The 72,089-nt window shown below is 47.5% G+C and overlaps 1 protein-coding gene across 1 annotated transcript; it reads right to left on the bottom strand.

Moving 5' to 3' along the window:
• Positions 1 to 16,087: 16,087 nt before the first annotated feature.
• Positions 16,088 to 65,529, bottom strand: LOC142923265 (Na(+)/citrate cotransporter-like). Its single transcript, XM_076064299.1, has 4 exons — positions 65,352 to 65,529; positions 64,156 to 64,317; positions 61,178 to 61,315; positions 16,088 to 16,217 (listed from the first exon to the last, which is right to left on the bottom strand). The coding sequence occupies exons 1-4, from the start codon at positions 65,409 to 65,411 to the stop codon at positions 16,095 to 16,097; spliced, it is 483 nt and encodes a 160-aa protein (XP_075920414.1). The 5' UTR covers positions 65,412 to 65,529; the 3' UTR covers positions 16,088 to 16,094.
• Positions 65,530 to 72,089: the final 6,560 nt, after the last annotated feature.

Below are 72,089 nucleotides of genomic sequence, written 5' to 3'. Positions count from 1 at the left end.
TAGATTACCATGGTGAGTGAGACCCCTATAGATTACCATGGGGAGTGAGACCCCTATAGATTACCATGGTGAGTGAGACCCCTATAGTTTACCATGGTGAGTGAGACCCTATAGATTACCATGGTGAGTGAGACCCCTATAGATTACCATGGTGAGTGAGACCCCTATAGTTTACCATGGTGAGTGAGACCCCTATAGTTTACTATGGGGAGTGAGACCCCTATAGATTATCATGGGGAGTGAGACCCCTATAGATTATCATGGGGAGTGAGACCCCTATAGATTACCATAAAGAGTGAGACCCCTATAGTTTACCATGGGACCCCTATAGATTACCATGCAGAGTGAGACCCCTATAGATTACCATGGTGAGTGAGACCCTATAGTTTACCATGGGCAGTGAGACCCCTATAGATTACCATAAACAGTGAGACCCCTATAGATTACCATGGGGAGTGAGACCCCTATAGATTACCATGGTGAGTGAGACCCTATAGATTACCATGGGGAGTGAGACCCCTATAGTTTACCATGGAAAGTGAGACCCCTATAGATTACCATAAACAGTGAGACCCCTATAGATTACCATAAAGAGTGAGACCCTATAGATTACCATGGGGAGTGAGACCCCTATAGTTTACCATGGAAAGTGAGACCCCTATAGATTACCATGGGACCCCTATAGTTTACTATGGGGAGTGAGACCCCTATAGATTACCATGGGCAGCGAGACCCCTATAGATTACCATGTAGAGTGGGACCCTATAGATTACCATGGTGAGTGAGACCCCTATAGATTACCATGGGGAGTGAGACCCCTATAGATTACCATGGTGAGTGAGACCCCTATAGATTACCATGGGACCCCTATAGATTACCATGGGAGTGAGACCCCTATAGTTTACCATGAGGAGTGAGACCCTATAGATTACCATGGGCAGTGAGACCCCTATAGATTACCATGGGCAGTGAGACCCCTATAGTTTACCATGGTGAGTGAGACCCCTATAGTTTACCATGGTGAGTGAGACCCCTATAGATTACCATGAAGAGTGAGACCCCTATAGATTACCATAAAGAGTGAGACCCCTATAGTTTACCATGGTGAGTGAGACCCCTATAGATTACCATGAAGAGTGAGACCCCTATAGATTACCATGGGACCCCTATAGATTACCATGAAGAGTGAGACCCCTATAGATTACCATAAAGAGTGAGACCCCTATAGATTACCATGGGGAGTGAGACCCTATAGATTACCATGGGACCCCTATAGATTACCATGAAGAGTGAGACCCCTATAGATTACCATAAAGAGTGAGACCCCTATAGTTTACTATGGGGAGTGAGACCCCTATAGTTTACCATGGGCAGTGAGACCCGTATAGATTACCATGGGCAGTGGGACCCTATAGTTTACCATGGGCAGTGGGACCCCTATAGATTACCATGGGCAGTGGGACCCTATAGTTTACCATGGGTAGTGAGACCCTATAGTTTACCATGAAGAGTGAGACCCCTATAGATTACCATGGGGAGTGAGACCCCTATAGATTACCATGGGCAGTGAGACCCCTATAGTTTACCATGGGACCCCTATAGATTACCATGAAGAGTGAGACCCCTATAGTTTACCATAAAGAGTGAGACCCCTATAGATTACCATAGGGAGTGAGACCCCTATAGTTTACCATGGGAGTGAGACCCCTATAGATTACCATGGGCAGTGAGACCCCATAGATTACCATGGTGAGTGAGACCCCTATAGATTACAATAGGGAGTGAGACCCCTATAGATTACCATGGGGAGTGAGACCCATATAGATTACCATGGGACCCCTATAGATTACTATGGGCAGTGAGACCCCTATAGATTACCATGAAGAGTGAGACCCCTATAGATTACCATGAGGAGTGAGACCCCTATAGTTTGCCATGGGGAGTGAGACCCCTATAGATTACCATGGGGAGTGAGACCCCTATAGATTACCATGGGCAGTGAGACCCCTATAGATTACCATGGGCAGTGAGACCCTATAGATTACCATGGTGAGTGAGACCCCTATAGATTACCATGAAGAGTGAGACCCCTATAGTTTACCATAGGGAGTGAGACCCCTATAGTTTACCATGGTGAGTGAGACCCCTATAGTTTACCATGAAGAGTGAGACCCCTATAGTTTACCATAGGGAGTGAGACCCCTATAGTTTAGCATGGTGAGTGAGACCCCTATAGTTTACCATGAAGAGTGAGACCCCTATAGTTTACCATAGGGAGTGAGACCCCTATAGTTTACCATGAAGAGTGAGACCCCTATAGTTTACCATAGGGAGTGAGACCCCTATAGTTTAGCATGGTGAGTGAGACCCTATAGATTACCATGGGACCCCTATAGATTACCATGGGCAGTGAGACCCCTATAGATTACCATGGTGAGTGAGACCCCTATAGATTACCATGGGGAGTGAGACCCCTATAGATTACCATGGTGAGTGAGACCCCTATAGTTTACCATGGTGAGTGAGACCCTATAGATTACCATGGTGAGTGAGACCCCTATAGATTACCATGGTGAGTGAGACCCCTATAGTTTACCATGGTGAGTGAGACCCCTATAGTTTACTATGGGGAGTGAGACCCCTATAGATTATCATGGGGAGTGAGACCCCTATAGATTATCATGGGGAGTGAGACCCCTATAGATTACCATAAAGAGTGAGACCCCTATAGTTTACCATGGGACCCCTATAGATTACCATGCAGAGTGAGACCCCTATAGATTACCATGGTGAGTGAGACCCTATAGTTTACCATGGGCAGTGAGACCCCTATAGATTACCATAAACAGTGAGACCCCTATAGATTACCATGGGGAGTGAGACCCCTATAGATTACCATGGTGAGTGAGACCCTATAGATTACCATGGGGAGTGAGACCCCTATAGTTTACCATGGAAAGTGAGACCCCTATAGATTACCATAAACAGTGAGACCCCTATAGATTACCATAAAGAGTGAGACCCTATAGATTACCATGGGGAGTGAGACCCCTATAGTTTACCATGGAAAGTGAGACCCCTATAGATTACCATGGGACCCCTATAGTTTACTATGGGGAGTGAGACCCCTATAGATTACCATGGGCAGCGAGACCCCTATAGTTTACCATGTAGAGTGAGACCCCTATAGTTTACCATGGTGAGTGAGACCCCTATAGATTACCATAGGGAGTGAGACCCCTATAGATTACCATGGTGAGTGAGACCCCTATAGATTACCATGGGACCCCTATAGATTACCATGGGAGTGAGACCCCTATAGATTACCATAGGGAGTGAGACCCCTATAGATTACCATAGGGAGTGAGACCCCTATAGATTACCATGGTGAGTGAGACCCCTATAGTTTACCATGGGGAGTGAGACCCCCATAGATTACCATAGGGAGTGAGACCCCTATAGATTACAATGGGCAGTGAGACCCCTATAGTTTACCATGGGCAGTGAGACCCCTATAGATTACCATGGTGAGTGAGACCCCTATAGTTTACCATGGGCAGTGGGACCCCTATAGATTACCATGGTGAGTGAGACCCCTATAGTTTACCATGGTGAGTGAGACCCCTATAGATTAACATGGGTAGTGAGACCCCTATAGTTTACCATAGGGAGTGAGACCCCTATAGTTTACCATGGGCAGTGAGACCCCTATAGTTTACCATAGGGAGTGAGACCCCTATAGATTACCATGGGGAGTGAGACCCCTATAGATTACCATGAGGAGTGAGACCCCTATAGATTACCATGGTGAGTGAGACCCCTATAGATTACCATGGGGAGTGAGACCCCTATAGATTACCATGGTGAGTGAGACCCCTATAGTTTACCATGGGCAGTGAGACCCCTATAGTTTACCATGGTGAGTGAGGCCCCTATAGATTACCATGAAGAGTGGGACCCCTATAGTTTACCATGGGCAGTGAGACCCCTATAGTTTACCATGGTGAGTGAGACCCCTATAGTTTACCATGGGCAGTGAGACCCCTATAGATTACCATGAGGACTGAGACCCCTATAGTTTACCATGGGCAGTGAGACCCTATAGTTTACCATGGTGAGTGAGACCCCTATAGATTACCATGGGGAGTGAGACCCCTATAGTTTACCATGTAGAGTTAGACCCCTATAGTTTACCATGGGCAGTGAGACCCCTATAGTTTACTATGGGGAGTGAGACCCCTATAGATTACAATGGGCAGTGAGACCCCTATAGATTACCATGGTGAGTGAGACCCTTATAGTTTACCATGGGCAGTGAGACCCCTATAGTTTACCATGGAAAGTGAGACCCCTATAGATTACCATGAAGAGTGAGACCCCTATAGATTACCATGTTGAGTGAGACCCCTATAGTTTACCATGAAGAGTGAGACCCCTATAGTTTACCATAAAGAGTGAGACCCCTATAGATTACCATAAAGAGTGAGACCCCTATAGATTACCATAAAGAGTGAGACCCCTATAGATTACCATAAAGAGTGAGACCCCTATAGATTACCATAAAGAGTGAGACCCCTATAGATTACCATAAAGAGTGAGACCCCTATAGATTACCGTAAAGAGTGAGACCCCTATAGTTTACCATAAAGAGTGAGACCCCTATAGATTACCATGGGCAGTGAGACCCCTATAGATTACCATGGGCAGTGAGACCCCTATAGATTACCATGGGGAGTGAGACCCCTATAGATTACCATAGGGAGTGAGACCCCTATAGATTACCATGGTGAGTGAGACCCCTATAGTTTACCATAGGGAGTGAGACCCCTATAGTTTACCATGGTGAGTGAGACCCCTATAGTTTACCATGGTGAGTGAGACCCCAATAGATTACCATGGTGAGTGAGACCCCTATAGATTACCATGGTGAGTGAGACCCCTATAGTTTACCATGGGCAGTGAGACCCCTATAGTTTGCCATGAAGAGTGAGACCCCTATAGATTACCATGGGAGTGAGACCCCTATAGATTACCATGGTGAGTGAGACCCCTATAGATTACCATGGTGAGTGAGACCCCTATAGATTACCATGGGCAGTGAGACCCCATAGATTACCATGGTGAGTGAGACCCCTATAGATTACAATAGGGAGTGAGACCCCTATAGATTACCATGGGGAGTGAGACCCATATAGATTACCATGGGACCCCTATAGATTACTATGGGCAGTGAGACCCCTATAGATTACCATGAAGAGTGAGACCCCTATAGATTACCATGAGGAGTGAGACCCCTATAGTTTGCCATGGGGAGTGAGACCCCTATAGATTACCATGGGGAGTGAGACCCCTATAGATTACCATGGGCAGTGAGACCCCTATAGATTACCATGGGCAGTGAGACCCTATAGATTACCATGGTGAGTGAGACCCCTATAGATTACCATGAAGAGTGAGACCCCTATAGTTTACCATAGGGAGTGAGACCCCTATAGTTTACCATGGTGAGTGAGACCCCTATAGTTTACCATGAAGAGTGAGACCCCTATAGTTTACCATAGGGAGTGAGACCCCTATAGTTTAGCATGGTGAGTGAGACCCCTATAGTTTACCATGAAGAGTGAGACCCCTATAGTTTACCATAGGGAGTGAGACCCCTATAGTTTACCATGAAGAGTGAGACCCCTATAGTTTACCATAGGGAGTGAGACCCCTATAGTTTAGCATGGTGAGTGAGACCCTATAGATTACCATGGGACCCCTATAGATTACCATGGGCAGTGAGACCCCTATAGATTACCATGGTGAGTGAGACCCCTATAGATTACCATGGGGAGTGAGACCCCTATAGATTACCATGGTGAGTGAGACCCCTATAGTTTACCATGGTGAGTGAGACCCTATAGATTACCATGGTGAGTGAGACCCCTATAGATTACCATGGTGAGTGAGACCCCTATAGTTTACCATGGTGAGTGAGACCCCTATAGTTTACTATGGGGAGTGAGACCCCTATAGATTATCATGGGGAGTGAGACCCCTATAGATTATCATGGGGAGTGAGACCCCTATAGATTACCATAAAGAGTGAGACCCCTATAGTTTACCATGGGACCCCTATAGATTACCATGCAGAGTGAGACCCCTATAGATTACCATGGTGAGTGAGACCCTATAGTTTACCATGGGCAGTGAGACCCCTATAGATTACCATAAACAGTGAGACCCCTATAGATTACCATGGGGAGTGAGACCCCTATAGATTACCATGGTGAGTGAGACCCTATAGATTACCATGGGGAGTGAGACCCCTATAGTTTACCATGGAAAGTGAGACCCCTATAGATTACCATAAACAGTGAGACCCCTATAGATTACCATAAAGAGTGAGACCCTATAGATTACCATGGGGAGTGAGACCCCTATAGTTTACCATGGAAAGTGAGACCCCTATAGATTACCATGGGACCCCTATAGTTTACTATGGGGAGTGAGACCCCTATAGATTACCATGGGCAGCGAGACCCCTATAGTTTACCATGTAGAGTGAGACCCCTATAGTTTACCATGGTGAGTGAGACCCCTATAGATTACCATAGGGAGTGAGACCCCTATAGATTACCATGGTGAGTGAGACCCCTATAGATTACCATGGGACCCCTATAGATTACCATGGGAGTGAGACCCCTATAGATTACCATAGGGAGTGAGACCCCTATAGATTACCATAGGGAGTGAGACCCCTATAGATTACCATGGTGAGTGAGACCCCTATAGTTTACCATGGGGAGTGAGACCCCCATAGATTACCATAGGGAGTGAGACCCCTATAGATTACAATGGGCAGTGAGACCCCTATAGTTTACCATGGGCAGTGAGACCCCTATAGATTACCATGGTGAGTGAGACCCCTATAGTTTACCATGGGCAGTGGGACCCCTATAGATTACCATGGTGAGTGAGACCCCTATAGTTTACCATGGTGAGTGAGACCCCTATAGATTAACATGGGTAGTGAGACCCCTATAGTTTACCATAGGGAGTGAGACCCCTATAGTTTACCATGGGCAGTGAGACCCCTATAGTTTACCATAGGGAGTGAGACCCCTATAGATTACCATGGGGAGTGAGACCCCTATAGATTACCATGAGGAGTGAGACCCCTATAGATTACCATGGTGAGTGAGACCCCTATAGATTACCATGGGGAGTGAGACCCCTATAGATTACCATGGTGAGTGAGACCCCTATAGTTTACCATGGGCAGTGAGACCCCTATAGTTTACCATGGTGAGTGAGGCCCCTATAGATTACCATGAAGAGTGGGACCCCTATAGTTTACCATGGGCAGTGAGACCCCTATAGTTTACCATGGTGAGTGAGACCCCTATAGTTTACCATGGGCAGTGAGACCCCTATAGATTACCATGAGGACTGAGACCCCTATAGTTTACCATGGGCAGTGAGACCCTATAGTTTACCATGGTGAGTGAGACCCCTATAGATTACCATGGGGAGTGAGACCCCTATAGTTTACCATGTAGAGTTAGACCCCTATAGTTTACCATGGGCAGTGAGACCCCTATAGTTTACTATGGGGAGTGAGACCCCTATAGATTACAATGGGCAGTGAGACCCCTATAGATTACCATGGTGAGTGAGACCCCTATAGTTTACCATGGGCAGTGAGACCCCTATAGTTTACCATGGAAAGTGAGACCCCTATAGATTACCATGAAGAGTGAGACCCCTATAGATTACCATGTTGAGTGAGACCCCTATAGTTTACCATGAAGAGTGAGACCCCTATAGTTTACCATAAAGAGTGAGACCCCTATAGATTACCATAAAGAGTGAGACCCCTATAGATTACCATAAAGAGTGAGACCCCTATAGATTACCATAAAGAGTGAGACCCCTATAGATTACCATAAAGAGTGAGACCCCTATAGATTACCATAAAGAGTGAGACCCCTATAGATTACCGTAAAGAGTGAGACCCCTATAGTTTACCATAAAGAGTGAGACCCCTATAGATTACCATGGGCAGTGAGACCCCTATAGATTACCATGGGCAGTGAGACCCCTATAGATTACCATGGGGAGTGAGACCCCTATAGATTACCATAGGGAGTGAGACCCCTATAGATTACCATGGTGAGTGAGACCCCTATAGTTTACCATAGGGAGTGAGACCCCTATAGTTTACCATGGTGAGTGAGACCCCTATAGTTTACCATGGTGAGTGAGACCCCAATAGATTACCATGGTGAGTGAGACCCCTATAGATTACCATGGTGAGTGAGACCCCTATAGTTTACCATGGGCAGTGAGACCCCTATAGTTTGCCATGAAGAGTGAGACCCCTATAGATTACCATGGGAGTGAGACCCCTATAGATTACCATGGTGAGTGAGACCCCTATAGATTACCATGGTGAGTGAGACCCCTATAGATTACCATGAGGAGTGAGACCCCTATAGTTTACCATGAAGAGTGAGACCCCTATAGATTACCATAAAGAGTGAGACCCCTATAGTTTACCATGAAGAGTGAGACCCCTATAGATTACCATAAAGAGTGAGACCCCTATAGTTTACCATGAAGAGTGAGACCCCTATAGATTACCATAAAGAGTGAGACCCCTATAGTTTACCATGAAGAGTGAGACCCCTATAGATTACCATAAAGAGTGAGACCCCTATAGATTACCATGGTGAGTGAGACCCCTATAGTTTACCATGGTGAGTGAGACCCCTATAGTTTACCATGGGCAGTGAGACCCCTATAGTTTACTATGGGCAGTGAGACCCCTATAGTTTACCATAGGGAGTGAGACCCCTATAGTTTACCATGAAGAGTGAGACCCTATAGTTTACCATGGTGAGTGAGACCCCTATAGATTACCATGGGCAGTGAGACCCCTATAGTTTACCATGAAGAGTGAGACCCCTATAGATTACCATGGGAGTGAGACCCCTATAGATTACCATGGTGAGTGAGACCCCTATAGATTACCATGGTGAGTGAGACCCCTATAGATTACCATGAGGAGTGAGACCCCTATAGTTTACCATGAAGAGTGAGACCCCTATAGATTACCATAAAGAGTGAGACCCCTATAGTTTACCATGAAGAGTGAGACCCCTATAGATTACCATAAAGAGTGAGACCCCTATAGTTTACCATGAAGAGTGAGACCCCTATAGATTACCATAAAGAGTGAGACCCCTATAGTTTACCATGAAGAGTGAGACCCCTATAGATTACCATAAAGAGTGAGACCCCTATAGTTTACCATGAAGAGTGAGACCCCTATAGATTACCATAAAGAGTGAGACCCCTATAGATTACCATGGTGAGTGAGACCCCTATAGTTTACCATGGTGAGTGAGACCCCTATAGTTTACCATGGGCAGTGAGACCCCTATAGTTTACTATGGGCAGTGAGACCCCTATAGTTTACCATAGGGAGTGAGACCCCTATAGTTTACCATGAAGAGTGAGACCCTATAGTTTACCATGGTGAGTGAGACCCCTATAGATTACCATGGGCAGTGAGACCCCTATAGTTTACCATGGTGAGTGAGACCCCTATAGTTTACCATAGGGAGTGAGACCCCTATAGTTTACCATGGGCAGTGAGACCCCTATAGATTACCATGGTGAGTGAGACCCTATAGTTTACCATGGGACCTCTATAGATTACCATAGGGAGTGAGACCCCTATAGATTACCATGGGTAGTGAGACCCCTATAGTTTACCATGGGCAGTGAGACCCCTATAGTTTACCATGGGACCCCTATTCGTTCACCCTGCGTGCTATCTCCAATCAGTACAATCACCATCACCACCAACATCACCACAATCAGCACCACCACCATCATCACCATCACCACCATCACCACCACCATCATCACCATCACCACCATCACCATCATCACCATCAACACCAGCATCACCACCATCATCACCACCACCATCACCACCACCATCACCACCATCACCACCATCATCACCACCATCACCACCATCACCACCACCACCATCACCACCATCAACATCACCACCACCATCACCACCATCACCACCATCACCATCACCACCACCACCACGACCACCACCACCACCACCACCATCATCACCACCATCACCACCACCATCACCACCACCACCATCACTACCACCATCACCACCACCACCATCACCACCATCACCATCATCACCATCAACACCACCATCATCACCATCACCACCATCACCACCATCATCATCACCACCACCACCACCATCACCACCACCATCACCACCATCACTACCACCATCACCACCACCACCATCACCACCATCACCATCATCACCATCAACACCACCATCATCACCATCACCACCATCACCACCACCACCATCACCACCACCATCACCACCACCATCACCACCATCACCACCATCACCACCACCACCATCACCACCATCACCACCATCACCATCATCACCATCATCACCACCACCACCACCATCATCATCACCACCATCACCACCATCACCACCATCACCACCACCATTACCACCACCACCATCATCACCACCACCACTATCATCACCATCACCACCATCACCACCACCATCACTACCACTACCATCACCACCACCACCATCACCACCATCAACACCACGGTCACCACCACCATCACCACCACCATCATCACCACCATCACCACCATCACCACCACCATCATCACCACCATCATCACCACCATCACCACCATCACCACCACCACCACCATCACCACCATCACCACCATCATCACCACCATCACCACCATCACCACCACCACCACCACCACCACCATCACCACCATCAACATCACCACCACCATCACCACCATCACCACCATCACCATCACCACCACCACCACGACCACCACCACCACCACCATCATCACCACCATCACCACCACCATCACCACCACCACCATCACTACCACCATCACCACCACCACCATCACCACCATCACCATCATCACCATCAACACCACCATCATCACCATCACCACCATCATCACCATCATCATCACCACCACCACCACCATCACCACCACCATCACCACCACCACCATCACTACCACCATCACCACCACCACCATCACCACCATCACCATCATCACCATCAACACCACCATCATCACCATCACCGCCATCACCACCATCATCATCACCACCACCACCATCACCACCACCATCACCACCACCATCACCACCATCACCACCATCACCACCACCACCATCACCACCATCACCACCATCACCATCATCACCACCACCACCACCATCATCACCACCATCACCACCATCACCACCATCACCACCACCATTACCACCACCACCATCATCACCACCACCACTATCATCACCATCACCACCATCACCACCACCATCACTACCACCACCATCACCACCACCACCATCACCACCACCACCATCACCACCATCACCACCATCACCACCATCAACACCACGGTCACCACCACCATCACCACCACCATCATCACCACCATCACCACCATCACCACCACCATCATCACCACCATCATCACCACCATCACCACCATCACCACCACCATCACCACCACCATCATCACCACCATCACCACCATCACCACCACCACCACCACCACCATCATCACCAGCTTTATCATTACCACCACCACCACCACCATCACCACCACCATCAGCATCAACACCACCACCATCACCACCATCACCACCACCATCATCACCACCACCACCATCACCATCACCACCACCATCACCACCACCATCATCACCATCACCACCATCATCACCACCATCACCACCACCACTATCACCATCACCACCACCATCACCACCTTTATCACCACCATCACCACCATCACCACCATCATCACCACCATCACCACCATCACCACCACCACCATCACCACCACCATCAACATCACCACCACCATCACCACCATCACCATCATCACCATCACCACCACCACCACGACCATCACCACCACCACCACCACCATCACCACCACCACCATCACCACCACCATCATCACCACCACCATCACCACCACCACCATCACCACCACCATTACCATCACCACCATCACCACCATCACCATCACCACCACCATCACCACCACCACCATCATCACCACCACCATTACCACCATCATCATCACCACCATCACCACTACCATCACCACCACCACCATCACCACCACCATCATCACCAACATCATCACCACCATCACCACCATCATCATCACCATCACCACTACCACCACCACCATCACCACCACCATCACCACTACCACCACCATCACCACCCGGGTCTATGCACTGCTCGATGGAGATCAAGGTGACATCCCCATTGTCTGTCGACTGCAACTTTTAATGCCATGGATTATGATGAAGGGTCGGTGACCGAAACGTCTAATAGATGTTGGCGCGATATTTACAACAAAGAACACCGCAAAATGAGATTTTTGTTGTTAGATTTATTTATTTAAAAACAACACAATCACAACGATCTCAGCTGCCAACGCTGTTTTCACCATCACTCTCCAAGAGAGACTCAGAGAGAGACTCACAGAGATACTCACAGAGAGACTCACAGAGAGAGACTCACAGAGAGACTCACAGAGAGACTCACAGAGAGAGACTCAGAGGGACTCAGAGAGAGACTCACAGAGAGAGACTCAGAGAGACTCACACGGAGAGACACACAGAGAGACTCACAGAGAGAGACTCACAGAGAGGCTCACAAAGAGACTCACAGAGAGAGAGTCACAGAGAGTGATTCAGAGAGACTCACACGGAGAGACTCACAGAGAGACTCAGAGAGACTCAGAGAGAGACTCACAGAGACTCAAAGAGAGAGTCACAGAGAGACTCACAGAGAGACTCACAGAGAGAGACTCACAGAGAGACTCACAGAGAGCCTCACAGAGAGAGAATTACAGAGAGACTCAGAGAGAGACTCACAGAGAGAGACTCACAGAGAGTCTCACAGAGAGAGACTCAGAGAGAGACTCACACAGACTCACAGAGTAACTCAGAGAGAGACTCACAGAGAGAAACTCACAGAGAGACTCACAGAGAGACTCACAGAGAGAGACTCACAGAGAGAGACTCACAGAGCCTCACAGAGAGACTCACAGAGATACTCAAAGAGAGCCTCACAGAGAGCGACTCACAGAGAGAGACTCACAGAGAGAGACTCACAGAGAGAGGCTCACAAAGAGACTCACAGAGAGACTCACAGAGAGAGAATCACAAAGAGACTCACAGAGAGACTCACAGAGAGAGACTCACAAAGAGACTCACAGAGAGCCTCACAGAGAGAGACTCACAGAGAGAGGCTCACAGAGAGAGGCTCACAAAGAGACTCACAGAGAGACTCACAGAGAGCCTCACAGAGAGAGGCTCAGAGAGACTCAGAGAGAGACTCACAGAGAGTGATTCAGAGAGACTCACACGGAGAGACTCACAGAGAGACTCACAGAGAGACTCACAGCGAGAGCCTCACAGAGAGAGACTCAGAGAGACTCACAGAGAGACTCACAGAGAGACTCAGAGAGACTCACAGAGAGAGACTCACAGAGAGAGACTCAGAGAGAGACTCGCAGAGAGACTGACTCACAGAGAGACTCAGAGAGAGAGACTCACAGAGAGACTCACACAGAGAGACTCAGAGAGAGACTCACAGAGAGACTCAGAGAGACTCAGAGAGACTCACAGAGAGAGACTCACAGAGAGAGACTCAGAGAGAGACTCACAGAGAGACTCACAGAGAGAGACTCAGAGAGAGAGAGACTCAGACAGACTCACAGAGAGACTCAGAGAGAGACTCACAGAGATACTCACAGAGAGAGACTCAGAGAGAGACTCACAGAGAGACTCAGAGAGAGACTCAGAGAGAGACTGACACAGAGACTCAAAGAGACTCAGAGAGAGACTGAGAGAGAGACTCAGAGAGAGACTCAGAGAGACTCAGAGAGAGACTCACAGAGAGAGACTCACAGAGAGATTCACAGAGAGCCTCACAGAGAGAGACTCAGAGAGACTCACAGAGAGACTCACAGAGACTCACAAAGAGAGACTCACAGAGAGACTCATAGAGAGAGACTCATCGAGAGAGACTGACTCACAGAGAGACTCTGAGAGAGAGACTCAGAGAGAGACTCAGAGAGAGACTCACAGAGAGAGACTCACAGAGATAGACTCAGAGAGAGACTCACAGAGAGAGACTCACAGAGAGAGACTCACAGAGAGACTCAGAGAGACTCAGAGAGACTCACAGAGAGAGGCTCACAGACTCACAGAGAGAGACTCAGAGAGAGACTCACAGAGAGACTCACACAGAGAGACTCACAGAGAGAGACTCAGAGAGAGAGACTCAGACAGACTCACAGAGAGACTCAGAGAGAGACTCACAGAGAGACTCACAGAGAGAGACTCACAGAGAGACTCAGAGAGACTCACTGAGAGTCTCAGAGAGAGACTCACAGAGAGACTCACAGAGAGAGACTCACAGAGAGACTCAGAGAGAGACTCACAGAGAGACTCACAGAGAGAGACTCACAGAGAGACTCAGACAGACTCACTGAGAGACTCAGAGAGAGACTCACAGAGAGACTCACAGAGAGAGACTCACAGAGAGACTCAGAAGAGAGACTCACAGAGAGACTCACAGAGAGAGACTCACAGAGAGACTCACAGAGACTCAGAGGAGAAGGCCATCAGCCGGTGTGGTGGTCGAGGTGATGGTGATGATGGTGTTGGTGATGGTGATAGTGGTGGTGATGGTGATAGTGGTGGTGATGGTGGTGGTGGTGATGATGATGGTGGTGATGGTGGTGGTGATGATGATGGTGATGATGGTGGTGATGTTGGTGATGATGGTGGTGGTGACGGTGGTGGTGACGCTGGTGGTGATGGTCATGATGGTGGTGATGGTGGTGATGATGGTGATGATGATGGTGGTGATGGTGGTGATGATGGTGGTGGTGGTGATGATGGTGGTGATGGTGGTGATGGTGGCGGTAATGGTGATGATGATGGTCGTGGTGGTGATGGTGATGGTGGTGATGGTGGTGATTGTGATGATGGTGGTGATGGTGGTGATTGTGATGATGGTGGTGATGGTGGTGATGATGATGATGGTGGTGAATGTGATGATGATGGTGATGGTGGTCGTGGTGGTGATGGTGGTGGTGATGGTGATGATGATGGTGGTGGTGATGGTGATGATGGTGGTGGTGGTGGTGATGGTGGTGGTGATGATGGTGGTGGTGGTGGTGATGGTGGTGATGGTGATGATGATGGTGGAGGTGGTGGTGATGGTGGTGATGGTGATGATGGTGGTGATGGTGGTGGTGGTGGTGATGATGATGATGGTGGTGGTGATGATGATGGTGATGGTGGTGGTGATGATGATGGTGGTGGTGATGGTGGTGATGGTGATGATGGTGATGATGGTGGTGGTGATGGTGGTGATTATGATGATGATGGTGGTGATGGTGATGGTGGTGATGGTGGTGGTGGTATTGGTGATGATGGTGGTGATGGTGGTGATGATGGTGGTGGTGGTGATGGTGATGATGGTGGTGATGGTGGTGATGGTGGTGTTGATGGTGTTGATGGTGGTGATGGTGGTGATGGTGATGGTGGTGGTGATGATGGTAGTGATGGTGGTGATGGTGTTGCTGGTGATGGTGGTGATGATGGTGATGGTGGTGATGGTGGTGATGGTGGTGATGGTGGTGGTGGTGATGGTGGTGGTGATGGTGATGGTGGTGATGGTGGTGATGGTGATGGTGGTGATGATGATGATGGTGGTGATGATGATGGTGGTGATGGTGGTGATGATGATGGTGATGATGATGGTGGTGATGGTGGTGATGATGATGGTGATGATGATGGTGGTGAGGATGATGGTGGTGATGATAATGGTGGTGATGGTGGTGATGATGATGGTAGTGATGATGATGGTGGTGATGGTAGTGATGGTGATGGTGGTGATGGTGGTTATGGTGATGGTGGTGATGGAGGTCCATCAGCCAGTGTGGTTAGCCCAGCTAGGGAAGGTGTCCAGGCTGAACATTGCTCTGCCCCACGTGTTGATGGCCAACGTCACGGTCGCTACGCCAATCAGATTCACTCCCAAGCCGCTCTTGATCTACGCACACAGACACAGACAAAGGTCCCCCAGGTAGCCTCTAGCAGGGCTGTAGGGGCAAGTGCAGTCACACACAGACACGGACAAAGGTCCCCCAGGTAGCCTCTAGCAGGGCTGTAGCGGCAAGTGCAGTCACACAGACACAGACAAATGTCCCCCAGGTAGCCTCGAGCAGGGCTGTAGCGGCAAGTGCAGTGACACACAGACACAGGCAAAGGTCCCCCAGGTAGCCTCTAGCAGGGCTGTAGGGGCAAGTGCAGTCACACACAGACACAGACAAATGTCCCCCAGGTAGCCTCCAGCAGGGCTGTAGGGGCAAGTGCAGTCACACACAGACACTGGCAAAGGTCACCCAGGTAGCCTCTAGCAGGGCTGTAGGGGCAAGTGCAGTCACACACAGACACAGACAAAGGTCCCCCAGGTAGCCTCTAGCAGGGCTGTAGGGGCAAGTGCAGTCACACACAGACACAGACAAAGTTCCCCCAGGTAGCCTCTAGCAGGGCTGTAGGGGCAAGTGCAGTCACACACAGACACGGGCAAAGGTCCCCCAGGTAGCCTCTAGCCGGGCTGTAGGGGCAAGTGCAGTCACACAGACACAGACAAAGGTCCCCCAGGTAGCCTCTAGCAGGGCTGTAGGGGCAAGTGCAGTCACACACAGACAGACAAAGTTCCCCCAGGTAGCCTCTAGCAGGGCTGTAGGGGCAAGTGCAGTCACACACAGACACAGACAAAGTTCCCCCAGGTAGCCTCTAGCAGGGCTGTAGGGGCAAGTGCAGTCACACAGACAAAGGTCCCCCAGGTAGCCTCTAGCAGGGCTGTAGGGGCAAGTGCAGTCACACAGACACAGACAAAGGTCCCCCAGGTAGCCTCCAGCAGGGCTGTAGGGGCAAGTGCAGTCACACACAGACACAGACAAAGGTCCCCCAGGTAGCCTCTAACAAGGCTGTAGGGGCAAGTGCAGTCACACACAGACACAAAGTTACCCCAGGTAGCCTCTAGCAGGGCTGTAGGGGCAAGTGCAGTCACACACAGACAAAGGTCCCCCAGGTAGCCTCCATCAGGGCTGTAGGGGCAAGTGCAGTCACACAGACACAGACAAAGGTCCCCCAGGTAGCCTCCATCAGGGCTGTAGGGGCAAGTGCAGTCACACACAGACAAAGGTCCCCCAGGTAGCCTCCAGCAGGGCTGTAGCGGCAAGTGCTGTCACACACAGACACAAAGTTACCCCAGGTAGCCTCTAGCAGGGCTGTAGGGGCAAGTGCAGTCACACAGACACAGACAAAGGTCTCCCAGGTAGCCTCTAGCAGGGCTGTAGGGGCAAGTGCAGTCACACAGACACAGACAAAGTTACCCCAGGTAGCCTCTAGCAGGGCTGTAGGGGCAAGTGCAGTCACACACAGACACAAAGGTCCCCCAGGTAGCCTCAAGCAGGGCTCTAGGGGCAAGTGCAGTCACACAGACACAGACAAAGGTCCCCCAGGTAGCCTCTATCAGGGCTGTAGGGGCAAGTGCAGTCACACAGACACAGACAAAGGTCCCCCAGGTAGCCTCTAGCAGGGCTGTAGGGGCAAGTGCAGTCACACAGACACAGACAAAGCTCCCCCAGGTAGCCTCCAGCACGGCTGTAGGGGCAAGTGCTGTTAGTTGTAGCGAGTAGCACTACCTATGATGTACACACAGACAAAGATGATGACATTGATGATGATGACGACGTCGATGATGATGACGATGACGATGATGATCATGAGGATGACGACGATGATGATGATGACGATAATGATGACGATGATGATGATGACGACGATGATGACGATGATGACGATGATGATGATGATGATGACAATGATGATGACGATGATGACGATGATGACGATGATGATGACGATGACGACGATGACGACGATGATGATGACGATGATGATGATGATGACACTGACAGTGATGACGATGATGATGACGATGATGATGACGATGATGATGATGACGATGATGATGACCATGATGATGGCGATGACAATGACGACGATGACGATGATGACGATGATGATGATGATGACACTACAGTGATGATGACACTTACAGTGATGATGACGATGATGATGATGGTGATGACACTGACAGTGATGATGACGATGACGACGATGACGATGATGATGTTGACACTGACAGTGATGATGATGACGATGATGATGACGATGATGATGATGACGATGATGATGACCATGATGATGACGATGAAAATGACGACGATGACGATGATGATGATGATGAAGATGATGATGACGATGATGACGATGACGATGATGATGACACTACAGTGATGATGACACTTACAGTAATGATGACGATGATGATGACACTGACAGTGATGATGACGATGACGACGATGACGATGATGACGATGATGATGATGATGACGATGATGATGACACTGACAGTGATGATGACGATGATGATGACACTGACAGTGATTACGATGAAGATGATGACGATGATGATGATGATGACGATGATGATGACACTGACAGTGATGATGACGATGATGATGACACTGACAGTGATTACGATGATGATGATGATGATGACGATGACGATGGTGATGATGATGACGATGATGACGACGATGACGATGACGATGATGACGATGACAATGATGATGACGATGATGATGACGATGATGACGATGACGATGATGATAACGATGACAATGATGATGACGATGATGATGACGATGACGATGATGACACTGACAGTGATGATGACGATGACGACGATGACGATGATGATGACGATGAGGATGATGATAATGATGACACTGACAGTGATGATGATGACGATGATGATGACGATGATGATGATGACGATGATGATGACCATGATGATGACGATGACAATGACAACGATGATGATGATGATGAAGATGATGATGACGATGATGACGATGCCGATGATGATGACACTACAGTGATGATGACACTTACAGTGATGATGACGATGATGATGACACTGACAGTGATGATGACGATGACGACGATGACGATGATGATGATGATGATGACGATGATGATGACACTGACAGTGATGATGACGATGATGATGACACTGACAGTGATTACGATGATGATGATGATGACGATGACGATGGTGATGATGATGACGATGATGACGACGATGACGATGATGATGATGACGATGACAATGATGATGACGATGATGACGATGACGATGATGATGACGATGATGACGATGACGACGATGATGACGATGATGACGATGACGACGATGATGACGATGATGATGACGATGACAATGATGATGACGATGATGATGACGATGATGATGATGATGACGATGATGATGACACTGACAGTGATTACGATGACGATGATGACGATGGTGATGATGATGACGATGACGACGATGATGACGATGATGATGACGATGACAATGATGATGACGATGATGATGACGATGATGATGATGATGACGATGATGATGACACTGACAGTGATTACGATGACGATGATGACGATGGTGATGATGATGACGATGATGACGATGATGATGGCGATGACAATGATGATGACGATGATGATGACGATGATGATGATGATGACGATGATGATGACACTGACAGTGATTACGATGACGATGATGACGATGGTGATGATGATGACAATGATGACGATGACGATGATGATGACGATGACGATGACGACGACGACGATGACGACAATGATGACGATGATGATGACGATGACAATGATGATGACGATGATGATGACGATGATGATGATGATGACGATGATGATGACACTGACAGTGATGATGACGATGATGATGACACTGACAGTGATTACGAAGATGATGATGATGATGACGATGACGATGGTGATGATGATGACGATGATGACGACGATGACGATGATGACGATGACGATGATGATGACGATGATGACGATGACGACGATGATGACGATGATGACGATGATGATGACGATGACAATGATGATGACGATGATGATGACGATGATGATGATGATGACGATGATGATGACACTGACAGTGATTACGATGACGATGATGACGATGGTGATGATGATGACGATGATGACGATGATGATGATGATGACGATGATGATGACGATGATGATGACGATGATGATGACACTGACAGTGATTACGATGACGATGATGACGATGGTGATGATGATGACGATGATGACGATGACGATGATGATGACGATGATGATGATGATGACGATGATGATGACACTGACAGTGATTACGATGACGATGATGACGATGGTGATGATGATGACGATGATGACGATGATGATGACGATGATGATGACGATGATGATGATGATGACGATGATGATGACACTGACAGTGATTACGATGACGATGATGACGATGGTGATGATGATGACGATGATGACGATGACGATGATGATGACGATGATGATGACGATGATGATGACACTGACTGTGATTAAGATGACGATGATGACGATGGTGATGATGATGACGATGATGACGATGACGATGATGATGACGATGATGACGATGACAATGATGATGACGATGATGATGACGATGATGATGACGATGATGATGATGATGATGACGATGATGATGACACTGACAGTGATGATGACGATGACACTGACAGTGATTACGATGATGATGATGACGATGACGATGGTGATGATGATGACGATGATGACGACGATGACGATGATGATGATGACGATGACAATGATGATGACGATGATGATGACGATGATGATGACGATGGTGATGATGACGATGACGACGATGATGATGATGATGACGATGACAATGATGATGATGATGATGACGATGATGATGATGATGATGACACTGACAGTGATGATGACGATGATGATGACACTGACAGTGATTACGAAGATGATGATGATGATGACGATGACGATGGTGATGATGATGACGATGATGACGACGATGACGATGATGACGATGACGATGATGATGACGATGATGACGATGACGACGATGATGACGATGATGATGACGATGACAATGATGATGACGATGATGATGACGATGATGATGATGATGACGATGATGATGACACTGACAGTGATTACGATGACGATGATGACGATGGTGATGATGATGACGATGATGACGATGATGATGATGATGACGATGATGATGACGATGATGATGACGATGATGATGATGATGATGACGATGATGATGACACTGACAGTGATTACGATGACGATGATGACGATGGTGATGATGATGACGATGATGACGATGACGATGATGATGACGATGATGATGATGATGACGATGATGATGACACTGACAGTGATTAAGATGACGATGATGACGATGGTGATGATGATGACGATGATGACGATGACGATGATGATGACGATGATGACGATGACAATGATGATGACGATGATGATGACGATGATGATGACGATGATGATGACGATGATGATGACGATGATGACGATGATGATGATGACGATGATGATGACACTGACAGTGATGATGACGATGATGATGACACTGACAGTGATTACGATGATGATGATGATGACGATGACAATGATGATGATGATGACGATGATGATGATGATGATGACACTGACAGTGATGATGACCACCACCATGTCCACGACGTGAAGGTGCCCGTAGGAGAAGACGATGACGATGGTGATGACACTGACAGTGACGATGATGATGACACTGAAAGTGACGATGATGATGACACTGACAGTGACGATGATGATGACACTGACAGTGATGATGATGATGACACTGACAGTGACGATGATGATGACACTGACAGTGACGATGATGATGACACTGACAGTGATGATGACACTGACAGTGACGATGATGATGACACTGACAGTGACGATGATGATGACACTGACAGTGACGATGATGATGACACTGACAGTGACGATGATGATGACACTGACAGTGACGATGATGATGACACTGACAGTGACGATGATGATGACACTGACAGTGACGATGATGATGACACTGACAGTGACGATGATGATGACACTGACAGTGACGATGATGATGACACTGACAGTGATGATGATGATGATGACACTGACAGTGACGATGATGATGACACTGACAGTGACGATGATGATGACACTGACAGTGACGATGATGATGACACTGACAATGACGATGATGATGATGACACTGACAGTGACGATGATGATGACACTGACACTGACAGTGGTGATGACACTGACAGTGACGATGATGATGACACTGACAGTGACGATGATGATGACACTGACAGTGACGATGATGATGACACTGACAGTGACGATGATGATGACACTGACAGTGACGATGATGATGACACTGACAGTGATGATGATGATGACACTGACAGTGACGATGATGATGACACTGACAGTGACGATGGTGATGACACTGACAGTGACACTGACAGTGATGATGACACTGACAGTGACGATGGTGATGACACTGACAGTGACACTGACAGTGATGATGAACCTCCCACCATGTCCACAACGTGGAGGTGCCCGTAGGAGAAGACGATGGTGATGACACTGACAGTGATGATGATGATGATGATGACACTGACAGTGACGATGATGATGACACTGACAGTGATGATGATGATGATGATGACACTGACAGTGACGATGATGATGATGACACTGACAGTGATGATGATGATGATGACACTGACAGTGACGATGATGATGACACTGACAGTGATGATGATGATGATGACACTGACAGTGATGATGATGATGATGACACTGACAGTGATGATGATGAACCTCCCACCATGTCCACAACGTGGAGGTGCCCGTAGGAGAAGACGATGGTGATGACGATGATGATGACACTGACAGTGACGATGATGATGACACTGACAGTGACGATGATGATGACACTGACAGTGACGATGATGATGACACTGACAGTGACGATGATGATGACACTGACAGTGACGATGATGATGACACTGACAGTGATGATGATGATGACACTGACAGTGACGATGATGATGACACTGACAGTGACGATGATGATGACACTGACAGTGACGATGATGATGACACTGACAGTGATGATGATGATGACACTGACAGTGACGATGATGATGACACTGACAGTGACGATGATGATGACACTGACAGTGACGATGATGATGACACTGACAGTGATGATGATGATGACACTGACAGTGATGATGATGATGGCACTGACAGTGACGATGATGATGACACTGACAGTGATGATGATGATGACACTGACAGTGACGATGATGATGACACTGACAGTGACGATGATGATGATGATGACACTGACAGTGACGATGATGATGACACTGACACTGACAGTGGTGATGACACTGACAGTGACGATGATGATGACACTGACAGTGACGATGATGATGACACTGACAGTGACGATGATGATGACACTGACAGTGACGATGATGATGACACTGACAGTGATGATGATGATGACACTGACAGTGACGATGATGATGACACTGACAGTGACGATGGTGATGACACTGACAGTGACACTGACAGTGATGATGACACTGACAGTGACGATGGTGATGACACTGACAGTGACACTGACAGTGATGATGAACCTCCCACCATGTCCACAACGTGGAGGTGCCCGTAGGAGAAGACGATGGTGATGACACTGACAGTGATGATGATGATGATGATGACACTGACAGTGACGATGATGATGACACTGACAGTGATGATGATGATGATGACACTGACAGTGACGATGATGATGATGACACTGACAGTGATGATGATGATGATGATGACACTGACAGTGACGATGATGATGACACTGACAGTGACGATGATGATGACACTGACAGTGATGATGATGATGACACTGACAGTGACGATGATGATGACACTGACAGTGACGATGATGACACTGACAGTGATGATGATGATGATGACACTGACAGTGACGATGATGATGACACTGACAGTGACGATGATGATGACACTGACAGTGACGATGGTGATGACACTGACAGTGACAGTGATGATGACACTGACAGTGACGATGATGATGACACTGACAGTGATGATGACACTGACAGTGACGATGATGATGACACTGACAGTGATGATGACACTGACAGTGACGATGATGATGACACTGACAGTGACGATGATGATGACACTGACAGTGACGATGATGACACTGACAGTGATGATGATGATGACACTGACAGTGACGATGATGATGACACTGACAGTGACGATGATGATGACACTGACAGTGACGATGGTGATGACACTGACAGTGACAGTGATGATGACACTGACAGTGACGATGATGATGACACTGACAATGATGATGACACTGACAGTGACGATGATGATGACACTGACAGTGACGATGATGATGACACTGACAGTGACAATGACGATGATGATGACACTGACAGTGACGATGATGATGATGACACTGACAGTGACGATGGTGATGACACTGACAGTGACAATGACGATGATGATGACACTGACAGTGATGATGATGATGATGACACTGACAGTGACGATGATGATGATGACACTGACAGTGATGATGATGATGACACTGACAGTGACGATGATGATGACACTGACAGTGATGATGATGATGATGATGACACTGACAGTGATGATGATGATGATGACACTGACAGTGATGATGATGAACCTCCCACCATGTCCACAACGTGGAGGTGCCCGTAGGAGAAGACGATGGTGACGATGATGATGACACTGACAGTGACGATGATGATGACACTGACAGTGATGATGATGATGACACTGACAGTGACGATGATGATGACACTGACAGTGACGATGATGATGACACTGACAGTGACGATGATGACACTGACAGTGATGATGATGATGATGACACTGACAGTGACGATGATGATGACACTGACAGTGACGATGATGATGATACTGACAGTGACGATGGTGACGACACTGACAGTGACAGTGATGATGACACTGACAGTGACGATGATGATGACACTGACAGTGATGATGACACTGACAGTGACGATGATGATGACACTGACAGTGATGATGACACTGACAGTGACGATGATGATGACACTGACAGTGACGATGATGATGACACTGACAGTGACGATGATGACACTGACAGTGATGATGATGATGACACTGACAGTGACGATGATGATGACACTGACAGTGACGATGATGATGACACTGACAGTGACGATGGTGATGACACTGACAGTGACAGTGATGATGACACTGACAGTGACGATGATGATGACACTGACAATGATGATGACACTGACAGTGACGATGATGATGACACTGACAGTGACGATGATGATGACACTGACAGTGACAATGACGATGATGATGACACTGACAGTGACGATGATGATGATGACACTGACAGTGACGATGGTGATGACACTGACAGTGACAATGACGATGATGATGACACTGACAGTGATGATGATGATGATGACACTGACAGTGATGATGATGATGACACTGACAGTGACGATGATGATGATGACACTGACAGTGACGATGATGATGACACTGACAGTGATGATGACACTGACAGTGACGATGATGATGCCACTGACAGTGATGATGACACTGACAGTGACGATGATGATGACACTGACAGTGACGATGATGATGACACTGACAGTGACGATGATGACACTGACAGTGATGATGATGATGACACTGACAGTGACGATGATGATGACACTGACAGTGACGATGATGATGACACTGACAGTGACGATGGTGATGACACTGACAGTGACAGTGATGATGACACTGACAGTGACGATGGTGATGATGATGACAGTGACGATGATGATGACACTGACAGTGACGATGATGATGACACTGACAGTGATGATGATGATGATGACACTGACAGTGACGATGATGATGACACTGACAGTGATGATGATGATGATGATGACACTGACAGTGATGATGATGATGATGACACTGACAGTGATGATGATGAACCTCCCACCATGTCCACAACGTGGAGGTGCCCGTAGGAGAAGACGATGGTGACGATGATGATGACACTGACAGTGACGATGATGATGACACTGACAGTGACGATGATGATGACACTGACAGTGACAGTGATGATGACACTGACAGTGACGATGATGATGACACTGACAGTGATGATTACACTGACAGTGACGATGATGATGACACTGACAGTGATGATGACACTGACAGTGACGATGATGATGACACTGACAGTGACGATGATGATGACACTGACAGTGACGATGATGACACTGACAGTGATGATGATGATGACACTGACAGTGACGATGATGATGACACTGACAGTGACGATGATGATGACACTGACAGTGACGATGGTGATGACACTGACAGTGACAGTGATGATGACACTGACAGTGACGATGATGATGACACTGACAATGATGATGACACTGACAGTGACGATGATGATGACACTGACAGTGACGATGATGATGACACTGACAGTGACGATGGTGATGACACTGACAGTGACAGTGATGATGACACTGACAGTGACGATGATGATGACACTGACAGTGATGATGATGATGACACTGACAGTGACGATGATGATGACACTGACAGTGACGATGGTGATGACACTGACAGTGACACTGACAGTGATGATGACACTGACAGTGACGATGGTGATGACACTGACAGTGACACTGACAGTGATGATGAACCTCCCACCATGTCCACAACGTGGAGGTGCCCGTAGGAGAAGACGATGGTGATGACACTGACAGTGATGATGATGATGATGACACTGACAGTGACGATGATGATGACACTGACAGTGATGATGATGATGATGACACTGACAGTGACGATGATGATGATGACACTGACAGTGATGATGATGATGATGACACTGACAGTGACGATGATGATGACACTGACAGTGATGATGATGATGATGACACTGACAGTGATGATGATGATGATGACACTGACAGTGATGATGATGAACCTCCCACCATGTCCACAACGTGGAGGTGCCCGTAGGAGAAGACGATGGTGACGATGATGATGACACTGACAGTGACGATGATGATGACACTGACAGTGATGATGATGATGACACTGACAGTGACGATGATGATGACACTGACAGTGACGATGATGATGACACTGACAGTGACGATGATGATGACACTGACAGTGACGATGATGATGACACTGACAGTGACGATGATGATGACACTGACAGTGACGATGATGATGACACTGACAGTGACGATGATGATGACACTGACAGTGACGATGATGATGACACTGACAGTGACGATGATGATGACACTGACAGTGACGATGATGATGACACTGACAGTGATGATGATGATGACACTGACAGTGACGATGATGATGACACTGACAGTGACGATGATGATGACACTGACAGTGACGATGATGATGACACTGACAATGACGATGATGATGATGACACTGACAGTGACGATGATGATGACACTGACACTGACAGTGGTGATGACACTGACAGTGACGATGATGATGACACTGACAGTGACGATGATGAGGACACTGACAGTGACGATGATGATGACACTGACAGTGACGATGATGATGACACTGACAGTGATGATGATGATGACACTGACAGTGACGATGACGATGATGACACTGACAGTGACGATGATGATGACACTGACAGTGATGATGATGATGATGACACTGACAGTGACGATGATGATGATGACACTGACAGTGACGATGATGATGATGACACTGACAGTGATGATGATGATGATGACACTGACAGTGACGATGACGATGATGACACTGACAGTGACGATGATGATGATGATGACACTGACAGTGACGATGATGATGACACTGACAGTGACGATGACGATGATGACACTGACAGTGATGACGATGATGATGACACTGACAGTGACGATGACACTGACAGTGACGATGATGATTATGACACTGACAGTGACGATGATGATGACACTGAAAGTGACGATGATGATGACACTGACAGTGACGATGATGATGACACTGACAGTGACGATGATGATGACACTGACAGTGACGATGATGATGACACTGACAGTGACGATGATGATGACACTGACAGTGACGATGATGATGACACTGACAGTGACGATGATGATGACACTGACAGTGACGATGATGATGACACTGACAGTGACAGTGATGATGACACTGACAGTGACGATGATGATGACACTGACAGTGATGATGACACTGACAGTGACGATGATGATGCCACTGACAGTGATGATGACACTGACAGTGACGATGATGATGACACTGACAGTGACGATGATGATGACACTGACAGTGACGATGATGACACTGACAGTGATGATGATGATGACACTGACAGTGACGATGATGATGACACTGACAGTGACGATGATGATGACACTGACAGTGACGATGGTGATGACACTGACAGTGACAGTGATGATGACACTGACAGTGACGATGGTGATGATGATGACAGTGACGATGATGATGACACTGACAGTGACGATGATGATGACACTGACAGTGATGATGATGATGATGACACTGACAGTGACGATGATGATGACACTGACAGTGATGATGATGATGATGATGACACTGACAGTGATGATGATGATGATGACACTGACAGTGATGATGATGAACCTCCCACCATGTCCACAACGTGGAGGTGCCCGTAGGAGAAGACGATGGTGACGATGATGATGACACTGACAGTGACGATGATGATGACACTGACAGTGACGATGATGATGACACTGACAGTGACAGTGATGATGACACTGACAGTGACGATGATGATGACACTGACAGTGATGATTACACTGACAGTGACGATGATGATGACACTGACAGTGATGATGACACTGACAGTGACGATGATGATGACACTGACAGTGACGATGATGATGACACTGACAGTGACGATGATGACACTGACAGTGATGATGATGATGACACTGACAGTGACGATGATGATGACACTGACAGTGACGATGATGATGACACTGACAGTGACGATGGTGATGACACTGACAGTGACAGTGATGATGACACTGACAGTGACGATGATGATGACACTGACAATGATGATGACACTGACAGTAACGATGATGATGACACTGAAAGTGACGATGATGATGACACTGACAGTGACGATGGTGATGACACTGACAGTGACAGTGATGATGACACTGACAGTGACGATGATGATGACACTGACAGTGATGATGATGATGACACTGACAGTGACGATGATGATGACACTGACAGTGACGATGGTGATGACACTGACAGTGACACTGACAGTGATGATGACACTGACAGTGACGATGGTGATGACACTGACAGTGACACTGACAGTGATGATGAACCTCCCACCATGTCCACAACGTGGAGGTGCCCGTAGGAGAAGACGATGGTGATGACACTGACAGTGATGATGATGATGATGACACTGACAGTGACGATGATGATGACACTGACAGTGATGATGATGATGATGACACTGACAGTGACGATGATGATGATGACACTGACAGTGATGATGATGATGATGACACTGACAGTGACGATGATGATGACACTGACAGTGATGATGATGATGATGATGACACTGACAGTGATGATGATGATGATGACACTGACAGTGATGATGATGAACCTCCCACCATGTCCACAACGTGGAGGTGCCCGTAGGAGAAGACGATGGTGACGATGATGATGACACTGACAGTGACGATGATGATGACACTGACAGTGATGATGATGATGACACTGACAGTGACGATGATGATGACACTGACAGTGACGATGATGATGACACTGACAGTGACGATGATGATGACACTGACAGTGACGATGATGATGACACTGACAGTGACGATGATGATGACACTGACAGTGACGATGATGATGACACTGACAGTGACGATGATGATGACACTGACAGTGACGATGATGATGACACTGACAGTGACGATGATGATGACACTGACAGTGACGATGATGATGACACTGACAGTGATGATGATGATGACACTGACAGTGACGATGATGATGACACTGACAGTGACGATGATGATGACACTGACAGTGACGATGATGATGACACTGACAATGACGATGATGATGATGACACTGACAGTGACGATGATGATGACACTGACACTGACAGTGGTGATGACACTGACAGTGACGATGATGATGACACTGACAGTGACGATGATGAGGACACTGACAGTGACGATGATGATGACACTGACAGTGACGATGATGATGATGATGACACTGACAGTGATGATGATGATGACACTGACAGTGACGATGACGATGATGACACTGACAGTGACGATGATGATGACACTGACAGTGATGATGATGATGACACTGACAGTGACGATGATGATGATGATGACACTGACAGTGACGATGATGATGATGACACTGACAGTGATGATGATGATGATGACACTGACAGTGACGATGACGATGATGACACTGACAGTGACGATGATGATGATGATGACACTGACAGTGACGATGATGATGACACTGACAGTGACGATGACGATGATGACACTGACAGTGATGACGATGATGATGACACTGACAGTGACGATGACACTGACATTGACGATGATGATTATGACACTGACAGTGACGATGATGATGACACTGACAGTGACGATGATGATGACACTGACAGTGACGATGATGATGACACTGACAGTGACGATGATGATGACACTGACAGTGACGATGATGATGACACTGACAGTGACGATGATGATGACACTGACAGTGACGATGATGATGACACTGACAGTGACGATGATGATGACACTGACAGTGACGATGATGATGACACTGACAGTGACGATGATGATGACACTGACAGTGACGATGATGATGACACTGACAGTGACGATGATGATGACACTGACAGTGATGATGATGACACTGACAGTGACGATGATGATGACACTGACAGTGACGATGATGATGACACTGACAGTGACGATGATGATGATGACGATGACGATGACACTGACAGTGATGATGATGATGACACTGACAGTGACGATGATGATGACACTGACAGTGACGATGATGATGATGATGACGATGACGATGACACTGACAGTGATGATGATGATGACACTGACAGTGACGATGACGATGACACTGACAGTGATGATGATGATGACACTGACAGTGACGATGATGATGACACTGACAGTGATGATGATGATGACACTGACAGTGACGATGATGATGACACTGACAGTGACGATGATGATGATGACACTGACAGTGACGATGATGATGACACTGACAGTGATGATGATGATGATGACACTGACAGTGACGATGATGATGACACTGACAGTGACGATGATGATGACACTGACAGTGACGATGATGATGACACTGACAGTGACGATGATGATGACACTGACAGTGACGATGATGATGACACTGACACTGACAGTGATGATGATGATGATGACACTGACAGTGACGATGATGATGACACTGACAGTGACGATGATGATGATGACGATGACGATGACACTGACAGTGATGATGATGATGACACTGACAGTGACGATGACGATGACACTGACAGTGATGATGATGATGACACTGACAGTGACGATGATGATGACACTGACAGTGACGATGATGATGACACTGACAGTGACGATGATGATGACACTGACAGTGACGATGATGATGACACTGACAGTGACGATGATGATGACACTGACAGTGATGATGATGATGATGACACTGACAGTGACGATGATGATGACACTGACAGTGATGATGATGATGATGACACTGACAGTGATGATGATGATGACACTGACAGTGATGATGATGAACCTCCCACCATGTCCACAACGTGGAGGTGCCCGTAGGAGAAGACGATGGTGACGATGATGATGACACTGACAGTGACGATGATGATGACACTGACAGTGATGATGATGATGACACTGACAGTGACGATGATGATGACACTGACAGTGACGATGATGATGACACTGACAGTGACGATGATGACACTGACAGTGATGATGATGATGATGACACTGACAGTGACGATGATGATGACACTGACAGTGACGATGATGATGACACTGACAGTGACGATGGTGATGACACTGACAGTGACAGTGATGATGACACTGACAGTGACGATGATGATGACACTGACAGTGACGATGATGATGACACTGACACTGACAGTGATGATGACACTGACAGTGACGATGATGATGACACTGACAGTGATGATGACACTGACAGTGACGATGATGATGACACTGACAGTGACGATGATGATGACACTGACAGTGACGATGATGACACTGACAGTGATGATGATGATGACACTGACAGTGACGATGATGATGACACTGACAGTGACGATGATGATGACACTGACAGTGACGATGGTGATGACACTGACAGTGACAGTGATGATGACACTGACAGTGACGATGATGATGACACTGACAATGATGATGACACTGACAGTGACGATGATGATGACACTGACAGTGACGATGATGATGACACTGACAGTGACAATGACGATGATGATGACACTGACAGTGACGATGATGATGATGACACTGACAGTGACGATGGTGATGACACTGACAGTGACAATGACGATGATGATGACACTGACAGTGATGATGATGATGATGACACTGACAGTGACGATGGTGATGACACTGACAGTGACAATGACGATGATGATGACACTGACAGTGATGATGATGATGATGATGACACTGACAGTGACGATGATGATGATGACACTGACAGTGATGATGATGATGATGACACTGACAGTGACGATGATGATGACACTGACAGTGATGATGATGATGATGACACTGACAGTGATGATGATGATGATGATGACACTGACAGTGATGATGATGAACCTCCCACCATGTCCACAACGTGGAGGTGCCCGTAGGAGAAGACGATGGTGACGATGATGATGACACTGACAGTGACGATGATGATGACATTGACAGTGATGATGATGATGATGACACTGACAGTGACGATGATGATGACACTGACAGTGACGATGATGATGACACTGACAGTGACGATGATGACACTGACAGTGATGATGATGATGATGACACTGACAGTGACGATGATGATGACACTGACAGTGACGATGATGATGACACTGACAGTGACGATGGTGATGACACTGACAGTGACAGTGATGATGACACTGACAGTGACGATGATGATGACACTGACAATGATGATGACACTGACAGTGACGATGATGATGACACTGACAGTGACGATGATGATGACACTGACAGTGACAATGACGATGATGATGACACTGACAGTGACGATGATGATGATGACACTGACAGTGACGATGGTGATGACACTGACAGTGACAATGACGATGATGATGACACTGACAGTGATGATGATGATGATGACACTGACAGTGATGATGATGATGACACTGACAGTGACGATGATGATGATGACACTGACAGTGACGATGATGATGACACTGACAGTGACGATGATGAACCTCCCACCATGTCCACGACGTGGAGGTGCCCGTAGGAGAAGACGATGGTGATGACGATGATGATGACACTGACAGTGACGATGATGATGACACTGACAGTGACGATGATGATGACACTGACAGTGACAGTGATGATGACACTGACAGTGACGATGATGATGACACTGACAGTGATGATTACACTGACAGTGACGATGATGATGACACTGACAGTGATGATGACACTGACAGTGACGATGATGATGACACTGACAGTGACGATGATGATGACACTGACAGTGACGATGATGACACTGACAGTGATGATGATGATGACACTGACAGTGACGATGATGATGACACTGACAGTGACGATGATGATGACACTGACAGTGACGATGGTGATGACACTGACAGTGACAGTGATGATGACACTGACAGTGACGATGATGATGACACTGACAATGATGATGACACTGACAGTGACGATGATGATGACACTGACAGTGACGATGATGATGACACTGACAGTGACGATGGTGATGACACTGACAGTGACAGTGATGATGACACTGACAGTGACGATGATGATGACACTGACAGTGATGATGATGATGACACTGACAGTGACGATGATGATGACACTGACAGTGACGATGGTGATGACACTGACAGTGACACTGACAGTGATGATGACACTGACAGTGACGATGGTGATGACACTGACAGTGACACTGACAGTGATGATGAACCTCCCACCATGTCCACAACGTGGAGGTGCCCGTAGGAGAAGACGATGGTGATGACACTGACAGTGATGATGATGATGATGATGACACTGACAGTGACGATGATGATGACACTGACAGTGATGATGATGATGATGACACTGACAGTGACGATGATGATGATGACACTGACAGTGATGATGATGATGATGATGACACTGACAGTGACGATGATGATGACACTGACAGTGATGATGATGATGATGACACTGACAGTGATGATGATGATGATGATGACACTGACAGTGATGATGATGAACCTCCCACCATGTCCACAGCGTGGAGGTGCCCGTAGGAGAAGACGATGGTGACGATGATGATGACACTGACAGTGACGATGATGATGACACTGACAGTGATGATGATGATGACACTGACAGTGACGATGATGATGACACTGACAGTGACGATGATGATGACACTGACAGTGACGATGATGATGACACTGACAGTGACGATGATGATGACACTGACAGTGACGATGATGATGACACTGACAGTGACGATGATGATGACACTGACAGTGACGATGATGATGACACTGACAGTGACGATGATGATGACACTGACAGTGACGATGATGATGACACTGACAGTGACGATGATGATGACACTGACAGTGATGATGATGATGACACTGACAGTGACGATGATGATGACACTGACAGTGACGATGATGATGACACTGACAGTGACGATGATGATGACACTGACAATGACGATGATGATGATGACACTGACAGTGACGATGATGATGACACTGACACTGACAGTGGTGATGACACTGACAGTGACGATGATGATGACACTGACAGTGACGATGATGATGACACTGACAGTGACGATGATGATGACACTGACAGTGACGATGATGATGATGACACTGACAGCGATGATGACGATGACACTGACAGTGACGATGACGATGATGACACTGACAGTGACGATGATGATGACACTGACAGTGATGATGATGATGACACTGACAGTGACGATGATGATGATGACACTGACAGTGACGATGATGATGATGACACTGACAGTGATGATGATGATGATGATGACACTGACAGTGACGATGACGATGATGACACTGACAGTGACGATGATGATGATGATGACACTGACAGTGACGATGATGATGACACTGACAGTGACGATGACGATGATGACACTGACAGTGATGACGATGATGATGACACTGACAGTGACGATGACACTGACAGTGACGATGATGATTATGACACTGACAGTGACGATGATGATGACACTGACAGTGACAATGATGATGACACTGACAGTGACGATGATGATGACACTGACAGTGACGATGATGATGACACTGACAGTGACGATGATGATGACACTGACAGTGACGATGATGATGACACTGACAGTGACGATGATGATGACACTGACAGTGACGATGATGATGACACTGACAGTGATGATGATGATGACACTGACAGTGACGATGATGATGACACTGACAGTGATGATGATGACACTGACAGTGACGATGATGATGACACTGACAGTGACGATGATGATGACACAGACAGTGACGATGATGATGATGACGATGACGATGACACTGACAGTGATGATGATGATGACACTGACAGTGACGATGATGATGACACTGACAGTGACGATGATGATGATGATGACGATGACGATGACACTGACAGTGATGATGATGATGACACTGACAGTGACGATGACGATGACACTGACAGTGATGATGATGATGACACTGACAGTGACGATGATGATGACACTGACAGTGATGATGATGATGACACTGACAGTGACGATGATGATGACACTGACAGTGACGATGATGATGATGACAGTGACAGTGACGATGATGATGACACTGACAGTGATGATGATGATGATGACACTGACAGTGACGATGATGATGACACTGACAGTGACGATGATGATGACACTGACAGTGACGATGATGATGACACTGACAGTGACGATGATGATGACACTGACAGTGACGATGATGATGACACTGACACTGACAGTGATGATGATGATAATGATGACACTGACAGTGACGATGATGATGACACTGACAGTGACGATGATGATGATGACGATGACGATGACACTGACAGTGATGATGATGATGACACTGACAGTGACGATGACGATGACACTGACAGTGATGATGATGATGACACTGACAGTGACGATGATGATGACACTGACAGTGACGATGATGATGATGACACTGACAGTGACGATGATGATGACACTGACAGTGACGATGATGATGATGACACTGACAGTGACGATGATGATGACACTGACAGTGATGATGATGATGATGACACTGACAGTGACGATGATGATGACACTGACAGTGAAGATGATGATGACACTGACAGTGATGATGATGATGACACTGACAGTGACGATGATGATGACACTGACAGTGACGATGATGATGATGATGACACTGACAGTGACGATGATGATGACACTGACAGTGACGATGATGATGATGACGATGACGATGACACTGACAGTGATGATGATGATGACACTGACAGTGACGATGACGATGACACTGACAGTGATGATGATGATGATGACACTGACAGTGACGATGATGATGACACTGACAGTGACGATGATGATGATGACACTGACAGTGACGATGATGATGACACTGACAGTGACGATGATGATGATGATGACACTGACAGTGACGATGATGATGACACTGACAGTGATGATGATGATGATGACACTGACAGTGACGATGATGATGACACTGACAGTGATGATGATGATGACACTGACAGTGACGATGATGATGACACTGACAGTGACGATGATGATGATGACACTGACAGTGACGATGATGATGACACTGACAGTGACGATGATGATGATGATGACCTCCCACCATGTCTACGACGTGGAGGTGCCCGTAGGAGAAGACGATGGCGTTGGTGATGATGATGACACTGACAGTGACGATGATGATGACACTGACAGTGACGATGATGATGACACTGACAGTGACGATGATGATGACACTGACAGTGACGATGATGATGACACTGACAGTGACGATGATGATGACACTGACAGTGACGATGATGATGACACTGACAGTGACGATGATGATGACACTGACAGTGACAGTGACGATGACGATGACGACGATGATGATGACACTGACAGTGATGATGATGATGACACTGACAGTGACGATGATGATGACACTGACAGTGACGATGATGATGACACTGACAGTGACAGTGACGATGACGATGACGACGATGATGATGACACTGACAGTGATGATGATGATGATGACACTGACAGTGACGATGATGATGACACTGACAGTGACGATGATGATGATGACGATGACGATGACACTGACAGTGATGATGATGATGACACTGACAGTGACGATGACGATGACACTGACAGTGATGATGATGATGACACTGACAGTGACGATGATGATGACACTGACAGTGACGATGATGATGATGACACTGACAGTGACGATGATGATGACACTGACAGTGACGATGATGATGATGACACTGACAGTGACGATGATGATGACACTGACAGTGATGATGATGATGACACTGACAGTGACGATGATGATGACACTGACAGTGAAGATGATGATGACACTGACAGTGATGATGATGATGACACTGACAGTGACGATGATGATGACACTGACAGTGACGATGATGATGATGACACTGACAGTGACGATGATGATGACACTGACAGTGACGATGATGATGATGACGATGACGATGACACTGACAGTGATGATGATGATGACACTGACAGTGACGATGACGATGACACTGACAGTGATGATGATGATGATGACACTGACAGTGACGATGATGATGACACTGACAGTGACGATGATGATGATGACACTGACAGTGACGATGATGATGACACTGACAGTGACGATGATGATGATGACACTGACAGTGACGATGATGATGACACTGACAGTGATGATGATGATGATGACACTGACAGTGACGATGATGATGACACTGACAGTGATGATGATGATGACACTGACAGTGACGATGATGATGACACTGACAGTGACGATGATGATGATGACACTGACAGTGACGATGATGATGACACTGACAGTGATGATGATGACACTGACAGTGACGATGATGATGACACTGACAGTGACGATGATGATGACACAGACAGTGACGATGATGATGATGACGATGACGATGACACTGACAGTGATGATGATGATGACACTGACAGTGACGATGATGATGACACTGACAGTGACGATGATGATGATGATGACGATGACGATGACACTGACAGTGATGATGATGATGACACTGACAGTGACGATGACGATGACACTGACAGTGATGATGATGATGACACTGACAGTGACGATGATGATGACACTGACAGTGATGATGATGATGACACTGACAGTGACGATGATGATGACACTGACAGTGACGATGATGATGATGACAGTGACAGTGACGATGATGATGACACTGACAGTGATGATGATGATGATGACACTGACAGTGACGATGATGATGACACTGACAGTGACGATGATGATGACACTGACAGTGACGATGATGATGACACTGACAGTGACGATGATGATGACACTGACAGTGACGATGATGATGACACTGACACTGACAGTGATGATGATGATAATGATGACACTGACAGTGACGATGATGATGACACTGACAGTGACGATGATGATGATGACGATGACGATGACACTGACAGTGATGATGATGATGACACTGACAGTGACGATGACGATGACACTGACAGTGATGATGATGATGATGACACTGACAGTGACGATGATGATGACACTGACAGTGACGATGATGATGATGATGACACTGACAGTGACGATGATGATGACACTGACAGTGACGATGATGATGATGACACTGACAGTGACGATGATGATGACACTGACAGTGATGATGATGATGATGACACTGACAGTGACGATGATGATGACACTGACAGTGAAGATGATGATGACACTGACAGTGATGATGATGATGACACTGACAGTGACGATGATGATGACACTGACAGTGACGATGATGATGATGACACTGACAGTGACGATGATGATGACACTGACAGTGACGATGATGATGATGACGATGACGATGACACTGACAGTGATGATGATGATGATGACACTGACAGTGACGATGACGATGACACTGACAGTGATGATGATGATGATGACACTGACAGTGACGATGATGATGACACTGACAGTGACGATGATGATGATGACACTGACAGTGACGATGATGATGACACTGACAGTGACGATGATGATGATGATGACACTGACAGTGACGATGATGATGACACTGACAGTGATGATGATGATGATGACACTGACAGTGACGATGATGATGACACTGACAGTGATGATGATGATGACACTGACAGTGACGATGATGATGACACTGACAGTGACGATGATGATGATGACACTGACAGTGACGATGATGATGACACTGACAGTGACGATGATGATGATGATGATGACCTCCCACCATGTCTACGACGTGGAGGTGCCCGTAGGAGAAGACGATGGCGTTGGTGATGATGATGACACTGACAGTGACGATGATGATGACACTGACAGTGACGATGATGATGACACTGACAGTGACGATGATGATGACACTGACAGTGACGATGATGATGACACTGACAGTGACGATGATGATGACACTGACAGTGACGATGATGATGACACTGACAGTGACGATGATGATGACACTGACAGTGACAGTGACGATGACGATGACGACGATGATGATGACACTGACAGTGATGATGATGATGACACTGACAGTGACGATGATGATGACACTGACAGTGACGATGATGATGACACTGACAGTGACAGTGACGATGACGACGATGATGATGACACTGACAGTGATGATGATGATGACACTGACAGTGACGATGATGATGACACTGACAGTGACGATGATGATGATGACGATGACGATGACACTGACAGTGATGATGATGATGACACTGACAGTGACGATGACGATGACACTGACAGTGATGATGATGATGACACTGACAGTGACGATGATGATGACACTGACAGTGACGATGATGATGATGACACTGACAGTGACGATGATGATGACACTGACAGTGACGATGATGATGATGACACTGACAGTGACGATGATGATGACACTGACAGTGATGATGATGATGATGACACTGACAGTGACGATGATGATGACACTGACAGTGAAGATGATGATGACACTGACAGTGATGATGATGATGACACTGACAGTGACGATGATGATGACACTGACAGTGACGATGATGATGATGATGATGACACTGACAGTGACGATGATGATGACACTGACAGTGACGATGATGATGATGACGATGACGATGACACTGACAGTGATGATGATGATGACACTGACAGTGACGATGACGATGACACTGACAGTGATGATGATGATGATGACACTGACAGTGACGATGATGATGACACTGACAGTGACGATGATGATGATGACACTGACAGTGACGATGATGATGACACTGACAGTGACGATGATGATGATGATGACACTGACAGTGACGATGATGATGACACTGACAGTGATGATGATGATGATGACACTGACAGTGACGATGATGATGACACTGACAGTGATGATGATGATGACACTGACAGTGACGATGATGATGACACTGACAGTGACGATGATGATGATGACACTGACAGTGACGATGATGATGACACTGACAGTGACTGATGATGATGATGATGATGACCTCCCACCATGTCTACGACGTGGAGGTGCCCGTAGGAGAAGACGATGGCGTTGGTGATGATGATGACACTGACAGTGACGATGATGATGACACTGACAGTGACGATGATGATGACACTGACAGTGACGATGATGATGACACTGACAGTGACGATGATGATGACACTGACAGTGACGATGATGATGACACTGACAGTGACGATGATGATGACACTGACAGTGACGATGATGATGACACTGACAGTGACAGTGACGATGACGATGACGACGATGATGATGACACTGACAGTGATGATGATGATGACACTGACAGTGACGATGATGATGACACTGACAGTGACGATGATGATGACACTGACAGTGACAGTGACGATGACGATGACGACGATGATGATGACACTGACAGTGATGATGATGATGACACTGACAGTGACGATGATGATGACACTGACAGTGACGATGATGATGATGACGATGACGATGACACTGACAGTGATGATGATGATGACACTGACTGTGACGATGACGATGACACTGACAGTGATGATGATGATGATACTGACAGTGACGATGATGATGACACTGACAGTGATGATGATGATGACACTGACAGTGACGATGATGATGACACTGACAGTGACGATGATGATGATGACACTGACAGTGACGATGATGATGATGACACTGACAGTGATGATGATGATGACACTGACAGTGACGATGATGATGACACTGACAGTGATGATGATGATGACACTGACAGTGACGTTGATGATGACACTGACAGTGACGATGATGATGACACTGACAGTGACGATGATGATGATGACGATGACGATGACACTGACAGTGATGATGATGATGATGACACTGACAGTGACGATGATGATGACACTGACAGTGACGATGATGATGATGACGATGACGATGACACTGACAGTGATGATGATGATGACACTGACAGTGACTATGACGATGACACTGACAGTGATGATGATGATGACACTGACAGTGACGATGATGATGACACTGACAGTGATGATGATGATGACACTGACAGTGACGATGATGATGACACTGACAGTGACGATGATGATGATGATGACACTGACAGTGACGATGATGATGACACTGACAGTGATGATGATGATGATGACACTGACAGTGACGATGATGATGACACTGACAGTGACGATGATGATGACACTGACAGTGACGATGATGATGACACTGACAGTGACGATGATGATGACACTGACAGTGACGATGATGATGACACTGACACTGACAGTGATGATGATGATGATGACACTGACAGTGACGATGATGATGACACTGACAGTGACGATGATGATGATGACGATGACACTGACAGTGATGATGATGATGATGACACTGACAGTGACGATGACGATGACACTGACAGTGATGATGATGATGACACTGACAGTGACGATGATGATGACACTGACAGTGACGATGATGATGATGACACTGACAGTGACGATGATGATGACACTGACAGTGATGATGATGATGATGACAGTGATGATGATGATGATGACACTGACAGTGACGATGATGATGACACTGACAGTGACGATGATGATGACACTGACACTGACAGTGATGATGATGATGACACTGACAGTGACGATGATGATGACACTGACAGTGACGATGATGATGATGACGATGACGATGACACTGACAGTGATGATGATGATGACACTGACAGTGACGATGATGATGACACTGACAGTGACGATGGTGATGACACTGACAGTGACGATGATGATGACACTGACAGTGACGATGATGATGACACTGACAGTGACGATGATGATGACACTGACAGTGACGATGATGATGACACTGACAGTGATGATGATGATGATGACGATGACAGTGATGATGATGATGACACTGACAGTGACTATGACGATGACACTGACAGTGATGATGATGATGACACTGACAGTGACGATGATGATGACACTGACAGTGATGATGATGATGACACTGACAGTGACGATGATGATGACACTGACAGTGACGATGATGATGATGACACTGACAGTGACGATGATGATGACACTGACAGTGATGATGATGATGATGACACTGACAGTGACGATGATGATGACACTGACAGTGACGATGATGATGACACTGACAGTGACGATGATGATGACACTGACAGTGACGATGATGATGACACTGACAGTGACGATGATGATGACACTGACACTGACAGTGATGATGATGATGATGACACTGACAGTGACGATGATGATGACACTGACAGTGACGATGATGATGATGACGATGACGATGACACTGACAGTGATGATGATGATGATGACACTGACAGTGACGATGACGATGACACTGACAGTGATGATGATGATGACACTGACAGTGACGATGATGATGACACTGACAGTGACGATGATGATGATGACACTGACAGTGACGATGATGATGACACTGACAGTGATGATGATGATGATGACAGTGATGATGATGATGATGACACTGACAGTGACGATGATGATGACACTGACAATGACGATGATGATGACACTGACAGTGACGAGCTCCCACCATGTCCACGACGTGGAGGTGCCCGTAGGAGAAGACGATGATGATGACGATGACAGTGACGATGATGATGACACTGACAGTGACGATGATGATGACACTGACAGTGCCGATGATGATGACACTGACACTGACAGTGATGATGATGATGATGATGACACTGACAGTGACGATGATGATGACACTGACAGTGACGATGATGATGATGACGATGACGATGACACTGACAGTGATGATGATGATGACACTGACAGTGACGATGATGATGACACTGACAGTGACGATGGTGATGACACTGACAGTGACGATGATGATGACACTGACAGTGACGATGATGATGACACTGACAGTGACGATGATGATGACACTGACAGTGACGATGATGATGACACTGACAGTGATGATGATGATGATGACGATGACAGTGATGATGATGATGACACTGACAGTGACGATGATGATGACACTGACAGTGACGATGATGATGACACTGACAGTGACGATGATGGTGACACTGACACTGACAGTGATGATGATGACACTGACAGTGATGATGACACTGACACTGACAGTGATGATGACACTGACAGTGATGATGACACTGACAGTGACGATGATGATGATGACACTGACAGTGATGATGACACTGACAGTGACGATGATGATGATGACACTGACAGTGATGATGACACTGACAGTGATGATGATGATGATGACACTGACAGTGATGATGACACTGACAGTGATGATGATGATGATGACACTGACAGTGACGATGATGATGACACTGACAGTGACGATGATGATGACACTGACAGTGACGATGATGATGATGACGATGACGATGACACTGACAGTGATGATGATGATGATGACACTGACAGTGACGATGATGATGACACTGACAGTGACGATGATGATGATGACGATGACGATGACAATGACAGTGATGATGATGATGACACTGACAGTGACGATGACGATGACACTGACAGTGATGATGATGATGACACTGACAGTGACGATGATGATGACACTGACAGTGATGATGATGATGACACTGACAGTGACGATGATGATGACACTGACAGTGACGATGATGATGATGACACTGACAGTGACGATGATGATGACACTGACAGTGACGATGATGATGACACTGACAGTGATGATGATGATGACACTGACAGTGACGATGATGATGACACTGACAGTGACGATGATGATGACACTGACAGTGACAGTGACGATGACGATGACGACGATGATGATGACACTGACAGTGACGATGATGATGATGACACTGACAGTGATGATGACACTCACAGTGATGATGATGATGATGATGACACTGACAGTGATGATGACACTGACAGTGATGATGATGATGATGACACTGACAGTGACGATGATGATGACACTGACAGTGACGATGATGATGATGACGATGACGATGACACTGACAGTGACGATGATGATGATGACACTGACAGTGATGATGATGATGATGACACTGACAGTGACGATGACGATGATGACACTGACAGTGACGATGATGATGATGATGACACTGACAGTGACGATGATGATGACACTGACAGTGACGATGACGATGATGACACTGACAGTGATGACGATGATGATGACACTGACAGTGACGATGACACTGACAGTGACGATGATGATTATGACACTGACAGTGACGATGATGATGACACTGACAGTGACGATGATGATGACACTGACAGTGACGATGATGATGACACTGACAGTGACGATGATGATGACACTGACAGTGACGATGATGATGACACTGACAGTGACGATGATGATGACACTGACAGTGACGATGATGATGACACTGACAGTGACGATGATGATGACACTGACAGTGACGATGATGATGACACTGACAGTGATGATGATGATGACACTGACAGTGACGATGATGATGACACTGACAGTGATGATGATGATGACACTGACAGTGACGATGATGATGACACTGACAGTGACGATGATGATGACACTGACAGTGACGATGATGATGATGACGATGACGATGACGATGACACTGACAGTGATGATGATGATGACACTGACAGTGACGATGATGATGACACTGACAGTGACGATGATGATGATGACGATGACACTGACAGTGATGATGATGATGACACTGACAGTGACGATGACGATGACACTGACAGTGATGATGATGATGACACTGACAGTGACGATGATGATGACACTGACAGTGATGATGATGATGACACTGACAGTGACGATGATGATGACACTGACAGTGACGATGATGATGATGACACTGACAGTGACGATGATGATGACACTGACAGTGATGATGATGATGATGACACTGACAGTGACGATGATGATGACACTGACAGTGACGATGATGATGACACTGACAGTGACGATGATGATGACACTGACAGTGACGATGATGATGACACTGACAGTGACGAAGATGATGACACTGACAGTGATGATGATGATGATGATGACACTGACAGTGACGATGATGATGACACTGACAGTGACGATGATGATGATGACGATGACGATGACACTGACAGTGATGATGATGATGATGATGACACTGACAGTGACGATGACGATGACACTGACAGTGACGATGATGATGATGACACTGACAGTGACGATGATGATGACACTGACAGTGACGATGATGATGATGACACTGACAGTGACGATGATGATGACACTGACAGTGACGATGATGATGATGACACTGACAGTGACGATGATGATGACACTGACAGTGATGATGATGATGACACTGACAGTGACGATGATGATGACACTGACAGTGAAGATGATGATGACACTGACAGTGATGATGATGATGATGACACTGACAGTGACGATGATGATGACACTGACAGTGACGATGATGATGATGACACTGACAGTGACGATGATGATGACACTGACAGTGACGATGATGATGATGACGATGACGATGACACTGACAGTGATGATGATGATGACACTGACAGTGACGATGACGATGACACTGACAGTGATGATGATGATGACACTGACAGTGACGATGATGATGACACTGACAGTGACGATGATGATGATGACACTGACAGTGACGATGATGATGACACTGACAGTGACGATGATGATGATGATGACACTGACAGTGACGATGATGACACTGACAGTGATGATGATGATGATGATGACACTGACAGTGACGATGATGATGACACTGACAGTGACGATGATGATGACACTGACAGTGATGATGATGATGACACTGACAGTGACGATGATGATGACACTGACAGTGACGATGATGATGATGATGATGACACTGACAGTGACGATGATGATGACACTGACAGTGACGATGATGATGATGATGATGACCTCCCACCATGTCTACGACGTGGAGGTGCCCGTAGGAGAAGACGATGGCGTTGGTGATGATGATGACACTGACAGTGACGATGATGATAACACTGACAGTGACGATGATGATGACACTGACAGTGACGATGATGATGACACTGACAGTGACGATGATGATGACACTGACAGTGACGATGATGATGACACTGACAGTGACGATGATGATGACACTGACAGTGACGATGACGATGACGACGATGATGATGACACTGACAGTGATGATGATGATGACACTGACAGTGACGATGATGATGACACTGACAGTGACGATGATGATGACACTGACAGTGACAGTGACGATGACGATGACGACGATGATGATGACACTGACAGTGATGATGATGATGACACTGACAGTGACGATGATGATGACACTGACAGTGACGATGATGATGATGACGATGACGATGACACTGACAGTGATGATGATGATGACACTGACAGTGACGATGACGATGACACTGACAGTGATGATGATGATGATGACACTGACAGTGACGATGATGATGACACTGACAGTGATGATGATGATGACACTGACAGTGACGATGATGATGACACTGACAGTGACGATGATGATGATGACACTGACAGTGACGATGATGATGACACTGACAGTGATGATGATGATGACACTGACAGTGACGATGATGATGACACTGACAGTGATGATGATGATGACACTGACAGTGACGATGATGATGACACTGACAGTGACGATGATGATGACACTGACAGTGACGATGATGATGATGACGATGACGATGGCACTGACAGTGATGATGATGATGACACTGACAGTGACGATGATGATGACACTGACAGTGACGATGATGATGATGACGATGACGATGACACTGACAGTGATGATGATGATGACACTGACAGTGACGATGATGATGACACTGACAGTGACGATGATGATGACACTGACAGTGATGATGATGATGACACTGACAGTGACGATGATGATGACACTGACAGTGATGATGATGATGACACTGACAGTGACGATGATGATGACACTGACAGTGACGATGATGATGACACTGACAGTGACGATGATGATGATGACGATGACGATGACACTGACAGTGATGATGATGATGACACTGACAGTGACGATGATGATGACACTGACAGTGACGATGATGATGATGACGATGACACTGACAGTGATGATGATGATGACACTGACAGTGACGATGACGATGACACTGACAGTGATGATGATGATGACACTGACAGTGACGATGATGATGACACTGACAGTGATGATGATGATGACACTGACAGTGACGATGATGATGACACTGACAGTGACGATGATGATGATGACACTGACAGTGACGATGATGATGACACTGACAGTGATGATGATGATGATGACACTGACAGTGACGATGATGATGACACTGACAGTGACGATGATGATGACACTGACAGTGACGATGATGATGACACTGACAGTGACGATGATGATGACACTGACAGTGACGAAGATGATGACACTGACAGTGATGATGATGATGATGATGACACTGACAGTGACGATGATGATGACACTGACAGTGACGATGATGATGATGACGATGACGATGACACTGACAGTGATGATGATGATGATGATGACACTGACAGTGACGATGACGATGACACTGACAGTGACGATGATGATGATGACACTGACAGTGACGATGATGATGACACTGACAGTGACGATGATGATGATGACACTGACAGTGACGATGATGATGACACTGACAGTGACGATGATGATGATGACACTGACAGTGACGATGATGATGACACTGACAGTGATGATGATGATGACACTGACAGTGACGATGATGATGACACTGACAGTGAAGATGATGATGACACTGACAGTGATGATGATGATGATGACACTGACAGTGACGATGATGATGACACTGACAGTGACGATGATGATGATGACACTGACAGTGACGATGATGATGACACTGACAGTGACGATGATGATGATGACGATGACGATGACACTGACAGTGATGATGATGATGACACTGACAGTGACGATGACGATGACACTGACAGTGATGATGATGATGACACTGACAGTGACGATGATGATGACACTGACAGTGACGATGATGATGATGACACTGACAGTGACGATGATGATGACACTGACAGTGACGATGATGATGATGATGACACTGACAGTGACGATGATGACACTGACAGTGATGATGATGATGATGATGACACTGACAGTGACGATGATGATGACACTGACAGTGACGATGATGATGACACTGACAGTGATGATGATGATGACACTGACAGTGACGATGATGATGACACTGACAGTGACGATGATGATGATGATGATGACACTGACAGTGACGATGATGATGACACTGACAGTGACGATGATGATGATGATGATGACCTCCCACCATGTCTACGACGTGGAGGTGCCCGTAGGAGAAGACGATGGCGTTGGTGATGATGATGACACTGACAGTGACGATGATGATAACACTGACAGTGACGATGATGATGACACTGACAGTGACGATGATGATGACACTGACAGTGACGATGATGATGACACTGACAGTGACGATGATGATGACACTGACAGTGACGATGATGATGACACTGACAGTGACGATGACGATGACGACGATGATGATGACACTGACAGTGATGATGATGATGACACTGACAGTGACGATGATGATGACACTGACAGTGACGATGATGATGACACTGACAGTGACAGTGACGATGACGATGACGACGATGATGATGACACTGACAGTGATGATGATGATGACACTGACAGTGACGATGATGATGACACTGACAGTGACGATGATGATGATGACGATGACGATGACACTGACAGTGATGATGATGATGACACTGACAGTGACGATGACGATGACACTGACAGTGATGATGATGATGATGACACTGACAGTGACGATGATGATGACACTGACAGTGATGATGATGATGACACTGACAGTGACGATGATGATGACACTGACAGTGACGATGATGATGATGACACTGACAGTGACGATGATGATGACACTGACAGTGATGATGATGATGACACTGACAGTGACGATGATGATGACACTGACAGTGATGATGATGATGATGACACTGACAGTGACGATGATGATGACACTGACAGTGACGATGATGATGACACTGACAGTGACGATGATGATGATGACGATGACGATGGCACTGACAGTGATGATGATGATGACACTGACAGTGACGATGATGATGACACTGACAGTGACGATGATGATGATGACGATGACGATGACACTGACAGTGATGATGATGATGACACTGACAGTGACGATGACGATTACACTGACAGTGATGATGATGATGACACTGACAGTGACGATGATGATGACACTGACAGTGATGATGATGATGACACTGACAGTGACGATGATGATGACACTGACAGTGACGATGATGATGATGACACTGACAGTGACGATGATGATGACACTGACAGTGATGATGATGATGATGATGACACTGACAGTGACGATGATGATGACACTGACAGTGACGATGATGATGACACTGACAGTGACGATGATGATGACACTGACAGTGACGATGATGATGACACTGACAGTGACGATGATGATGACACTGACACTGACAGTGATGATGATGATGACACTGACAGTGACGATGATGATGACACTGACAGTGACGATGATGATGATGACGATGACGATGACACTGACAGTGATGATGATGATGACACTGACAGTGACGATGACGATGACACTGACAGTGATGATGATGATGACACTGACAGTGACGATGATGATGACACTGACAGTGACGATGATGATGATGACACTGACAGTGACGATGATGATGACACTGACAGTGATGATGATGATGATGATGACACTGACAGTGACGATGATGATGACACTGACAGTGACGATGATGATGACACTGACAGTGACGAGCTCCCACCATGTCCACGACGTGGAGGTGCCCGTAGGAGAAGACGATGATGATGACGATGACAGTGATGATGACACTGACAGTGATGATGACACTGACAGTGACGATGATGATGACACTGACAGTGACGATGATGATGACACTGACAGTGACGATGATGATGACACTGACACTGACAGTGACGATGATGATGATGACACTGACAGTGACGATGATGATGACACTGACAGTGATGATGATGATGATGACACTGACAGTGACGATGATGATGACACTGACAGTGAAGATGATGATGACACTGACAGTGATGATGATGATGATGACACTGACAGTGACGATGATGATGACACTGACAGTGACGATGATGATGATGACACTGACAGTGACGATGATGATGACACTGACAGTGACGATGATGATGATGACGATGACGATGACACTGACAGTGATGATGATGATGACACTGACAGTGACGATGACGATGACACTGACAGTGATGATGATGATGACACTGACAGTGACGATGATGATGACACTGACAGTGACGATGATGATGATGACACTGACAGTGACGATGATGATGACACTGACAGTGACGATGATGATGATGATGACACTGAGAGTGACGATGATGATGACACTGACAGTGATGATGATGATGATGATGACACTGACAGTGACGATGATGATGACACTGACAGTGACGATGATGATGACACTGACAGTGATGATGATGATGATGACACTGACAGTGACGATGATGATGACACTGACAGTGACGATGATGATGATGACACTGACAGTGACGATGGTGATGACACTGACAGTGACGATGATGATGATGATGACCTCCCACCATGTCTACGACGTGGAGGTGCCCGTAGGAGAAGACGATGGCGTTGGTGATGATGATGACACTGACAGTGACGATGATGATGACACTGACAGTGACGATGATGATGACACTGACAGTGACGATGATGATGACACTGACAGTGACGATGATGATGACACTGACAGTGACGATGATGATGACACTGACAGTGACGATGATGATGACACTGACAGTGACGATGATGATGACACTGACAGTGACAGTGACGATGACGATGATGACGATGATGATGACACTGACAGTGATGATGATGATGACACTGACAGTGACGATGATGATGACACTGACAGTGACGATGATGATGACACTGACAGTGACAGTGACGATGACGATGACGACGATGATGATGACACTGACAGTGATGATGATGATGACACTGACAGTGACGATGATGATGACACTGACAGTGACGATGATGATGATGACGATGACGATGACACTGACAGTGATGATGATGATGACACTGACAGTGACGATGACGATGACACTGACAGTGATGATGATGATGACACTGACAGTGACGATGATGATGACACTGACAGTGATGATGATGATGACACTGACAGTGACGATGATGATGACACTGACAGTGACGATGATGATGATGACACTGACAGTGACGATGATGATGACACTGACAGTGATGATGATGATGACACTGACAGTGACGATGATGATGACACTGACAGTGATGATGATGATGACACTGACAGTGACGATGATGATGACACTGACAGTGACGATGATGATGACACTGACAGTGACGATGATGATGATGACGATGACGATGACACTGACAGTGATGATGATGATGACACTGACAGTGACGATGATGATGACACTGACAGTGACGATGATGATGATGACGATGACGATGACACTGACAGTGATGATGATGATGACACTGACAGTGACGATGACGATGACACTGACAGTGATGATGATGATGACACTGACAGTGACGATGATGATGACACTGACAGTGATGATGATGACACTGACAGTGACGATGATGATGACACTGACAGTGACGATGATGATGATGACACTGACAGTGACGATGATGATGACACTGACAGTGATGATGATGATGATGATGACAATGACAGTGACGATGATGATGACACTGACAGTGACGATGATGATGACACTGACAGTGACGATGATGATGACACTGACAGTGACGATGATGATGACACTGACACTGACAGTGATGATGATGATGATGACACTGACAGTGACGATGATGATGACACTGACAGTGACGATGATGATGATGACGATGACGATGACACTGACAGTGATGATGATGATGATGACACTGACAGTGACGATGACGATGACACTGACAGTGATGATGATGATGATGACACTGACAGTGACGATGATGATGACACTGACAGTGACGATGATGATGATGACACTGACAGTGACGATGATGATGACACTGACAGTGATGATGATGATGATGACACTGACAGTGACGATGATGATGACACTGACAGTGACGATGATGATGACACTGACAGTGACGATGGTGATGACACTGACACTGACAGTGATGATGATGATGATGACACTGACAGTGACGATGATGATGACACTGACAGTGACGATGATGATGATGACGATGACGATGACACTGACAGTGATGATGATGATGACACTGACAGTGACGATGATGATGACACTGACAGTGACGATGGTGATGACACTGACAGTGACGATGATGATGACACTGACAGTGACGATGATGATGACACTGACAGTGACGATGATGATGACACTGACAGTGACGATGATGATGACACTGACAGTGATGATGATGATGATGATGACGATGACAGTGATGATGATGATGACACTGACAGTGACGATGATGATGACACTGACAGTGACGATGATGATGACACTGACAGTGACGATGATGATGACACTGACACTGACAGTGATGATGATGACACTGACAGTGATGATGACACTGACACTGACAGTGATGATGACACTGACAGTGATGATGACACTGACAGTGACGATGATGATGATGACACTGACAGTGATGATGACACTGACAGTGACGATGATGATGATGACACTGACAGTGATGATGACACTGACAGTGATGATGATGATGATGACACTGACAGTGATGATGACACTGACAGTGATGATGATGATGATGACACTGACAGTGACGATGATGATGACACTGACAGTGACGATGATGATGACACTGACAGTGACGATGATGATGATGACGATGACGATGACACTGACAGTGATGATGATGATGACACTGACAGTGACAATGATGATGACACTGACAGTGACGATGATGATGATGACGATGACGATGACACTGACAGTGATGATGATGATGACACTGACAGTGACGATGACGATGACACTGACAGTGATGATGATGATGATGACACTGACAGTGACGATGATGATGACACTGACAGTGATGATGATGATGACACTGACAGTGACGATGATGATGACACTGACAGTGACGATGATGATGATGACACGGACAGTGACGATGATGATGACACTGACAGTGACGATGATGATGACACTGACAGTGACGATGACGATGACACTGACAGTGACGATGATGATGACACTGACAGTGACGATGATGATGACACTGACAGTGATGATGATGATGACACTGACAGTGACGATGATGATGACACTGACAGTGACGATGATGATGACACTGACAGTGACAGTGACGATGACGATGACGACGATGATGATGACACTGACAGTGACGATGATGATGATGACACTGACAGTGATGATGACACTGACAGTGATGATGATGATGATGACACTGACAGTGATGATGACACTGACAGTGATGATGATGATGACACTGACAAAGACGATGATGATGACACTGACAGTGACGATGATGATGACACTGACAGTGACGATGATGATGATGACGATGACGATGACACTGACAGTGACGATGATGATGACACTGACAGTGACGATGACGATGACACTGACAGTGATGATGATGATGACACTGACAGTGACGATGATGATGACACTGACAGTGATGATGATGATGATGACACTGACAGTGACGATGATGATGACACTGACAGTGACGATGATGATGATGACTGACAGTGACGATGATGATGATGACGATGACGATGACACTGACAGTGATGATGATGATGACACTGACAGTGACGATGACGATGACACTGACAGTGATGATGATGATGACACTGACAGTGACGATGATGATGACACTGACAGTGATGATGATGATGACACTGACAGTGACGATGATGATGACACTGACAGTGACGATGATGATGATGACACTGACAGTGACGATGATGATGACACTGACAGTGATGATGATGATGACGCTGACAGTGACGATGATGATGACACTGACAGTGATGATGATGATGACACTGACAGTGACGATGATGATGACACTGACAGTGACGATGATGATGACACTGACAGTGACGATGATGATGATGACGATGACGATGACACTGACAGTGATGATGATGATGACACTGACAGTGACGATGATGATGACACTGACAGTGACGATGATGATGATGACGATGACGATGACACTGACAGTGATGATGATGACACTGACAGTGACGATGACGATGACACTGACAGTGATGATGATGATGACACTGACAGTGACGATGATGATGACACTGACAGTGATGATGATGATGACACTGACAGTGACGATGATGATGACACTGACAGTGACGATGATGATGATGACACTGACAGTGACGATGATGATGACACTGACAGTGATGATGATGATGATGACACTGACAGTGACGATGATGATGACAATGACAGTGACGATGATGATGACACTGACAGTGACGATGATGATGACACTGACAGTGACGATGATGATGACACTGACACTGACAGTGATGATGATGATGATGACACTGACAGTGACGATGATGATGACACTGACAGTGACGATGATGATGATGACGATGACGATGACACTGACAGTGATGATGATGATGACACTGACAGTGACGATGACGATGACACTGACAGTGATGATGATGATGACACTGACAGTGACGATGATGATGACACTGACAGTGACGATGATGATGATGACACTGACAGTGACGATGATGATGACACTGACAGTGATGATGATGATGATGACACTGACAGTGACGATGATGATGATACTGACAGTGACGATGATGATGACACTGACAGTGACGATGGTGATGACACTGACACTGACAGTGATGATGATGATGACACTGACAGTGACGATGATGATGACACTGACAGTGACGATGATGATGATGACGATGACGATGACACTGACAGTGATGATGATGATGACACTGACAGTGACGATGATGATGACACTGACAGTGACGATGGTGATGACACTGACAGTGACGATGATGATGACACTGACAGTGACGATGATGATGACACTGACAGTGACGATGATGATGACACTGACAGTGACGATGATGATGACACTGACAGTGATGATGATGATGATGACGATGACAGTGATGATGATGATGACACTGACAGTGACGATGATGATGACACTGACAGTGACGATGATGATGACACTGACAGTGACGATGATGATGACACTGACACTGACAGTGATGATGACACTGACACTGACAGTGATGATGACACTGACAGTGATGATGACACTGACAGTGACGATGATGATGATGACACTGACAGTGATGATGACACTGACAGTGATGATGATGATGACACTGACAGTGACGATGATGATGACACTGACAGTGACGATGGTGATGACACTGACAGTGACGATGATGATGACACTGACAGTGACGATGATGATGACACTGACAGTGACGATGATGATGACACTGACAGTGACGATGATGATGACACTGACAGTGACGATGATGATGATGACGATGACGATGACACTGACAGTGATGATGATGATGATGACACTGACAGTGACGATGATGATGACACTGACAGTGACGATGATGATGATGACGATGACGATGACACTGACAGTGATGATGATGATGATGACACTGACAGTGACGATGACGATGACACTGACAGTGATGATGATGATGACACTGACAGTGACGATGATGATGACACTGACAGTGATGATGATGATGATGACACTGACAGTGACGATGATGATGACACTGACAGTGACGATGATGATGATGACACTGACAGTGACGATGATGATGACACTGACAGTGACGATGATGATGACACTGACAGTGATGATGATGATGACACTGACAGTGACGATGATGATGACACTGACAGTGACGATGATGATGACACTGACAGTGACAGTGACGATGACGATGACGACGATGATGATGACACTGACAGTGACGATGATGATGATGACACTGACAGTGATGATGACACTGACAGTGATGATGATGATGATGATGACACTGACAGTGATGATGACACTGACAGTGATGATGATGATGATGACACTGACAGTGACGATGATGATGACACTGACAGTGACGATGATGATGACACTGACAGTGACGATGATGATGATGACGATGACGATGACACTGACAGTGATGATGATGATGACACTGACAGTGACGATGATGATGACACTGACAGTGACGATGATGATGACACTGACAGTGATGATGATGATGACACTGACAGTGACGATGATGATGACACTGACAGTGACGATGATGATGATGACACTGACAGTGACGATGATGATGACACTGACAGTGACGATGATGATGACACTGACAGTGATGATGATGATGACACTGACAGTGACGATGATGATGACACTGACAGTGACGATGATGATGACACTGACAGTGACAGTGACGATGACGATGACGACGATGATGATGACACTGACAGTGATGATGACCTCCCACCATGTCCACGACGTGGAGGTGCCCGTAGGAGAAGACGATGATGATGACGATGACGATGATGATGACACTGACAGTGACGATGATGATGACACTGACAGTGACGATGATGATGACACTGACAGTGACGATGATGATGACACTGACAGTGACGATGATGATGACACTGACAGTGACGATGATGATGACACTGACAGTGACGATGATGATGACACTGACAGTGACGATGATGATGACACTGACAGTGACGATGATGATGACACTGACAGTGACGATGATGATGACACTGACAGTGACGATGATGATGACACTGACAGTGACGATGATGATGACACTGACAGTGATGATGATGATGAACCCCCACCATGTCTACGACGTGGAGGTGCCCGTAGGAGAAGACGATGGTGATGATGATGACACTGACAGTGATGATGATGATGACACTGACAGTGACGATGACACTGACAGTGATGATGACACTGACAGTGACGATGGTGATGACACTGACAGTGACGATGATGATGATGACGATGACGATGACGATGACACTGACAGTGATGATGATGATGATGACACTGACAGTGACGATGATGATGACACTGACAGTGACGATGATGATGATGACGATGACGATGACACTGACAGTGATGATGATGATGACACTGACAGTGACGATGACGATGACACTGACAGTGATGATGATGATGACACTGACAGTGACGATGATGATGACACTGACAGTGATGATGATGATGACACTGACAGTGACGATGATGATGACACTGACAGTGACGATGATGATGATGACACTGACAGTGACGATGATGATGACACTGACAGTGACGATGATGATGACACTGACAGTGATGATGATGATGACACTGACAGTGACGATGATGATGACACTGACAGTGACGATGATGATGACACTGACAGTGACAGTGACGATGACGATGACGACGATGATGATGACACTGACAGTGATGATGACCTCCCACCATGTCCACGACGTGGAGGTGCCCGTAGGAGAAGACGATGATGATGACGATGACGATGATGATGACACTGACAGTGACGATGATGATGACACTGACAGTGACGATGATGATGACACTGACAGTGACGATGATGATGACACTGACAGTGACGATGATGATGACACTGACAGTGACGATGATGATGACACTGACAGTGACGATGATGATGACACTGACAGTGACGATGATGATGACACTGACAGTGACGATGATGATGACACTGACAGTGATGATGATGATGAACCCCCACCATGTCTACGACGTGGAGGTGCCCGTAGGAGAAGACGATGGTGATGATGATGACACTGACAGTGATGATGATGACACTGACAGTGACGATGATGATGACGATGATGACGACGTCGATGATGATGACACTGACAGTGATGATGACACTGACAGTGACGATGATGATGACGATGATGACGATGATGATGACGATGACACTGACAGTGATGATGACACTGACAGTGGTGATGATGACGATGACACTGACAGTGATGATGACACTGACAGTGGTGATGATGATGATGACACTGACAGTGACGATGATGATGACACTGACAGTGACGATGATGATGACACTGACAGTGACGATGATGATGACACTGACAGTGACGATGATGATGACACTGACAGTGATGATGATGACACTGACAGTGACGATGATGATGACACTGACAGTGACGATGATGATGACACTGACAGTGACAGTGACGATGACGATGACGATGACGACGATGATGATGATGACACTGACAGTGATGATGACCTCCCACCATGTCCACGACGTGGAGGTGCCCGTAGGAGAAGACGATGGTGATGATGATGACACTGACAGTGACGATGATGATGACACTGACAGTGACGATGATGACACTGACAGTGACGATGATGATGACGATGATGACGACGTCGATGATGATGACACTGACAGTGATGATGACACTGACAGTGACGATGATGATGACGATGATGACGATGATGATGACGATGACACTGACAGTGATGATGACACTGACAGTGGTGATGATGACGATGACACTGACAGTGATGATGACACTGACAGTGGTGATGATGATGATGACACTGACAGTGACGATGATGATGACACTGACAGTGACGATGATGATGACACTGACAGTGACGATGATGATGACACTGACAGTGACGATGACACTGACAGTGATGATGACACTGACAGTGACGATGGTGATGACACTGACAGTGACGATGATGAACCCCCACTATGTCTACGACGTGGAGGTGCCCGTAGGAGAAGACGATGGTGATGACACTGACAGTGACGATGACACTGACAGTGATGATGACACTGACAGTGATGATGACACTGACAGTGATGATGACACTGACAGTGATGATGACACTGACAGTGATGATGACCTCCCACCATGTCCACGACGTGGAGGTGCCCGTAGGAGAAGACGATGATGATGACACTGACAGTGACGATGATGACACTGACAGTGACGATGATGATGACACTGACAGTGACGATGATGATGATGACACTGACAGTGACAGTGACGATGACCTCCCACCATGTCCACGACGTGGAGGTGCCCGTAGGAGAAGACGATGGCGTTGGGTGGAGTGGCCACCGGCAGCATGAAGGCAAAGGAGGTGCAGAGCGTGCAGGGGGCCATCAGGTACAGAGGGTGGATACCCATCGCCTTCGCCTGGTGGGAGAGGGTGGCACGGGTTGGGGGGTGGCACGGGTTGAGGGTGGCACGGGTTGAGGGTGGCACGGGTTGGGGGGTGGCACGGGTTGGGGGTGGCACGGGTTGGGGGTGGCACGGGTTGAGGTGGCACGGGTTAGAGGGAGGCACGGGTTGAGGTGGCACGGGTTAGAGGGTGGCACGGGTTAGAGGGGGGCACGGGTTGGGGGTGGCACGGGTTGGGGGTGGCATGGGGTGAGGGTGGCACGGGTTGGGGGTGGCACGGGTTGGGGGTGGCACGGGTTGTGGGTAGCACGGGTTGGGGGTGGCACGGGTTTGGGGTGGCATGGGTTGGGGGTGGCACGGGTTGAGGGCGGCACGGGTTGAGGGTAGCACGGGTTGAGGGTGGCACGGGTTGGGGGGTGGCACGGGTTAGAGGGCGGCACGGGTTGGGGGTGGCACGGGTTGTGGGCGGCACGGGTTGGGGGTGGCACGGGTTGGGGTGGCACGGGTTGGGGGTGGCACGGGTTGGAGAGTGGCACGGGTTGGAGGGCGGCACGGGTTGAGGGTGCCACGGGTTGGGGGTGGCACGGGTTGGGGGTGGCACGGGTTGGGGGTGGCACGGGTTGGGGGTGGCACGGGTTGGAGAGTGGCACGGGTTGGGGGTGGCACGGGTTGGGGGTGGCACGGGTTGGGGGTGGCACGGGTTGAGGGTGGCACGGGTTGGGGGTGGCACGGGTTAAGGGTGGCACGGTTTAGAGGGTGGCACGGGTTGGGGGTGGCACGGGTTGGGGGTGGCACGGGTTGGGGGTGGCACGGGTTGGGGGTGGCACGGGTTGGGGGTGGCACGGGTTGAGTGTGGCACGGGTTGAGGGCGGCACGGGTTGGGGGTGGCACGGGTTGGGGGGTGCCACGGGTTGGGGGTGGCACGGGTTGGGGGTGGCATGGTTTGGGGGGTTCCACGGGTTGGGGGTGGCACGGGTTGGGGGTGGCACGGGTTGGGGGTGGCACGGGTTGGGGTGGCACGGGTTGAGGGTGCCACGGGTTGGGGGGTGCCACGGGTTGGGGGTGGCACGGGTTGGGGGTGGCACGGGTTGGGGGTTGCACGGGTTGAGGGTGGCACGGGTTGAGTGTGGCACGGGTTGAGGGCGGCACGGGTTGGAGGTGGCACGGGTTGAGGGTGGCACGGGTTGAGGGCAGCACGGGTTGGGGGTAGCACGGGTTGGGGTGGCACGGGTTGGGGGTGGCACGGGTTGAGGGTGGTTCGGGTGCATGGTCGTGATTATATCATCATGGTGGTGATGGTGATGATAGTGGTGGTGATGATGATGGTGGTGATGATGATGGTGATGATGGTGGTGGTGGTGATGGTGGTGATAGTGGTGGGGATGGTGGTGATAGTGGTGGGGATGGTGGTGATAGTGGTGGTGGTGATGATGGTGATGATGATGATGGTGGTGGTGATGATGTTGGTGGTGATGGTGATGATGCTGAAGGTGGTGGTAGTGGTGGTGATGGTGGTGGTAGTGGTGGTAATGGTGGTGATGGTGATGATGAAGGTGGTGGTAGTGGTGGTGATGGTGGTGGTGATGATGTTGGTGGTGATGGTGATGATGATGAAGGTGGTGGTGGTGATGGTGGTGGTAGTGTTGGTGATGGTGGTGGTGATGATGATGGTGGTGGTGGTGGTAATGATGGTGGTGGTGGTGATGATGTTGGTGGTGATGATGAAGGTGGTGATGGTGGTGGTGATGGTGGTGATGATGATGGTGGTGGTGGTAGTGGTGGTGATAGTGGTGGGGATGGTGGTGATAGTGGTGGTGGTAGTGGTGGAAATGGTGCTGATGGTGTTGATGGTGATGATGAAGGTGGTGGCAGTGGTGGTGATGGTGGTGGTAGTGTTGGTGATGGTGGTGGTGATGATGATGGTGATAGTGGTGGTGATGGTGGTGGTAGTGGTGGTGATAATGATGGTAATAGTGGTGGTGATGATGATGGTGATAGTGGTGGTGATGGTGGTGATGGTGTTGATGGTGATGATGAAGGTGGTGGCAGTGGTGGTGATGGTGATGATGAAGGTGGTGGCAGTGTTGGTGATGGTGGTGATGGTGGTGATGGTGGTGGTGGTGGTGATGGTGGTGATGATGATGGTGGTGGTGGTGATGGTGGTGGTAGTGATGATGGTGATGATGGTGGTGATGGTGGTGGTGGTGATGGTGATGATGAAGGTGGTGGCAGTGTTGGTGGTGATGGTGGTGATGGTGGTGGTGATGGTGGCAGTGTTGGTGATGGTGGTGGTGGTGATGATGTTGGTGGTGATGGTGGTGATGATGAAGGTGGTGGCAGTGTTGGTGATGGTGGTGGTGGTGATGGTGGTGGTGGTGATGGTGGTGATGGTGATGGTGGTGATGGTGGTGAGTAGGAGGAGAACTCCTCACCATGGAGGCGAGTATGGGCAGGAAGAGCGTGGCCCTGGTGGTGATGTTGGTGGTGGTGATGGTGGTGGTGATGGTGGTAGTGTTGGTGATGGTGGTGGTGGTGATGGTGGTGAGTAGGAGGAGAACTCCTCACCATGGAGGCGAGTATGGGCAGGAAGAGCGTGGCCCTGGTGGTGATGTTGGTGGTGGTGATGGTGGTGGTGATGGTGGTGATGGTGGTGATGGCAGTGTTGGTGATGTTGGTGGTGGTGATGGTGGTGAGTAGGAGGAGAACTACTCACCATGGAGGCGAGTATGGGCAGGAAGAGCGTGGCCTTGGTGATGGTGGTGGTGGTGATGGTGGTGGTGATGGTGGTGGTGATGGTGGCAGTGTTGGTGATGTTGGTGGTGGTGATGGTGGTGAGTAGGAGGAGAACTACTCACCATGGAGGCGAGGATGGGCAGGAAGAGCGTGGCCGTGGTGGTGTTGCTCATGCACTCAGTGAGGGTGGCGATGAGCAGGCAAATGATCACCGAGATGGCCCAGGGAGAGATGCTCCGGAGAGGGTAAAGCTGCTCGGACAGCCACAAGGACAGCCCAGACACCTACACAGACACACACAGATACAGTCACACACAGACACACACACACAGACACACACACAGTCACACACACACAGACACAGTCACAGACACACAGTCACACAGACACAGTCACACACACACAGACACCTACACAGACACACACAGACACACACAGACACAGTCACACACACACACACACAGTCACACACAGTCACACACACACAGACACACACACACACACAGACACACACAGACACACACACAGACACACAGTCACACACAGACACACAGTCACACACACACACACAGACACACACAGACACAGACACACACACACAGACACACATACACAGACACACATACAAACACACAGTCACACAGACACAGTCACACACACACAGACACACAGTCACACAGTCACACACACACACACAGACACACAGACAGACACACACAGACACAGTCACACACACACAGACACACACACACAGACACAGACACACACACACAGTCACACACACAGTCACACACACAGACACACAGTCACACACACACAGACACCTACACAGACACACACAGACACAGTCACACAGACACAGTCACACACACAGACACAGTCACACACACACAGACACACACACACAGTCACACACACACAGACACACACAGACACACACACAGACACACACACACAGACACACACACACAGTCACACACACATACACACACACATACACACACACATACACATACACACACACATACACACACACAGACACACACACATACATACACACAGACACACACATTCACACATACACACACAGTCTCACACACACAGTCACACACACATACAGACACACACACATACAGACACACACACACATACACAGACACACACACAGACACACACACACACAGACACACACAGACACACACACAGATACACACACACACAGACACATACACACACACAGATACACACACACACACATACACACATTCACATACACACATACACACACAGACACACATACACACATTCACAGACGCACCTCGCATCCCTTGGCGAGTGCGAATCCTCCTCCGAGCAGCAGCACAATGTTCCAGGGCATGGAGCGTTGTACAGAGTCCCACTCCAGCAGACACCTGCTGGGACCTACACACACACAGTCACACACACAGTCACACTCACACACACAATCACACACACACACAGTCACACAGTCACACACACACAGACACACACACACAGACACACACAGTCACACACACACACAGTCACACACACAGTCACACACACAGTCACACAGACACACACAGTCACACACACAGTCACACACACACAGTCACACACACACACAGAGACACACAGACACAGTCACACACAGACACACACAGACACGTGCTGGGAGCTACACACACACACAGACACACAGACACACACACAGACACACACACAGTGACACACACACACAGACACACAGTCACACACACACACAGACACAGTCACACACAGACATGCATAGACACACACACGGACACATAGACACACAAACACACACAGACACACACAGTCACACACACACAGACATACATACATAGACACACACACAGACACACAGACACACACAGAGTCACACACACACCTCTGCTGTAGCTGTAGCAGACGGACAGAAAATATGGCATCTGTGCAGGACCGCTCTTTCCTGAAACCGCATTGGGGCTCCGCAAGCCTCTCCTCAGCGTGCCTGGCAAGGCGATGTTGAATAATCCTTGCCAGGACCTTTCCCGGCACACTGAGGAGTGAGATGCCCCTGTAGTTGTTACAGTCTGTGCGGTCCCCCTTCTTAAAGAGGGGGACCACCAGGACATCCTTCCAATCCTGCGGAACCCGTCCAGTGGTCCAGACCGTTGTTATGATGTCATATAGGGCAGTCTGTGCACAAACGCCACCCTCCATCAGCATTTCGCTTGGGAGATCATCTCTGCCCGGTGCCTTTCCTGGTCTCAGACTCCGGAAAGTGGGACGATGCCAATCCAAGCTGCAGGCGATGATGAAATTTTCACTTACAACTTTCATCAGTTAACTGAGACCAGGCCACCTTGGGTTTGAAAGGGGTCCTGGGTGTACACCCACCACCGGAGTGGAAGAATGGCAGGCGCATCTTACAGATGGCAAGTCGATGGTCAGAGGGCAGATCAGCTCCACGGTAGGTCCTGGTGTCAAGGACATGGGCTCGCATCCGCTGGTCCGTGACTATGTAGTCCAGCAGATGTTCTTGCTTGGACCCGGCATGCATCCATGATGTTGTTTGGATGCGCCAATGCCGGAACAGCGTGTTGGTAATTACAAGCCCATGGGCTGCACAAAAGTCTAGCAGCCTCCTACCGTTGTTATTGAGCTGATCCAATTACTCCAGACCAGGTGCCAGCATCATGACCAAATCGGGCATTGAAGTCACCCAACAAGATGACTCTATCCCGACGGGCCACTTTAGCCAGCACCTGTGACAGAAGGTCATAGAAGGCATCTGACTCATCTGCCTTGCCTGCATCCCTCCACGGATGTTCGTCTTCGGTGGGGGCATAAGTAACCACGACCACCACTCAGCTTCCCACACCTCACCGCCACGCTCCCACGCCCCCTTCATTCGTTTATTCAGAAGAAGAGCCACACCCTGTTGTTTGGCAGTCTCCTGCCCCGAGTAGAGGACTGTCCACACCCCTCATGGTGGCAGGAGCCAGAGCCGGTCCACCGGACCTCCTGAATGCCACAGAGCTCCAGGCGGTACCGGTCCAGCTCCCGACAGAGCAGTGGCAGCCTCTCCTCCTCAGTGAACGTTCGAACATTCCACGTGGCCACCCGTAGTGGCTTTTCGTTGTTTCTGGAGGAGCCCCGAGGGTAGAGATTCAATCTCCTGGCTCCGCCAAATGGAGTTTGGAGACGTGATTAAAAAGCTTTTTCCCCCCGGGGCCTCCGGCGCTAGCTTGGTTTGATATATTTTTTTTAAGTTGTTTAGTGGTAATTAATTGAAGGTGGAGAGGTTACCAGCCCCTCGCACCCGTCCAGAGCTGACGCCTTTGGTCTCCGTGGTGGCTACAGACGCCATGAAGGGAATGGCCACAGACAGAGACACACAGAGACACACAGAGACACACAGAGACACACAGACACACACAGACACACAGAGAGACACACACAGACACAGAGACACACAGAGATACACAGACACACACAGACACACAGAGACACAGAGACAGAGATACACAGAGACACACAGACAGACACACAGATACATACACAGATACACACACAGAGACACATAGACACACACAGATAGACGCACACAGACACGCACACACAGACACATAGACACACAGAGACACGCACACAGACACACACACAGAGAAACACATAGTCACACTCTCTGTGTGTCTCTATGAGTGTGAGTCTCTGTGGGTCTCTATGAGTGTGGGTCTCTGTGGGTCTCTGTGAGTCTCTGTGGGTCTCTGTGAGTGTGGGTCTCTGTGAGTCTCTGTGAGTGTATCTGTGGGTCTCTATGAGTGTGGGTCTCTGTGTGTCTCTGTGAGTGTGAGTCTCTGTGGGTCTCTATGAGTGTGGGTCTCTGTGAGTGTGAGTCTCTATGAGTGTGGGTCTCTGTGGGTCTCTGTGAGTGTGGGTCTCTATGAGTGTGGGTCTCTATGAGTGTGGGTCTCTGTGGGTCTCTATGAGTGTGGGTCTCTGTGGGTCTCTGTGAGTCTCTGTTTTTGCCGGACACACAGACAGAGACGGAGACATGGAGCGCTGCACTCCAGCAGACACACAAAGACACACAGACAGAGACACACAGACACACAGAGACACACAGAGACACACAGACACACACAGAGACACACAGAGACACACAGACACACAGAGACACACAGACACACAGACACACAGAGACACACAGACAGAGACACACAGACACACAGACACACACAGACACACAGAGAGACACACACAGACACAGAGACACACACAAACACACAGAGAGACACACACAGACACAGAGACACACAGAGATACACAGACACACACAGACACACAGAGACACAGAGACAGAGATACACAGAGACACACAGAGACACACAGACACACACAGAGATACAGACACACACAGACACACACACACACAGAGACACACAGACAGAGATACACAGAGATACACAGACACACACAGACACACAGAGACACAGAGACAGAGATACACAGTGACACACAGACAGACACACACACAGATACATACACAGATACACACACAGAGACACATAGACACACACAGAGACACGCACACAGACACGCACACACAGACACATAGACACACAGAGACACGCACACAGACACACACACAGAGAAACACATAGACACACTCTCTGTGTGTCTCTATGAGTGTGGGTCTCTGTGGGTCTCTATGAGTGTGAGTCTCTGTGGGTCTCTATGAGTGTGGGTCTCTGTGGGTCTCTGTGAGTCTCTGTGGGTCTCTATGAGTGTGGGTCTCTGTGTGTCTCTATGAGTGTGAGTCTCTGTGGGTCTCTGTGTGTCTCTATGAGTGTGAGTCTCTGTGGGTCTCTATGAGTGTGGGTCTCTGTGTGTCTCTATGAGTGTGGGTCTCTGTGGGTCTCTGTGAGTCTCTGTTTTTGCCGGACACACAGACAGAGACGGAGACATGGAGCGCTGCACTCCAGCAGACACACAGAGACACACAGACAGAGACACACAGACACACAGAGACACACAGAGACACACAGACACACACAGAGACACACAGAGACACACAGACACACAGAAACACACAGAGACACACAGAGACACACAGACACACAGAGACAGAGACACACAGAGACACACAGACACACAGACACACAGAGACACACAGACACACAGACACACAGAGACACACAGACAGAGACACACAGACACACAGACACACACAGACACACAGAGAGACACACACAGACACAGAGACACACACAGACACACAGAGAGACACACACAGACACAGAGACACACAGAGATACACAGACACACACAGACACACAGAGACACAGAGACAGAGATACACAGAGACACACAGAGACACACAGACACACACAGAGATACAGACACACACAGACACACACACACACACAGAGACACACAGACAGAGATACACAGAGATACACAGACACACACAGACACACAGAGACACAGAGACAGAGATACACAGTGACACACAGACAGACACACACACAGATACATACACAGATACACACACAGAGACACATAGACACACACAGAGACACGCACACAGACACACACACAGAGAAACACATAGACACACTCTCTGTGTGTCTCTATGAGTGTGGGTCTCTGTGGGTCTCTATGAGTGTGAGTCTCTGTGGGTCTCTATGAGTGTGGGTCTCTGTGGGTCTCTGTGAGTCTCTGTGGGTCTCTATGAGTGTGGGTCTCTGTGTGTCTCTATGAGTGTGAGTCTCTGTGGGTCTCTGTGTGTCTCTATGAGTGTGAGTCTCTGTGGGTCTCTATGAGTGTGGGTCTCTGTGTGTCTCTATGAGTGTGGGTCTCTGTGTGTCTCTATGAGTGTGAGTCTCTGTGGGTCTCTGTGTGTCTCTATGAGTGTGAGTCTCTGTGGGTCTCTATGAGTGTGGGTCTCTGTGTGTCTCTATGAGTGTGAGTCTCTGTGGGTCTCTATGAGTGTGGGTCTCTGTGGGTCTCTGTGAGTCTCTGTTTTTGCCGGACACACAGACAGAGACGGAGACATGGAGCGCTGCACTCCAGCAGACACACAAAGACACACAGACAGAGACACACAGACACACAGAGACACACAGAGACACACAGACACACAGACACACACAGACACACACAGACACACAGAGAGACACACACAGACACAGAGACACACAGAGATACACAGACACACACAGACACACAGAGACAGAGATACACAGAGACACACAGACAGACACAGAGATACAGACACACACAGAGATACAGACACACACAGGCACACAGACACACAGAGACACACAGACAGAGACACACAGAGATACACAGACACACACAGACACACAGAGACACATAGACAGAGATACACAGAGACACACAGACACACACAGAGACATACACAGATACACACACAGAGACACATATACACACACAGAGAGACGCACACAGACACGCACACACAGACACATAGACACACAGAGACACGCACACGGACACACACACAGAGAAACACATAGACACACTCTCTGTGTGTCTCTATGAGTGTGAGTCTCTGTGGGTCTCTATGAGTGTGGGTCTCTGTGGGTCTCTATGAGTGTGGGTCTCTGTGGGTCTCTATGAGTGTGAGTCTCTGTGGGTCTCTATGAGTGTGGGTCTCTGTGGGTCTCTATGAGTGTGGGTCTCTATGGGTCTCTATGAGTGTGGGTCTCTGTGGGTCTCTATGAGTGTGGGTCTCTGTGGGTCTCGATGAGTGTGGGTCTCTATGAGTGTGAGTCTCTGTGGGTCTCTATGAGTGTGGGTCTCTGTGGGTCTCTGTGAGTGTGGGTCTCTGTGGGTCTCTATGAGTGTGAGTCTCTGTGGGTCTCTATGAGTGTGGGTCTCTGTGGGTCTCTGTGAGTCTCTGTTTTTGCCGGACACACAGACAGAGACGGAGACATGGAGCGCTGCACTCCAGCAGACACACAAAGACACACAGACAGAGACGCACAGACACACAGAGACACACAGAGACACACAGACACACAGACAGAGACACACAGACACACAGAGAGACACACACAGACACAGAGACACACAGAGATACACAGAGAGACACACACAGACACAGAGACACACAGAGATACACAGACACACACAGACACACAGAGACAGAGATACACAGAGACACACAGACAGACACAGAGATACAGACACACACAGAGATACAGACACACACAGACACACAGACACACAGAGACACACAGACAGAGACACACAGAGACACACAGACACACAGAGACACAGAGACACACAGACACACACAGACAAACAGACACACACAGACACACAGAGAGACACACACAGACACAGAGACACACAGAGATACACAGGCACACACAGACACACAGAGACACAGAGACAGAGATACACAGAGACACACAGACAGAGATACAGAAACACAGACACACACAGACACACAGACACACACAGACTCACACAGACACACACACATAAACACACAAAGACACAGACACATAGAGACACACAGAGACACACAGACAGAGATACAGAAACACATACAGACACACACACACAGACACACACAGAGATACAGAAACACAGACACAGACACACACAGACACACACAGATAAACACACAGAGACACATACACACGTTGGGAGCTACACACATAGAGACACACAGAGACACACAAAGAGATAAAGAAACACATACAGACACATAGACACGCAGACACACACAGACACACACACATAAATACACAGAGACACATATTTGCACAGAGACACAGAAAATCACAGAGACAAAGAGAGACAGAGAGAGAGAGAGAGACACGCATACTACCGCTACCCACTTACACTCACTCTATCCTCCCTACACAAACTTCCACCCACTCCCTCTCACCCAACAACCGTCCCCTGCTCCCCACTCACCCACCCACTCACTCACCCACCCACTCACTCACCCACCCACTCACTCACCCACCCACTCACCCACTCACTCACTCACTAACTCACCCACCCA

Source organism: Petromyzon marinus, unplaced genomic scaffold (genome assembly GCF_048934315.1).
Source record: "Petromyzon marinus isolate PM22_M1 ecotype Great Lakes invasive population unplaced genomic scaffold, UKy_Petmar_22M1.pri1.0 PM_Scaffold_376, whole genome shotgun sequence".
NCBI classification, from domain to species: Eukaryota; Metazoa; Chordata; class Hyperoartia; order Petromyzontiformes; family Petromyzontidae; genus Petromyzon; species Petromyzon marinus.
The sequence above is the reverse complement of the archived record's forward strand: the minus strand, read 5'-3'. Positions and strand labels throughout refer to the sequence as shown.

What these genes read in the sequence shown, in the direction of transcription:
- LOC142923265 (XM_076064299.1), bottom strand. Translation starts at nt 65,411, where the DNA reads ATGCCCTGGAACATTGTGCTGCTGCTCGGAGGAGGATTCGCACTCGCC. An exon ending in CACTCGCCAAGGGATGCGAG is followed by an intron (nt 64,318 to 65,351) that starts GTGCGTCTGTGA and finishes GTGTCTGTGTAG; the next exon opens with GTGTCTGGGCTGTCCTTGTG. An exon ending in TGCCCATCCTCGCCTCCATG is followed by an intron (nt 61,316 to 64,155) that starts GTGAGTAGTTCT and finishes CTCTCCCACCAG; the next exon opens with GCGAAGGCGATGGGTATCCA.